General features: G+C 43.4%; 1 long non-coding RNA gene across 1 annotated transcript; it reads left to right on the top strand.

The window, feature by feature from the left end:
* The first annotated feature begins 25,136 nt into the window (after positions 1-25,136).
* Positions 25,137-71,842, top strand: LOC311522211. Its single transcript, XR_014712078.1, has 3 exons — positions 25,137-25,225; positions 70,940-71,004; positions 71,779-71,842. It is a non-coding gene; the product is annotated as an uncharacterized lncRNA (long non-coding RNA).
* The last annotated feature ends 247 nt before the right edge of the window (positions 71,843-72,089 follow it).

Genomic DNA, 72,089 nt, shown 5'->3' with positions numbered 1-72,089 from the left:
GAGTAGAGTGGAGAGAAATCAGAAATTTAAACTTTCTTTTGAAAGAAAGTATTGTACAAACTTTAGTGTAAAATATTACTGAAACAGCACATCAGTGACTGGATTTAGTCCAAAGACATTAAAAACTATATAAAATATCAAAAACCAAATTCTAAACTGGCAGAAGCATGTTGATCTATTAGAATTTTGTCCTCTAGTGTGTACTTAGGGTCTACTCTGATAAGCAACTAGTAGTCTTAAAGTTGTGCCTTCATTTCTTCCCAGGATCTGAGAGTCCTGTAGTACCTCCTTTTATCCTAAAGCATAAATAAACTGCATTTATCTATATGCTGCATTAAACTGACCTTTATTCATTCTGGGGGGAAGGTCATTTAAAGACTGTGTGAAACGTTTTAAACAGATCTAAAAGGGAGTGGGGTTTTTTAAATTAACATGCTTGAATATTTCCGCTTTCTGTTTTGTACATATTTTAGTATTCTGTTTTCCATAGCACAAGATATTAAGGAGTAGCTTGTCTTACCCTTATTTGTTGAACAAAGTAATACATTACACCTTGAGTAGTCCCATTGAAATCACTGGGATGGCTCCAGATGTAAATTATTCCTCAGCATGAGTAAGGAAATTACAATGTAGTCCTCTATTAACTCATTGATGTTTTGTTTAGACTGTTGAGTCAATAATTTAAGATTCTCTTTTAGAACTATGCACAAGCACTCATTTCATTTGGTTTACTTAAAATATACCATACTTATGCTTCCAGAACATTGTTTGATGGCCTTTAAGGGAAGATTTTCCTTTCTAAATGTGACTTTTTGAAACAACAACATTCTGTTGGTATTTGCTAATGTGTTTATCTCCTTAAACAGGGTCACTTATTTAACAAAGTCACCACCTTTGCGGGTATTAATATTTCCCACTGTCCAGAGAGTATTGATTGCGGTCTCTAGGTGCTATGTAATACAGCTAAATAGGAAAAAAAAAATACTAACACACCGCTCTCACTTCACCATTTGGGCCTCACCCATAACTGATACTTCTCACAGCCATTACCCTAAGAGATTTTGTGTTAGCAAAACAATCATTCTGTTATGCCAATGGTGTCGTTTCCATAAAATTGCTATTCATGTTCCTTAAAATGAATGATCATCCATACATGTAGAGGGGTCTCAGATTTGTATGGATTTCTTAGGCAAGCTATGTAATGTCATCTTTCCTGTCTAGGATATGACATGCATCTGAGAAACTTTGCCAGATAAGGAAGGGAGGGGGAAGATAAGTGTGATTAGGGGTAGGCACATGTTGACCAGAGGGCAGGGAATTTTAGTACAAATAAGGAACTTCTCAAGAACAGCACACAACACATATTCCTTCCTTTTAAAAAAAAATGTTGAAAATAGATAAGGTTCATAGTTCTTAGTCTAGTTCACTGCATTTAGCTTCGCTGTGTCTCATGATGATACCGAACTCAGGTGGCAAAAAGATAAACAATATTTTGCATGTTTCCTGTATCAGAAAGGCAAGGACACATTTGTGACCAGAGCGGGGGAGGGATAGCTCAGTGGTTTGAGCATTGGCCTGCTAAACCCAGGGTTGTGAGTTCAATCCTTGAGGGGGCCGTTTAGGGATCTGGGGCAAAAATTGGGGATTGGTCCTGCTTTGAGCAGGGGGTTGGACTAGATGACCTCCTGAGGTCCCTTCCAACTCTGATATTCTATGATCAGATATCTGGGAAGGGTTTGGGACACATGCATGCTGCCCATTTTGGAATCGTTGATGAAATGTTTTTCATGGATTAATTTTTTTTAAGTTTAAAAAATAATAGAAGAGAAATGCTGCCTCAGCAAAGCCGGGAAATCACCGAATCCCCAAATAACAACCATTAAAGGGCTTCCCAGCACAATGTTCTTTTAACTTTCCATCTACTGGAACTTCTTTTGGGGCCTGAACCAAAGCCCACTGAAGTCAATGGGAGTCTTTCTAGCCCGTGATTCAACAAAGCATTTAGGCACATGCTTAACTTTGAGCGCATGCATTTCAATGGGATTTAACAAAGTGCTTACTGTTATGCACGTTCCGAACTTCAAGTGCTTTGCTTAACGGAGGCTTCGGTTCTCAGTGTTGCTGCCTCTCAACGGCCAGCTTCATCTTTGCCCTGTTTGGGAGGAACACACAACTGGGTGTGCCAGTACACATGTGGCTGATGTCCGCAGCAGCTATGAAAGGGGCCAGAGACAGAATTTTAATGCAAGTAGTAAAAAACAAGGAATGACAAATAAAAACAGAATTTCCTTTCCCCTTTAGCCAGATTGTCTTCTCTGTTATATGATACCATTGGCCCACTGAATTTTTGGATGTTCAGTATGAGTAAGAAGCTGCTGACTACGGGCATCAACTTTGCAGATCTAAAGTAAAATAATAAATACAGTTGATGGAATGCCCCTTTTCTCTGAAATGCCCTCTGCTTATGTTTGTCTATTAGAAGCAATGATTTAACATTATGTATTCCAGTATAGTTAGGAGGCAATGATAACGAAAACATTTTATGCTATTGTAAACTGGCATAACTCCATTGACTTCAACCAGCTGAGGGTCTGTCCTTCTATGCCACATTTCCCTTTTCCTTATTTAATTCATTCAAAGTGAGTATACCTGTGAAAACAACACTGATCCTTTACATTTTCAGCAGAAACGTTATCGAATCTCAACTCCCCATCTCTCCAATAACCCGTCACAAATCCATGCACACTTGTATTCATGCTGACACCAAAACAACTGAGTGTCAGCATTGTCTGCAAAATAATCGGATTCATTTTGGCTTCTGGTATGGTGATGGTTGCCAGCTCAGTGGGGCAGGCTATTAAGTTATCTCCCTGTGGGTTCTTTCCCCCTCCTTCCAGGGTCATCTCACCACCTTGTATTTTTTGCTAATGATTTTATGTCTGTGTTTCCACTGGACACCCTCACGTTCTTTTGTACATTGGTAAATATATTAAGTAACATGTGGAATGGAAACCTCAACACCACAGAGGCTCATAATCAACGAGACTTTGTTTGTCTGTCATCGCTGTGCAGTAAACACTATTACTATTTTGTACTTAATTGGGCAAAAAAGGGATGGTATGTTCTAGTTAGTGGAATAATAGGTTCCCACTGCCAAGATTTCTGATTCATAAGGGAAATGAGCCTGATGTAGGAACCATTCCAAGCTGAATGAAAACGGGGATTCTCCGTAGCATGTTGTTTAGAAACTTCAAGAAAGGGGGACAATTTCTAGAAGATCCAAAAGCAGTCTTCGTAGCAAATTTCCTCCAGGACAATTTGTCTTTGAGGTGGTAAATGTTCAGGCCTCATCCGCATCTCTCCAACCTGCTCATTATGGACACTGCCCTTTTAAATATTGTTGTTATTGTGCAAGAAGTCTGCGAATGCAGGCCCAGGGCAAGAGTTAGGGTTTGCCAGCTAGAGCCGCTGGGGCTGTTGTGATTGCTACTTGTAATGGTGAAGGCTGTTGCTGAGTGAGATAACTGCCGCCCCTTGATTCCCGTGACTATCTGCTGTCAATGGAAATAATCACATTTGAAGTTCTTAGGGCCTGATCTCCAGCCCACTGAAGTGACAAGATTTCTTTCTGTTGACTTCAGTGGGTTCTGGATCAGGCCCTTAAAGCAGTGGTGCCCAAACTTTTCCTGTTGCACCTCCCCCACATTTACCAGTAATGGAATCTGTCCTCCCCTCCCCCAATGCCACAGAGCCACGACTTCCTCAGCAGAAGGCAGAGCTGGGGAAAGATCCGGGGATAGGGAAGGAGCCCAGGTCTGGAGGTGGAGCTGGCCCGTGGGCGGAGAGGGAATGAGGGCAGAGCTGGACTGGGGGTGGAGTAGGGGGCAGAATAGAGTGGGGCTGGAGGTGGAGCAGGGCTTGGTGGCACTCCCTTCCTGCCCCCGCCCCCGGGGAGGCTGGCCCAGGCCCCACCGCACACCCCACCCCGAACTTTTCTCTGCGCCCCCTTTGCGGGGGCATGCCCCTCAGTTTGGGAACCACTGCCCAAGTGAATGCTGCAGCTTTAACCCATGCCACAGAAAAAGTGACATCTTAAGAACACACCTTTGTTTCCCCCTTTAACATGGATGTTTATGTCATCTGATTTGGTTACTAGACACTGGCAGGTCTTGAAATACCCCTTTTGTCCTGATTTGATATTCTTATCCATAGAATACCAGGTAACAGAATAAACTGGCTTATGGGTACTGAACTATGTCTGAGACAGAAAGTAACTGATCAAATTACTGTGTCTGAGGGCTTGCTTCCGTGGGGAAATTTACTGGCAGAACTATAGTGATACAGCAGTACGAGAATAAATCCCCATCTGGATGCTCTTATTCTGGAGTTATACCAGTACTGCTATAGCAGCATAAATAATTATAACGGTATGGTTCTGTTGGTAAATTTCCCTGGGGAGACAAGCAATAAGATATATTTGGGGTCGGGAAGGAATTTTCCTCCAGGGCAGATTGGAAGAGGCCCTGGAGGTTTTTCGCCTTCCTCTGTAGCATGGGGCACGGGTCACTTGCTGGAGGATTCTCTGCTCCTTGAAGTCTTTAAACCACGATTTGAGGACTTGAATAGCTCAGACATAGGTGAGGTTTTTCGCAGGAGTGGGGGGTGAGATTCTGTGGCCTGCGTTGTGCAGGAGGTCAGACTAGATGATCATAATGGTCCCTTCTGACCTTAGTATCTATGAATCTATGAATAAGATATGGGAGCTTAAGGGAAAACAATACATCTCCTCAGTTGTCCTGTGTAATGGTGGGACTTTGTCTCACCTCTAAATGGATTCTCTCTCTTAAAACATGCAGCTGGCATGTTGGGTGCTGCCCTGATGCCTCAGCCTCAGTGCACTCCATATGCAGATGTGCTAATTCGGGATACATTCAGACCACACTAAAAGGAAAAGAGAAAACAGTCCAGTCACCTTCATCATCCTTGGAGGCACAAATCAGCAGTGGCAGGAACTCTGAATAGTCTGGGAAGTTTTCCAGACTCATTTTTTAAAAAGAGAGCTCAACACAAGCAGCCCTAAATCAAGTGCTTGAGTCCAGAGCAGCACCATGAGTCGCATTGGAGATGTGCTCTGCATATGGATGAATGTAGAAGACAGTCTGAGGTGTCCACAGTCAAGATCACAGTTTCCATTACACAAAGGCATTCTCTGACACACGGCGACCTTTCTGATTGAAAATATTCTTCCACTCAGTGCAGGCTTTTTATTCCACGAGTATTTGCACTCCATTTTGGAATCAGACCAAATGTATCCCTATGGTCTACAGCATTTACTGTGTCTCAGAAGAGACACTAACAGTTTTGCTGCAGCCATTGTTACAATGGCTGTTGACGTGTGCGAGTCAGTGTTGTATTTGGTTGGAACAGGGGACTGGGAGTAACGACTGCTAAATTCCATTGATTAATCTGCCACAAACCACGAGCCTGGCCTTGCTTCCAGTAAAACCAATGGGAGTTTTACCATTGCCATCAACGAGAGCAGGACTAGGTCCTAGATACGTGACTTTGGCAGTGTTGCCAACTCTTGCAATGTGATCATGACTCTAACAATTTTGGTTCTTTTTTTCACTTGTCTCATAAAAAAAAATGATGAAAGGTGCCAACTCACTCCCTTATTCAAAATGGCCACCATTTCCTGTCTCACCATCTCATGACAGTCTTTGGGGCTGAAGCCAGCAAGAAGGCTACCATTTCCCTACGGTCTAGCTGCATGTGGGAGTTAATAAAGTGGGCTGCCAACTCTCACTGTTTTGAATGAGATTTAAGTCATGCTCACAAGCAAAATGGCTGCCACTGTACAGTTCAGGGGGCTAGATAAGACATTTTCACTGCCATTTTTAGTTGCGCTAGCTACATTAAAGCTGGTGTGGGTATGCCTCCAGAGCTGCAATCACACCTCCGTTTGCAGTGTAGACATACCTTGGGAGAAGAATTTGTCACACAGTGAGATTTTAGTGGCTGGGGATGAAGTCAACAACTAGGAAAAAAGACTATTAGTCAAGGTAGCAAGAGCTGTATGTGTAAATTGGAATAAGCTGAAGTCACTGGAGCTAAGTCAATTCACCACAGCTGATGATTTGGTCCAGTTAATTGTAATGGTATCTGTACATTCAGAAGCTGGTCTCTGAGTTACGAAAAAGAACAGAGAATCTTGCTGGGGTGTGAGCAATGTTCCCTTTAATTTTTGACAGGCCGTGTGCGCAAAAAATTTCTTCTGTGCAAATTGTTGTGTGTGTGGTGTTTTGCCATGTGCGTGGGGTTTAGGATCTGTGTGCGCGCACACACGCACACAGCTTAGAGGGAACAGTGGGTGGGAGAGCAATGGCTTGGTCTCCAAGTCGAATGCAAAGGAAGGAGGGAAGCAAGAGAGAGCTCAAAATTCAGAGCTCTCAGATGATGAGCAGTGCAAATAAGGGAATAGTACAAAAGGAAATAAGAATAAACAAGTCCTAGGAAAGTTCTGTCATTGTCAATCATGCAAATATATGTCAAACCATCTTAATGATTCGGAGTAAAGGGAAAGATGGCAGCTGCACTGACAAAAGACTAAGAACACAGCCTCTCTGCTTGTCTCTCTTCCACCCTCTCTATGTTGTCTTTCGGCTTTGAGTCACATTAGTATAGCAATACAAGGATGCTCTAGCTCCACCTAGCCAACTCCCAAGGTGACTTACCTTCCCCATTCTATTTTCATGCCTCCACCTCTTCTTTACGTGTGTGGTGTGCGTCTCTGATGCTCTTTTCTACACCTTATGAGTGACAGTAGAGAGTAGGGACAGGAAGACACTTCAAACTTTCCCCAGCTGAACTGACCAGTAATGGGGGAGGTCTCACAATGCCTTTGCTTGATTAATGAATTTATTCGCTAATTAGAAGGAAGCCGCCATTTGCACATGAATATGTTGTTAATCAGCAAAGACAGAAGAAAAACGGAAAACACCAGTCCAGCAGTGTTGTAGAAAAATATTTGCTGTGCTAGCTGTATAGCTAAGAAGCAGGACTGCTTGTGAGGGGGTTACAATTTTCACCCCCCGAGAGGGTTTTGGTGTGGAAAGCAAGATGGGCAATGCTCAAAAGGTTCAGAATCAGTCCCACTCAGGTAAACCCTTAAAATACTGGATATGCTTGAAAATCTTCTGGAATCTCTCTAAATTGTTGGTCTCTCCCTCTTCACCCTTCCCTCTGTGCTACCTGTTATTCTTTTCTCTTTCTTCTCACAGTGCTATGGACTGGCTCTGTGGGAACCAGTAGAGGCTAGGCAGTGAGGATGGGACAAAGAGCTAGAACTCCTGGCTCCACATCTTGCTCTATCATTGACAAACCATGTGACTTAGGCAAATCACTTGACCCCCTCAATGACTCAGTTTCCCCACCTTTCGCCTGTGGACAATACCACTTACCTGTCCCACAGGGAGGATAAGAATTAATTAGTTAATATTTGTTCAGGACTTTAAAATATAAGGTGCTGAGCCTTAATTTGCATTCACTGGAAGCCCAGCAGGATGTTTGAAATCAAAGAACAAGCAAACAAAACCCTGGCTTGTGTTCAGAGACAATACAGACACATCAGTGTTCTGTAGTCTTCTTACAAAAGCAGAAAAGCTCATCAAAGCCAAAATGATATTAAAAAAATCCTAGACAAACTGAAATGGCTTTTGAGAACTCTGTTAAATCTCAGATAGTTCACATGATGCAGGGTGTGGTTTCAAAACTAAAAGCACCTCACCCCATTGCAGGAAACTGCAGATGAATAGCTAAAACACCTAACCCATTGGGGTGGGAACATCTGGCAGACTGTGGCTAGAAAAGTATCTATATCTCCTCAGGTAGATGGTCACTTTTCACCAGGACATGGTTAAACTTTGATGGACTGGTTCAGTCTATTATGCTGTATTCACTCTTGTAGATAAAAGGGCTAGTCAGTAGCTCTTGAGAGGCTCAGTTTCATGCCTCTCTGAGTGAACTGCATATTGGTTGGAGCACTAGTGATTCTGAGTGTTGGAGAGCTCTTGATTTTTATAATTCTTAATTCGTCTGCTGTCAGGTTGGCATATTTTGCTGGATATGTGCCCAGATTATGAGATTTATTTTCTTTTTCTTTTCAATGACATTGCTGCAAGCTGTGGAAAGGATAATCCCACTGTTCTTATAGATAGAATCTACCCATTACTGTGTCATGTAAATGTGCTCTCTGAAAGAAGAGAAAATGGAGAAGAACTTCTTTAATTGATTATGAATCATTGAACCTAACTGGCATCTAGCCCTACTCCAAAATGGGGAAAAGGTAGCTATTTTTAAAGACACTTGTACATTCCATTAAAAATACAAAGTACAAGTTATCACTACTTGTCTATTTGTATGGCCCAAATTCAGAGGTGAGTCTAAGCAAGTCTAAGAAAGTCAAGGGGAGTCAAACTTGGAGTAGCTCACACATTCTTTGTCTGCCGACAGTGAGTATGTTTTATAAATTTATACTCCCTCTGGACTTGCTTAGAGAGCCTGTAACTTAATTACTCATTTAGGCTCTCTTCGACTCACAGGGCCAAATGCATGAGTTGGATCCTAGTACACTAGTTTGGGGCTGGTCTACACTACAAAGTTAAGTCTGCTTAACTACATCGCTCAAGGCTATGAAAAATTTCACACCCTCTGTGATGTAATGAAGCCAACCTAAGCCCTGGTGTAGACACTGCAAGGTGACTGAAGAATTCTTCGGAGAGGTGGATTTACTACAGTGACAAGAGAACCCCTTCCCTCACGGTAGTCAGTGTCTACACTACCCCGCTGCAGCTGCGCTGCTGTAGTGTTTCTATTGTAGATGGGCTGGGGATTAATACTCTCACAGAGACAAAATGTGTGAAAAGCCTCTGAGAGAGGAAGTATGGTCTTGAGATTAGCCACATAACTAGAACACAGGAGGCCTAGGTTCTACTGCTTTGCCACACAATTCCCATACGATGGCACACACTTTGAACGTGCCCACTAAATTTAGATGCCCTCATTTTTTGAGGTACCTTACCTGCCACAGGTTAGGCAAACGAAAATAGAGACACCCAAAGTTAGTGGACACTTTGGGAAATTCTGGCCCCCGTACTGCAGTCAGATGTATGTATGTGGACCATGATCTGGGAAGCACAGGTGCTGTTCGCTTCTGTTTTTCCTCTGGGGGGGCAGGTTGCCAAAAGGGGCTTGGGTAGGGCAGGAATAAATTGGGGTCATGGTCCCTCTGAATCAGCCCCAAGAGAGTTTTCTGCTCCATCCCAATGGATCAGCCTTGGAGAGGCTGCACAGTGTGGGGAGGAGGTGAGCAGCCCCCAGTGGTGAAAGAACAAGTGAAGGACTACTTAGAAAAGCTGGACATGCACAAGTCCATGGGGCCAGATCTAATGCATCCGAGGGTTCTGAGGGAGTTGGCTGATGTGATTGCAGAGCCATTGGCCATTATCTTTGAAAACTCGTGGTGACCAGGGAAGGTCCCGGACGATTGGAAAAAGGCAAATATAGTGCCCATCTTTAAAAAGGGAAGAAGGAGAATCCGGGGAACTACAGACTCACCTCAGAAGAAGTGCAACCAGGAGTATATCCCTCCTTGCCAGAGTTGGATTGGCTCTGCTGTGCTAACAGGAGTAAAAACTAGTAAAACCTATCCTTGTCCCTAAACTCATCAGATTGGATTGACGGAGCAGATCTGTTGATTTCATTTGCAAGCAGTGGCCCTGTACCATAGTTACCAGGCCCTGTACCATATTTACCAAATTTATATTGTTCAGGTTAGAGCTCAGCTTTAAAGGGAAAGACAGGTATTTCTACTGATGGGGCCAATTGTCAGACGTTGTAAATCAATATAAATCCACTGAGACCAATGGCACGACATTGACACCTGCTGAGGGTCAGGCACATGATTATTGCCCACAAATTTCTTTTACTCACTAGTTTTACCTTTTAATTTTCCATTCCCCTGGCTTGCCTTATGCTGATGAGTAATAGACCATTTACAGTGCATCAAAATAGTACAGCTGTGTGATGACGGCTTCGTTCCCTTTAATCTGTTCTGACAGCTCATATAGCAGCACACTTCCTTCGTTTGCCAGATTATACCCCTCTAATGTGAACCCGCTGCCGAAAGCCACATCCTATTTTTTGCAAAGAGGACATCATCCTGGCAACTTCTTCCCACAAGATCATTTCTAAAAGCGATCCTCTGCCATTTTAACAGCTGGCTGTGGCTGATTAAATAAGAGGAGCCCGGGGTAATGAGAGATCCAGTAACTGATGCCCAGCAATCAGCGGTGTTAACAATTGTAGAAGCAAGAAGGCTTCAGACACCAGACATCAGTTTATCATAAGGAGAACTGAGCAGACTCAACAACTGTAAATAATTGTGTGGATAATCTTTATTACATCTGTCAAGGTTCCTCCCCCACTCTGAACTCTAGGGTACAGATGTGGGGACCTGCATGAAAAACCTCCTAAGCTTATCTTTACCAGCTTAGGTCAAAACTTCCCCAAGGTACAAAATATTCCACCCGTTGTCCTTGGACTGGCCGCTACCACCACCAAACTAATACTGGTTACTGGGGAAGAGCTGTTTGGACGCGTCCTTCCCCCCAAAATACTTCCCAAAACCTTGCACCCCACTTCCTGGACAAGGTTTGGTAAAAAGCCTCACCAATTTGCCTAGGTGACTACAGACCCAGACCCTTGGATCTTAAGAACAATGAACAATCCTCCCAACACTTGCACCCCCCCTTTCCTGGGAAATGTTGGATAAAAAGCCTCACCAATTTGCATAGGTGACCACAGACCCAAATCCTTGGATCTGAGAACAATGAAAAAGCATTCAGTTTTCTTACAAGAAGACTTTTAATAAAAATAGAAGTAAATAGAAATAAAGAAATCCCCCCTGTAAAATCAGGATGGTAGATATCTTGCAGGGTAATTAGATTCAAAAACATAGAGAATCCCTCTAGGCAAAACCTTAAGTTACAAAAAAGATACACAGACAGAAATAGTTATTCTATTCAGCACAATTCTTTTCTCAGCCATTTAAAGAAATCATAATCTAACACATACCTAGCTAGATTACTTACTAAAAGTTCTAAGACTCCATTCCTGGTCTATCCCCGACAAAGACCAGCATATAGACAGACATACAGACCCTTTGTTTCTCTCCCTTCTCCCAGCTTTTGAAAGTATCTTGTCTCCTCATTAGTCATTTTGGTCAGGTGCCAGCGAGGTTACCTTTAGCTTCTTAACCCTTTACAGGTGAGAGGAGCTTTCCCCTGGCCAGGAAGGATTTCAAAGGGATTTACCCTTCCCTTTATATTTATGACAACATCAGAATAAATAAGCCCCTGCTATATAGCTTTGTTCTCCTGCATTAGGTTGATACTGCTTTCGCTGGCTACTGTATGTAGTTCTGTTGGCTCTCACGGGGCTACATGCAGACATGCAGGACTGAACGTGAACTACTCATGTATCAAACTGAGTGAGATGACTTCAGTGGTAGATGTTGGTAGATTTAGGTACCCTTGATGTTTATTTTGTTGTATCTATAATATGCTTCTCCTGATGCTTGTGAGTAGTCTTAAGGGCTAAAAGACTGTAGGATCAGATCTTTAATTCTTAAACTCACAGCACAGACTTATTATAGCTGTGCCTATAATGATAGGGCTTTCTTTTCAATCATAAAATTTCCCTCTTCTATATATTGGTTATTGCAGAAAAATGAGTATCTGCAAAAGGAAAATGTTTCTGTGAGTATAAGAATTTTTCCTGTAATGCAGGAGATTTTATTTAATATACTGCATCAAGGATTTTGCTTTTGGAAACATATGGTCTGATCCTCCAAACTCTTGCAAGAGGTGTTCAACACCTGTTAGAGTAAGGCCATAAATCATACTCACAGATCGCACAAAATGGGAAGAATTAGTTTTTGAATGTTGAGGTGTGTTTATATCCTGAGTCATTCTGGGTCTCAAAAGCATAAGCTCTGATCCTGCATGTTTCTGCACAGGTGGACCTCTCGTCGCACCCATGTAGAGCCCAGTGGAAATTAATGGGCTCTGTGTAAGCAGGCAAGGCTTGTCTGTGTACAGCTCATTGCAGGATGGAGGCCATAAGGAGTACATGTGCACATTGGCTCTAAATTCATAAGTCATTAGAGCTCACTGAAAAGTGGGGGAAAAACCTGAAAATTTTGAAATAATTTGTGTTGTGTTAGTTTATGATCAGAGATGACTTCTCATGTTGTGACATTTTTCACAACATTTGTATTGATATTTTTATTTTTGAAAAAATTATGAATTTCATTTTTAAAATAGGAATCTTTTTAAAAAATGAAAAATATTCACCATGTGCCTAAGATGATTAATCAAAACGTTACACAGCAGTAAAGCAAAAAAAGTGGGGAGGTGGAGGAAAGTGAATTCCTCTCTTCTTTTCTCTGTTCTAGTGTATAATCTTTGATTGATTAGCTTAGACACATGGTTGAATTTTTAATAAATAAACATTTCTGAAAATTTCCTGTTTTGAAAATAATTAAAACATCAGAAAGATTTTAAAAATGATAAACACTACTAAGTTTTTTGAATAATTTTTTTGCAAAAATTTGATTACAATATTTGGAAAAAATCATTATTTCCCTCTCGAAATTTTTTTTTTTTGACAAAAAACAGAAATTTGAAAAACTTCAACCAGCTCTAAAAGCAATAGATTATAAAAAACAAAATCAGTAGGTATCCTGGATGATGGGCTCTGGTGACTGTATACCAGAAAGGGTTTGTTTCCCATTTTATGAGCCCTCCTCCTTTCACAGTAAGAGCTCCCCTTTGTTTTTGACTTTCAGGCCCTTTCTGTCTGTATGGTCTTTCCATTTAACACCACGTTCAGTGAGTTTATGTAAGAGACTGACATCAAACTTTTATGATGGAATACTTCTGAAATGTTTAATGTTTAATCTATTTTCCCGAAACAATATAAAGTCACTGTCTCTTGTGGTTCATTGATTTCTATCTATGAACAACTGCAGACAATTGAAGAGAACAGCATGCACTATAATGATTAAACATTAGCTCAGTGCACCACTTCCCTATATCATCAAATCATGTTCCATTAGTTATTAGCTCAAGAGTTTGTTCTAGGGTGGATAACAATGGCCATTCAAAAGTCACTTACAAGCAGTGGCCAATAGACAAACTGAAATACACCAAATGTAGAGAATTTTAAAACAAAACAGAGGACTTCTTGGGGCTGGCGGGGTGGGGGGGGGCAGGGAAGGGGGGAAGCAGTGAGGAAAAGGGATTTCTCAATATGTCAGAATTATGAGCAGTCCCTCCTTTTGGTGAACACTACCTGACACAAGTTGTGCCACTGATAAGCATCCCACTTCAAACAACACGGATTCAGTTCAATCCACCGGACGCTATGATTGTTCTGTGGCTCTGGCAGATAGCCAGTGCATTTTACTTATCACACATAATCATGTCTTTTAACTCTAGTCATAATCACATCCTGGACCTTCTACTTACGCTGTTCGAAATGACTCTCATGGCAAGCAGCATCTAAAATCATTAGAATTTCTGTCTGCATACATAGCAACCAGCTGTGCTTCAGTGCTAATCACAATAAGAATATTTTACTCTTCTATGGCACCTTCTTTCTGAGGATCTCAAAGTGCATTAAAAACATGAATGAGGTAGATAAGCATTGTACTCCCCATTGTTCAGATGGAGAAGCTGAGGCAAAGAAAGCAGAGGGCTCCACTCTGCTCCCATTGAAGTTAAAGGCAAAACTCCCATTGACTTAAATGGGAGCAGACATGGGACTCTAAGAGCCTGGTCCTAGAAGATACTGAGCTCATCCTGAGAGACTCAACTTCCATCAATTTCACTGGGACCTGAGGGTACCTTAGAATCTCACAGGATCAAGCCAACATCAGCAAATCTATTGCAGAGCAAGCAATCCTATCTGGACACTTTGTTGCAACTGCCATTTCCCACAGATTGGTCTCTAGGGCCATGTCTTAGCCAGTCCAATCAAACCTAACAAGCAGAAAGCAAGGAAATGTGTAGTTCTCAGCTATCTTGCACAGGATCCTATCACCCTGGCTTCTTCCTCCAAAAGTGAGTTCCTCGCCATCACAGGTCTTAGAGAATTCATTTACAGTATGTCATATTCAGCCCATGCAGTGGGCCAGCCCAAGACCCAGAGACGATGCGTGGGAGGGGTATGGGGGAGGTGTCAGGTGCTCCCCCCAGATTTGCTGCTTGGCGTGTACTGAGCATACTCAGTGACACTGCTGAAGCTGGTTGCCCTCACTCTGCCCCCCCCCCCCACGATTTGCAGGCTCGGTGGTCTCTGCCTTGGCCCATGTCAAGTCAAGTTCTATTTTGAGGGCTTAAGTGGGGCATGGGGCTTTTGGATAAATTTCACACCATTTGATTATAAATTTCAGCTCTCAGGAAATCAAGACACCTCCAATCCTCAAATCTAATTAATTAAAATCATATCCACATCCCAGGGATGTCGCATACACAGAGAATTAACACGAGCAGTGAATGCCAGATCTAAAACATCAAGGTTCGCTGACACATGAATCTACCCAGTTCCATGAATACCAGGCAGACACTTGACACCGATGAGGTGACTCATTTTATTAAGGCGTAAATCCTACCTGAACTACTGACTTCAGAACGGGAACAATAAGTCCTATTGTCACTTCCTGAATCTTTCCACCTGCCTAGGCCATGTTCACACTCACACCCAAAAAGCATTGGATACAAAGCCCTTCTACTGGGTGAGCCTATGGGGAGTCTCACCCTGGACAAGTGAAATGGAGCTGTGTTAAGCTGTTCTCAGTTAGAAGGTGCTCCTTTAATTTCTCTCACTTTCCTTGCTTTCTAGAGCCCCTCTTCATGCAGGTGCTAGTTCCTTCCTTGCCACCAATTGCCAAGTCTACCAACTTATGACTGAAAACCAGAGCAAAACTATGAGCCTTAGTGATCCAGTAATAAGTGACAGGCAAGGGTACCACCTCCTAGGGTCTGTGCTAAAGCTGTCTCCGAAAGTAGTCACTGTGGATGAAATTCACCCCTGGTCAGAGAGCCACCACAAGGGACCACTTAAAAAAACATGTAAGTCCAATTCTAATTGGGACTTAGTGGTGCATAGGCCGAATCCACGGTGGTGTAATACCACATTACAAAATCCACTTCAAATAAAATAAAAGGCTGCAGCCTGATGTTCGCCCTCTGCATGGGGATCAACTTCACCCTTGTTGCATTTATAGCACCTATTCCACTGCTAATGCCATATCCAGATGAGACCCCCCCTCTCAGGGTAACCCAATCATTTTCTCTTTCTTTCCCAAATTATCCCTTTGCCTTTTTCATGTCAGCATGTCCTCTATAGATTTCATGGGAACCCCAGTGTTTAGCCCTTCTTTGCTGAGATCTTTTGATTTAGGGAAAGGACTAAAGAAGGATTAATTCGGAATCACTTCCACTTGTGGTTATAGTCTTTGTCATATGAGCTGATTGCAGCCGTACCACTGTCAACAGCTTTACTTGCGCAAGAAGCAAAATGTTTAACTCTTTGTAAAGCCTGCGAAGGACAGGAGAGCTCAATCCCAACATTTGATGCTTACCTTATTCCTGCTCCTCTAGCTACAGCTTCAATGGTTTAGAAAAACAAAAAAGGGGTGGATTTTATTTATCAATTATTTTATTTATTGCATTTCCATAATAGGCTATTCAGACGAAGCTGTAAAATTCCATGGGAATTTGTTACATAAAATACGGTAGTTAATTTACCGTACAAGATGTACCAGTGAGAAAACACAGATACATGGCGATGCAGATGTACAGAGCCCTCCCCTCCAATCACCGTACAGCATGGGTTCAGTTCCCCAGCAACTGTTCAGTTCAGCTGAGCTCAGAACTTAGTCAGGGTTTTTGTTTTGGTTGTATAGGTAACACTAGAAGTATATCTGTAAGTAACAGTGAAATATGGACAGAGGGCTAATGACAGGTAGTGTTAAGAAGAACACACCAAGTATAAATAAGGAGGCGGATAGGGGTACGTGCACAGCTGGTAGATCTGGAAGGTGGTACACAATAAGAAAAGTTTGGGAACCTCTGAACTAGAGCACATCTTTCAGAAGAACATTTAGTGTTGATTGAAGAATCAAGGTAAAGCCACCAACATTCAAAATGTGTGTTTATTTAATTTGATTAACTCATTAAATAATTATTTTTGTTTTGTTGAATACATCCATGCTCTGGCTCCAGATGGTTGCACCATGTTAAACATATTTTCAAAAGAAAAGCATCTCTCTCTCCTAGCTATGTACTGTTCTACTTTGATATATGATCAGGGAATACCAGTGACAAAGTCCCTGGAACTGTTGATTCGATAGAAAAAGCCTGTTGGTCAAAAAGAGAGCTGGTTGGAGAAAAAGGCGGGAAAACATTTAATGAATTTTTAAAAGAATTCTTACCCTTTTCTTGAAGAATCAAAACATTTCAAGCACCTGTGTAGCTGGACAAAAAGAACAGAAAAAAACCGAGAGTTTTATTTAAAAAATGCCTTGGTTTTCCCCCTCAGATTTCATCAAAATTTCAAAAATATTCACCAGCTCGAGTCAGGAACTTGTAATAAGAAAAGAGCTGAGGCAGTCAAATGCTATATTGATTAATGACATTGTGCAAAATAGAGAAATCCTTTGTCTTGCACCACTCTTATTTCAGTGGTTTGAACACTGCTGTTTAGGTTACTCTGGGTAGGGACATTTGTAGGGAGCCATCCCATTCTGGTCTATTTCCTGCAAGAGGATGTTCTTTTTCCTGTGATGCCCTCAGTTCCTCATCAATTTTCTCTTCCCAAGTGCAAGTCTGCTTACATCTTCAGCTTGCCAGGATAGCTTTTAGGTGGGGATTCCAGGCAGCGAATCCTGAACCCAAGTTGCCTGAAGAATTAAGACAGATGGGACAAGTAGGGGAAACAGGAAAAAAATACTATGGAATAAATGATGCCATTTAATCACAGCCCTTTACTGAGGGCAGTACAGGATCACATCACCACTGGGGGAGCTCCCTATGCTCCCAGGTGAGTATGGGGATTACATTTGGTACCATCTGGTGGTGTTCATGGCCTGCTCTACGTTCAGGTGTGGAGAGTCACCACACCATAGCCCCACTTCCCCCTCTCCCTTTCCTGCCCCTTCTGGGGCAATGTGCACCCCATGGGTGCACTGAGAAAGCAGCCCTGGCACTTCCATGAGCAATGGGACTTTGATTTCTTCCCTAATCCAGGTCAGGAGCTTTCGAGGCATTGGGAAGTTTCTTTAAATCAAGAGCTGATCCTCTCGGGCCACTGGGCATCTACATAAGAGCCTGGAACAACTGGGCCATAGGGCCGGGGGTTCGTTACTGAGCAGGAGCTTTGACCATAAACCAGAATAATTTGTTGCCATGGTTGCAATGTCAGTTGATCCAGTTGTCCTCCTTTTTCTGGTTCACTCTGATCTGGTCTTTCTGGTTTCCTGAGGGTCTCTCCTGGTGCTCTAATGTCCAAGAATTCAGGAGAATGAGAGACCGAGAGTAAAAGAGAGAATCAAGACAGGACAAAGAGAGAGACTGTCCTATGTGAGATCATTTTTTCCTCTCTTCTCTTTCAGGATATTTCTGGGTCATTCCAGAAATGTTCACACTTCGTTGTTTCATTTCTAGCTCGCTGCTTTGTATACTCTGTGTTTACATTGCTTAATAATCTGAATATTTGCGTTTTGGTTTTTTACTCATTAGTAAGGATAACACAACCAGCACCAAACATATATTTTGGGTTTAGTTTATGCCAGAAAAGGACTTTTGACTGTCTTATGATACAGGTATGCAGTGTAGTCATAACCATGTTGGTCCCAGGAAATGAGAGACAAGGTGGGTGAAGGAACATCTTTTGTTGGACCAACTTCTGTGTGGTTTGAACGCTTGTCTCTCTCACCAACAGAAGTTTGTCCAATAAAATATATCATCTTGTCTCTTTATGATACAGGTGTCTGTTTTTATTTATTTTAATTAAGCTTTTAATGCTTAAAGTTGTGTACTGTGGACATCTTGATGTTAGTTTATCTTTCCCAGAGATCTGAATATCTGTGGCTTTATCTGACTGGCAGAGCAGTGAGTGATTAGGTGAGATTATAGAGATTTTAGTCTCATTTGAGAGACATATATAAAGGAGAGGACATGCAGGAAGATTTGGGACCAGATTCTGATCTCAGTGACACCACTGTCATTGAATTATATACCTATTAATTACACTGGAATTACTCTGAGTTTACCAGCATCAGAATCAGGCCCTTGATCTCCAACAATAAGACTTCTTGAGGGAGACAGCATTGAAACCTAACTTGCTATACACAAACACTCATGGTTTGTGAGATTATATGCCTACATGCCATCTGGTTGATTTTATACAAGAGAGGCTGATATGGAGACATTAGTATTGTAGCAGTAAGTACATGTGTTGTATAGTGGTTATTAGTACTAAAATTAATAAGTTTTTTTAATGTAACATGCACAGTAAACTAGGACCATTCTTGTTCATGGGTAAAATTTTCAAAAGCACCTAAGTGACTTCCTATGTCCAATTTTCAAAACTGCCTGATGCATTTGGTGTTCTAAATCCCATTGACTTTCAATTAGGGCTTGTCTACATTGCCCACTGGATTGATGGGCAGCAATCGATCCAGCGGGGGTCAATTTTTATTACGTCTAGTCTAGATGCAATAAATCAACCGCCGAGCGCTCTCCAGTCAACTTTGGTACAGTTTACCTGAAGCCTGAGAATTGTACTCTTGTTAGTCAGTAGCCTTAAAAGTTGTACATGCATTCAATATAGAGACTAATTTCTATTTCCTCAAAGCAGCCTGCAGAATGGCTTCTGGTTTTTCCTTCCTATCTATCTGTGACAGAAGTGGAGTTGCTTTGTAATAGTTCATGAAGACTGTAGGTTGACCCAGTATTTGGGATCTTTAGTGTATAGATATATTGATGTAGTTTAATAGAGGGCTGTAAGGAAAAACAAGCAGGAAAAGAATGGCTCAAGATAAGCCACTCCTCAGCAAACATTGAGGGTTGTTAAGGGATAATGGCAGAACCACTGGCTCTGAGGACTGTGATCAATCTTCTGCTGAGCCTACCAGATTAGTTTTGTCTAGAAGGACCAAAACCAGGGGACACAGAAGAACAAAGGGACTATAGCATTTTTAAAAGGGGTTCGCTCTCAAGAGAGGGGGAAGTTATTCAAGGGCAGCTGGTTGAAATAGAGGCATCCGCTGAGACATCTGAAGAAGCTAGGCCTACCTAGATTACCATCAGGGGCTGGTAAGCCTTTAGGTATGATAGACAAGTGTACACTGTTTTCTAAAATCCTTTTTTCTCTAAATTCTTTGGTCCTACTGTTAAAATGAACAATACACTGGTTGTCTAATCACTGTACACCTCTGGTCACAGACTCGCAAAGGAAAGAACCTCAGCTCTGCTGGCTAAGCACAGTTGATGCATAGGGCACTACAGTCCAGGGCTGGTCTAAGACATTGGAGAATTGTGAAATTCCACTCCAGACAGATAAAGGCATGAGGCCTGATGACTGAGGGTATGCAGAGAGACCAGGAAAGGGACAGAAATGTAGCTAGCCCTGTAAGCGTGACACTGTCTATCTATCTAGGTTTTCAGAGTTTTCTCATCTTTTCCATCAAAATGTCCAAATGTCCACAATTCTGAAAAGAATGAATCAAACATTCACATACTTCACATGACATTATGTGTACTTAGAAGTTGAATGTGGTATATTTTGTTATCTCTCTGACCATGTTGTTTCCATTTTTTTGCAAATATCTAACAGGTTATTTTATTATAAATTCTATTTATTTAGTTAGTTACAAAAAAAGATAATTGGAGAAACTTCCCATTGGGTCTAGTGTAAATCCAGAGGCATCAGTGAAGTTACACACATCTGACACCAGATTAGTCCATGCGGGGTTTGGTATTATAATGAAATTTACATATAGAATGTTCGTCATTCTTTTACATCTTCTAGTCTTCCCATGAAACCTAAGTGAAGACAACAAATCTGTAAGAGTGAGCCATGAAAGTGCTATTGGAAGAGGGGCAGAGAAGGGGAGAGGAAAGATCAGATCATGTAACAAATCTCACTGACATGTAAATGCAGAAGCCAAGAACTTTCATCATTGCCTCTGCATGCTGCAAAGAGTTTCTCTTAACATTTTCTTGACAGATGTCTCAAAATTAAAGAGACATTTTAAAAGCTTTATCTAGAATCCAACCCTAAATTAGAGCAGCTTGACAGAGTAAACTCAGAATAGGCCACTTCTATACAATTCACAAAAAGAAAAGGAGTACTTGTGGCACCTTAGAAACTAACAAATTTATTTGAGCATAAGCTTTCGTGAGCTACAGCTCACTTCACAAAAGCTTCTGCTCAAATAAATTTGTTAGTCTCTAAGGTGCCACAAGTACTCCTTTTCTTTTTGCGAATACAGACTAACACGGCTGCTACTCTGAAACCTTCTATAGAATTGGAATCATTAAGGGAATTAGTTGTGACCAGTTTGGAGTAATCATGACTCAGTAGGGAAGTTATTGATTACATAAACCTGTGCTGCTCGATCATCTGAAGTCTCCTTTTCTTAATGCTCCTATGCTTTAGCGATAATATAAAATGGTTTAGTACCAATAGAACAATGCAATATAGACTGAGATTCTACTATAGCATAGTCCTACGTGTAGCCAGAGTTACAAATACTTTGGGAATGGAGGTTGTTCGTAACTCTGAAATGTTCGTAACTGAACAAAACGCTATGGTTTTCTTTCAAAATTTACAACTGAACATTGGCTTAATACAGCTTTGAAACTTTACTATGCTGAAGAAAAATGTTGCTTTTAACCATCTTAACTTAAAGGAAACAAGCACAGAAATAGTTTCCCTACCTTGTCAAATCTTTTTTTTAAACTTTCCCTTTATTTTTTAATAGTTTACGTTTAACACAGCACTGTACTGTATTTGCTTTTTTTAGTCTCTGCCGCTGCCTGATTGTGTACTTCCAGTTCCAAATGAGGTGTGTGGTTGACTGGTCAATTCGTAACTCTGAGGTTCTACTGTATCTATTAAACCAGTGCAATAAACTAGTTGAAGTAGTGGGATTATCTGTGTAGCACTGATGGCCATCTGTTCAACTCTGAAATCAAATTAGAAACAAAATACTAATTGATGTAAAAAAAAAATATATATAATATATATCTCCCCAAATATCCTTAATACAGAATATGCTCATTCCCTCCAAGTTCATTTGTGTTTTGGAGAAGCAGCCTGCTTCTGTCAACAGAGCTGTCAATCTCTTTTCCTGTGTTCAGTAGGAAATCTACCTCTGCAACAAAATATTTAGTAAATGTTCTTGGAATAGACTGTTAAAATGGGAAAGCATGCACACTGCTGCTTTTACAAATGCCATCAGGTCCCTGCTAGAATACTGTGAATATATGTGTGTGTATTATGATCTGGGTTAATCCTTGTTATGGGTTGACTTAAAACCATATTGAAACTGATGTGTGAACACGCCCTTCATTTAAGATAGTTGTAAGAGTTAAAGGGTCATACCTAAAACAAGACCTAACAGAGTCCCCAGAAACCAGCATTATGTGGGCAGAGGGTTCAACTCTGTGTGTGTGTGTGTCAGAGAGAGAGAGAGAGAGAGAGAAAGAGAGAGAGAGAGAGAGAGAGAGAGAGAGAGAGAGAGCAGCAGCAATCTGTAAGCACATTGTGATCCTGGAAAAAGCTAGAGAAAGAGCTTTTGGGTCTGGCTATGGTGAAAGAGACTTGGGGCTGTAAGGTAAGAAATGACTTCTTTTGCTTTTGGTTCCTCCGGCACTAAGAGAAGCAGGAATTTTGTACATTCCTTGTTAATAAACAAGACAGCATCAAATAACATATTAGTCTCCATCCATTTTTACTCCCACCTAGAACATCCCCAGGGCCTTGAAATTTGACTAGCCAGTCAGGTCAAAAATAGGCAACATATAATGGTTGGCTCCAAAGAGTCAAATGTCTGAATCCAGCTGATCCATCTTTGACTTCTGTCAGTTTGCGATTCTTAGTTTTGCAGCCTGATGTGAGAAATCTTTGTCACATGCTAACACCCTCCTGACTGGCTAGTCAGAAAGGCTGCACCAGAGGTTACATTTTCATATTCCAGACAGCGAGTGCCAAGGATTGAAATGCCCAGCTCAGCCTGCGATACCAACGAGTAACCATATTATCGGATTCACCCACCCATAAGAAAAGGGTAGGTGCATGGTATCCAGACAAAGGGATATTTCTGTGGGAACTGGGCTGGGCTTATGACACAGTACAAATGCTCTTCCTCGGGTGTTGGGCATGGAGAGGAAAGAAACTAGCTAGTTATTAAAGAGCCCTTGTTCAATTTCTCATCTTCCAGAGTTCACTCCTGTTATTTCGGCTAACTTCACCAAAACTCTGTTGCCCAGATCTTCAAAGGTATTGGGTCCCTAACTCTTATCGAGTTCAGATGGAGTTAGGCAACTAAATACGGATTCAAACCTGGCTCACTTGGTCAACTGGGTGCAAGCAAACAATCTGTGTTTTAGCACAGCTAAATGTAAATGTGTACATATGGGAACAAAGAATGTAGCCACACTTACAGGATGGGGGACTCTATCCTGGGAAGCAGTGACTCTGAAAAAGATTTGGGGGTGGTAGTGTAGAATCAGAGGAACATGAGCTCTCACTGTGACACTGTGGCCAAAAAAGCTAATGCAATCCCGGTCTGCATAAACAGGGGAATCTCAGGTAGGAGTAAAGAGGTTATTTCACCTCTATATTTGGCACTGGCTCAACTGCTGCTGGAATCCTGTGTCCAGTTCTGGCATCCACAGTTCAAAAAGGATGTTGATAAATTGCAGAGGGTTCAGAGAAGAGCCATGAGAATGATTAAAGGGTTAGAAAACTTGCCTTATAGTAATAGACTCAAGAATCTCAAGCTACTTAGCTTAAGAAAGACTAAGTCAGGGGTGACTTGATTATAGTCTACAAGTACCTACCTGGGGAACAAATATTTAATAATGGGCTTTTCAGTCCAGCAGAGAAAAGGTATAATAGGATCCAGTGGCTGGAAGTTGAAGCTAGACAAATTCAGACAGGAAATAAGGTATACATTTTTAACAGTGAGAGTAATTAATTTACGAAAGATCATGGAGGATTCTCCATCACTGACAATTTTTAAATCAAGATTGGATATTTTTCCTCTAGGAATTATTCTGGGGAAGTTCTCTGGCCTGTGTTATACAGGAGGTCAGACGAGATGATCACAATGGTTCCATCTGGCCCTGGATTCTGTGAATACCTTTGAAGATTTTGGGCCCATGCTCTTTCTCCCCGATGCCTGAGACCATCTTCATGCTGCCTCTGTACCATAGGCCTCACATAAAAACACATTACTTTAGGGAGGCTTATAAATCATAGCGATATACCCTATGTAATAGACAGGTGTGACTGACAGGTGCACTGCTTGCCCAAGCATCCACATAGCCTCACCCTTGGTCCTCCCCTCCCTTAAACTCTTCCTGCATTTGCTACCTGCACGTTCTGTAGTGGTCTTGGTTTCGATGGCAAATTTGTTAGGACAGGGACTCTTGGTCCATAAATACCTTTAACAACCTGGCGCTCTGCCTTTATTTGATTTATAAAGTGCCACGTGCGGTGTTATATAAACAACATAATTTGTTTTATCCTGTTCACATTTGCCACATGGAGATGCAAGAAATGTGTGTGCAGATTAGGCACACCTCTGTTTTATAAACTCAGGTCCAAAGAATATTTAGTGTAGAGAATTCCTCATGTTTAAACATCTTTAAAGCTCTAAAAATGCCAAACTGTACAGCATCTGCCCTGATGTGAAATGAAGCAACCCTGCAAACACAGCATTTCCCCCTCGCTAGCATATTTTTCACCTATTCCAGTTCTGCTCTGGCGTGTTGGCAAAGTAGCTGGACACATTGTGGGACACTCCCAACTCTCTCTTTGTTTCCAGTTTGCATTTTGCAGTATCCCCATGGCCCGTACATGTTTTAGAGAATGCAAAAATTAGTACAAATCTTTGGAGGAAACAATGATGCATTGCATTTCTTTTACCTTGATTTCTGGAAGCGTAATAGTTGCTGTCATGTTATCGAAGACTTCTCTTGGGGAGAGGGGAATTAGAGAACAGGAGGAGTGGGGAGGAACTGTGAACTTGAGCAAACCAGTTTTTGCCAATGCTAAACAACTTTCCTCATGTATTAGTATCCGGACACATTGCCAAGACAGCAGTAAGAATATAATGGCACTCCCTAGCTTTAAGTCACAGTACCACATAAGTGGGGTAAGCAAATGATGCAGCCAGATCTGTTCATTTCAGTGCTCAATTTTTAAGAGTAGTAAGCTGTTGACAATAAAAGAATATCAAAAGAATTGTGTGTTTGAACTGAGCTCGTATGAGAAGCTATATCTAGTACAAATGTATTGTTAATGACGCAGTTATGCCTGGGAACGGATCGTAGGAAAAGAGATGTTTGATTTGCATTCTCTCTCTTAACCAATGTGTTTTCAGTCACAAGGAAGTTGTGCTGTCTCTCCACCCTGTATACATACAAGTGCTTGCAGTCGTAGGCTCACAGTGGTACAAAGACAGAGCATGTATTGAAATCCACACACCACTTTCCTTCTACACCCCAGTGTGAGTTCCTAGCAAGGAACAAGCACAGAGTTGAGTCCTGCCCTAAATGAAGCATTACAGCTGTTGCTTCAGTACAGCGGGTATTGAATTTCACAGGCTGTGTAATCTGCGACTGCACTCTTTGGCTTGGGGTATGGCAACAAGCCTCACCGGGGCTCAGCCACTCCCTTTCTGACTGTAGAGAAACGCCCCAGTCTACATAGAAGGAAAATTGTTTTGCTGGATTTCTGCACTGCCCTTATTCCAAATGCAATAGAGAGACAGGGAGAAAGAGCGAGAGCTTGGGGGAAGGTTCTGGATTGGTGTTCTGGGCTATTTCAACTTCAGGGCAACTTTTGAGAACTTCAGTTATTTTTGGTAAGTTTGTTTAAACATCCCTCTCTCTTTTGATGATGCAGTTTGCAATAAATGAAGGGGATCTTAAATTAGAATTGTAGCTGTGTGTGTGCTTTGATATAATGAGGGTCATAAAGTTGCCATGCTACCAGCTATGCACTTGATCAGTGAAACATACACAGACATGCACGTTACCGACCATCAGAAATCTGCTGATGCTGCGGGAGGAAAATAGCTGAGACTTAAAATAAGGAGCACCCAAATATAACACATGAGGCTGCATGGAGAGTTAGATGCTTCCACATCTGATTTGTCTTGTTCTTGCATCTGGAGAAGCCGTGCTACAAATTAGCAAGCAAGTTCACAGCACGATTGAGAATGTTCTGATCTGATTTCTTGATACAGGTGACTTTGCACTCATGCATATAGATATCAAAAGCTTTCAGTGCATGATCAGTTTTGAGTCCTGCACACATCTTAAGATTCAACAACTTATCTATTTCAGTCACATTTCTTTCCCTCCTCCCCACTCTATATACTTTACAGTGAAACCCCTCATAGTGAACTAGGACATAGTGAAACTGTTTATACTGAGTTAAAATCCTACTCCCATATTGTTTCAGTGCACCACAATTTGCAATTTGCTTGCAAGTGAAGTTGTCTTATCATGAAGATGATTCTTCTATGTGTGGTTTCCACTGTATGCATACAGTTGAATTTTACAGTAGATAATATGCTCCCACAAGAGGGATACTGTTATATGTGCACTATATATAATAAATACCATAAGCATAGAATCATAATATATGTGCCTGGCACTAAGCACCCTATATATTGGTAGTATATGAGGCTAGAATCAACCCCAAAGCTTTTAAAGACAGAGATGCACAACCTTGCTGGTGCAAATGGGATCTCAGATATCTTTCCTATGGGAGATTGCTCCAGCAAAACCTGCAAATAAAACCTGCCTAAGAGCTGTCTGTCTACCTATCTAGGTTCTTATATAGTCCCATCAACACAGTTACTGTGCACCTTAAAGATCTTTGATCAGATTAACATAACGCTAAATTCAATGCCAGGGGATTTGAAGTGGGGCAGCATTGCATCTGTGGCTACTGGTAGAAAGATCTGGCAGTTTTAAAATCTTTGATAGAAAAGAGAAAATATTCAAATTAGAAAACAGCAGATGGATGGGCCTGTACCACAGAAGTAACAGTTCTTTTCTATGATTTGTGAAACAAGACACTCTGAAGATTTAATTCTACTCCATATAATTATCATGATTGGTGTCATGATAACTGTAATTATTGTTTTTCTTGTACAGGTTGTTATACTAAAGAATAACCATATATAAATTATTCACAGTCTTAAAGAGAGTTTCCTCCCAAAACTTTATGCTAGCATACTCCTTGTATATACAGGGTTTTAGGAATTTAATCTGCACCACAAAAATGCATCATGCTTGAGGACTTTTTATTGGGCTGCTGATCTTTTCTTCTCTTTAAACTGACAGGCGGGATTGAAACATTTATTTGCAATAACCTTAAAAGTTAAACTATAGAACAGCACTAGTCCTGCTACAGTGTTCATAAATTCTATGCTGGCTTTAGCTTCTCTGTTGGATAATGTAGAGTTTTAGCTGAAATAGCATAAACAAACTTTCTTTGATCTCATCATTTTACTATTTTTGGTGTGGCACTCTGGTAAAGGACACTCAACTACTAGGTTTGTGTAAATCTTATTAAAGTCAGTTTGACTGTATACTCTGCACTTAAAAGTAATTCACTGAAGATGGCTAAATTCCAGTCTACTGTACAGCTGTGTTTAGTATGAAAGATGGCAAGGTCTTTCAATCAGAAGGGGTGTCTGTAAGGTTTGTTAGTAATAATTCTCCAGGTTTGGAGACAATGAATATTTTAGGTTTTTAATCATCTTGGGAGATCAACCTGAATTCCCCCAAATGAGGTCAACATGCCTTTATTCACTTTTGGCTGAACATGGAGCTCAATACTGCAATGAAATCCAGCTGTCTGTCTATAATGTAGAGTCAAAAAGAAAAGGAGTACTTGTGGCACCGTAGAGACTAACATTTATTTGAGCATAAGCTTTCGTGAGCTACAGCTCACTTCATTGGATGCATGCAGTGGAAAATACAGTGCGGAGATTTATAAACACAGAGAACATGAAACAATGGGTGTTACCTGATCACTCTTGTTACAGTGTGTATGGTAAGGTGAGCTATTACCAGCCGGAGAGTAGGGGTGGAGGGGGGAACGTTTTGTAGTGATAATCAAGGTGGGCCATTTCCAGCAGTTGACAAGAACGTGTGAGGAACAGTGGGGGCGGGGGGGGGACACAAACATGGGGAAATAGTTTTACTTTGTGTAATGACACATCCACTCCCAGTCTTTATTTAAGCCTAAGTTAATTGTATCCAGTATGCAAATTAATTCCAATTCAGCAGTCTCTCGTTGGAGTCTGTTTTTGAAGTTTTTTTGTTGAAGAATTGCCACTTTTAGGTCTTCAAAAACAGACTCCAATGAGAGACTGCTGAATTGGAATTAATTTGCAAACTGGATACAATTAACTTAGGCTTGAATAGAGACTGGGAGTGGATGGGTCATTACACAAAATAAAACTATTTCCCCATGTTTATTCCCCCCCCCCCGCCCCCACTGTTCCTCAGACGTTCTTGTCAACTGCTGGAAATGGCCCACATTGATTATCACTACAAAAGGTTCCCCGCCTCCTCCCTCTCTTCTACTGGTAATAGCTCACCTTACCTGATCACTCTTGTTACAGTGTGTATGGTAACACCCATTGTTTCATGTTCTCTGTGTATATAAGTCTCCCCACTGTATTTTCCACGGCATGCATCCGATGAAGTGAGCTGTAGCTCACGAAAGCTTATGCTCAAATAAATTTGCTAGTCTCTAAGGTGCCACAAGTCCTCCTTTTCTTTTTGTGGATACAGATTAACACGGCTGCTACTCTGAAATATAGAGTCAGTGCTTCACTCTGTAAGAGGTGCCATTGTTTATAAAGGCACAATATTACTCAATGTAAATAAAGTTGGCAGAACCTGGCCTTTAATTATTTATTCCAAGAAGTATTCTGCTCTTCACAAAGCAATAAGAATTTCTACTTCTTGGTTTGAGTCTTTAAAGAATCACCAAAGCTCTTGTTCTTGAATGTATTGACTTTGAAAAAAGGGGTCTCTGTTGTACTGTAGAACCAAAAAAAAACCCACTAGGGAGTTGAAATAATAACCCGTCCGGGAAGAAAGGGGGGCATTTTAAAGGTTGGAAAGTAATCTACAGTGTATCATATATAGGTATATTTCTGTGTGCTATAAAATCAGTCCATGATATATATCCAGCAAAACGCACTTTGGAAAAGTCAGGGCTGTCACCCTCAGGAAGACCAACCTAGCATGCTGCTGCGGGGTCTAAGGCTGCAGGTTCAGCCTTACAGTACCGGGTCATTTAAAGAATGGCTCCATAATGCTGCAACCTTCCACCAAGAAATCCTCTAGCCAGAAGCGTGGATAGCTCTGCCTGAAGGTGGGGACCCGACATTCCCTACAAGCAGGGATAGCCCCATAGCTCAGGCAGGACCAACCTATGCCGAAGGCAGGAAAACTGGAGCTCCGATGCTTTGCTTCCTCTCTGGGTCCCAGTACCAGCTCCACTTCCCTGTCCAGGCCACCCAACAACAGCGGCCCATCCCCCTCCCTGTAGCTCCTAATGCCTGCAACACTTCCTCTCCCTCCAGAAAAGGCCCTAGTACTGAGGGACTAGGTAGCACCTAGCTCCCTCTGCCTGCTCTGAGGCTAGGTCAGATGGAGATTAGGATACTCAGCCTGGAGGCCCAGCAGATTGGAAGAGGTCAGGAGGATGCTTCAGCTCCATCTTTGGGACAAGTGAGGAGAGGGATCCCTCCTGTGAACGGCAGCAGTGCCTGGCCCCTACACAGGAAGAGTGAAGGTGTGAGAGGGGAGGACACCTAAGACCACTCAATAGCCAGGTACACTTTATTCTCCAGTTATTGTAAGGCGGGGCTTTACTACCGCGAGCGGTGGAAACAAAGGACAAGGGAAAGGACGGGGCCCTCCATGTGCTAAATTCTTCTTCATGACCTTCCTATTTCAAAAAAGGGGTCTGGCTCCATTGGAGCTGGGAGGGGCAGGACCAAGCTCACCTGGACGTACCTGAACTAGCTATGCTCAAGCTAGCACCTAAAAATAGCATGTCTGTGGCAGCATGGGGCTGCTCAGGCCAGCCAGCCAAGTACATACCCCCTGGGTCAGGTGGGCTTGGATTGCGGGGGGGAGAGGGACTAGCCCACGCAGCTGCACCCCTCCCAGCTCAAATGTAGCTGTGTCCACCGAAGGCTGTAGGTGGGCAAATAAAGTCACGGAAGGACAGTGCCTTCTTTCAGAGTAGCAGCCGTGTTAATCTGTATTCTCAAAAAGAAAAGGAGTACTTGTGGCACTTTAGAGACTAATGCTCAAATAAATTGGTTAGTCTCTAAGGTGCCACAAGAAGGGAAGTCAAGGGAATCGACACTTTATTGTCAGAGGGCAAGCAGTGACTAAGGGGTCATTCACAATCTGATCCACAGCCGTGAGCCAAAGAGGGAGATTTCCAACACACCTCTGAACAACATACTAACCCATAGAGACCTTCCTACCAAGACTACAAAAAGAAGGATTCCGGGTGGACTCCTCCTGAAGGTCGAGACAGCAGACTGGACTTCTACATAGAGTGCTTCCGCCGACGTGCAAGGGCTGAAATTGTGGAAAAGCAGCATCACTTGCCCCATAACCTCAGCCGTGCAGAACACAACGCCATCCACAGCCTCAGAAACAACTCTGACATCATAATCAAAAAGGCTGACAAAGGAGGTGCTGTCGTCATCATGAATAGGTCGGAATATGAACAAGAGGCTGCTAGGCAGCTCTCCAACACCACTTTCTACAAGCCATTACCTTCTGATCCCACTGAGGGTTACCAAAAGAAACTACAGCATTTGCTCAAGAAACTCCCTGAAAAAGCACAAGAACAAATCCGCACAGACACACCCCTGGAACCCCGACCTGGGATATTCTATCTGCTACCCAAGATCCATAAACCTGGAAATCCTGGATGCCCCATCATCTCAGGCATTGGCACCCTAACAGCAGGATTGTCTGGCTATGTAGACTCCCTCCTCAGGCCCTACGCTACCAGCACTCCCAGCTATCTTCGAGACACCACTGACTTCCTGAGGAAACTACAGTCCATCAGTGATCTTCCTGAAGCTTCATCAAGGATCTATAGCCTATCCTGAAGGTCGACCCATCCCTCTCACAGATCTTGGGAGACAGGCCAGTCCTTGCTTACAGACAGCCCCCCAACCTGAAGCAAATACTCATCAGCAACCACACACCACTATGGATGTAGAAGCCCTCTACACCAACATTCCACACAAAGATGGACTACAAGCCACCAGGAACAGTATCCCCAATAATGTCACGGCAAACCTGGTGGCTGAACTTTGTGACTTTGTCCTCACCCATAACTATTTCATATTTGGGGACAATGTATACCTTCAAACCAGCGGCACTGCTATGGGTACCCGCATGGCCACACAGTATGCCAACATTTTTATGGCTGACTTAGAACAACGCTTCCTCAGCTCTCGTCCCCTAATGCCCCTACTCTGCTTGCACTACATTGATGACATCTTCATCATTTGGATCCATGGAAAAGAAACTCTTGAGGAATTCCACCATGATTTCAACAATTTCCATCCCGCCATCAACCTCAGCCTGGACCAGTCCACACAATAGATCCACTTCCTGGACACTATGGTACTAATAAGCGATGGTCACATAACCATCACCCTATACCGGAAACCTACTGACCGCTATTCCTACCTACATGCCTCCAGCTTTCATCCAGACCACACCACACAATCCATTGTCTACAGCCAAGCTCTACGATACATCCGTATTTGCTCCAATCCCTCAGACAGAGACAAACACCTACAAGATCTCTATCAAGCATTCTAACAACTACAATATCCACCTGCTGAAGTGAAGAAACAGATGGACAGAGCCAGAAGAGTACCCATAAGTTACCTACTATAGGACAGGCCGAACAAAGAAAATAACAGAATGCCACTAGCCATCACCTTCAGCCCCCAACTAAAACTTCTCCAACGCATCATCAAGGGTCTATAGCCTATCCTGAAGGTCGACCCATCACTCTCACAGATCTTGGGAGACAGGCCAGTCCTTGCTTACAGACAGCCCCCCAACCTGAAGCAAATACTCATCAGCAACCACACACCACACAACAGAATCACTAACCCAGGAACCTATCCTTGAAACAAAGCCCGTTGCCAACTGTGTCCACATATCTATTCAGGGGACACCATCATAGGGCCTAATCACATCAGCCACACTATCAGAGGCTCGTTCACCTGCATATCTACCAATGTGATATATGCCATCATGTGCCAGCAATGCCCCTCTGCCATGTAAATTGGTCAAACTGGACGGTCTCTACGTAAAAGAATAAATGGACACAAATCAGATGTCAAGAATTATAACATTCAAAAACCAGTCGGAGAACACTTCAGTCTCTTTGCTCACTCGATTACAGACCTAAAAGTGGCACTTCTTCAACAAAAAAACTTCAAAAACAGACTCCAATGAGAGACTGCTAAATTGGAATTAATTTGCAAACTGGATACAATTAACTTAGGCTTAAATAAAGACTGGGAGTGGATGGGTCATTACACAAAGTAAAACTATTTCCCCATGTTTATTCCCCCCCCCCTCCACTGTTCCTCAGACGTTCTTGTCAACTGCTGGAAATGGCCCATCTTGATTATCACTACAAGAGGTTCCCCTCCAACCCCTGCTCTCCTGCTGGTAATACCTAACCTTACCTGATCACACTTGTTACAGTGTGTATGGTAACACCCATTGTTTCATGTTCTCTGTGTATATAAATCTCCCCACTGTATTTTCCACTGCATGCATCCAATGAAGTGAGCTGTAGCTCACAAAAGCTTATGCTCAAATAAATTTGTTCATCTCTAAGGTGCCACAAGTCCTCCTTTTCTTTTTGCAGATACAGACTAACATGGCTGCTACTCTGAAAAATGGCTTTAATGGTTGCTGAAAATAATCCAGACTGGTTCATATGCAGAAAAAATAAAGGATGGAACTGGTGCGGGGCCTTATCTTGCTCCCCATGGCAAAACTCCCATTGACGATTAGCAGAGCAAGTTCAGGCCCACGATGACAGCGCGTGATCGCAAGCCAAACTTAAGAGAGCAGAAACACAAACACATGACATAGTAGGTGTATCAAAGGGATTGGTTTCATCTGCCAAATAAAGACTTCTCAGTCTCTGTAGAAAGTAAATCTTTTTGCCCAAATGCAAATAAAAGTAATCAGATTAATATCATTGCCAAGTCAACTGAAAAACACTCGACATTAGAAAATGGTCCAAGGAGATAGTAAATATCCATTCTGCTGTCCACACAGCAGAATGAATATGCCCTCCACTTAACTTGGGTAGCATTAGGCTGTAACTTTAGTATACAAACAGCATAACTGTAACAGCTATGTCATCACTGCAGCTATCTGGTTTTAAAGTACGTCTTTACCTTGCTTCTGCCTTCGTCCTTCCTCCACATGCTGAGAGCTAAGGACCCTCCTGTTGAGAGGTGAATCCTCTGAGGTGCCTTCTGATTGTGGTTCTAGCTTGGCCTCCCTCTCCTCCAGAGTTAGGGATCAATCTGCTAAACTTTTCTCTCTCCTTGTTCAGTACCAGGAGCCAGGCAATCTGGCCACCTCCCCCTACCTAAATTAGCTTAATGAAGTAGTGACAGTGCCCATGGCCATCAGTATTACCCGCTGTACCAGAGCACCTTGCAAGCTGCAGTCACAATTCCAGAAATCTGATGTATTCAGCTAGTCCAGCTACCCATTTTCCTGCCCACTCCCTACCCCTGTGGTTCTGCACTAGTCCTGGAAGGGCAGCCTCATTCAGCTTCTCCTTAAGAATCTCCCTGGACCCCTCACATGCTCTCTTTCCAACTGTCATAGAATAATAGAATATCAGGGTTGGAAGAGACCTCAGGAGGTCATCTAATCCAACCCCCTGCTCAAACCAGGACCAACCCCCAACTAAATCCCTTGCTCCCAAACCTTTCACCCTAAGCCAGTGCTGATCTAAAGTTCTTTACCATTCCACCAGTGCCCAGATGCCCAGTCTTTCCTTGCCTCTGCCATGTCTGGATCTCATGCTGCTCCAGCCATCCAGCCCCATCAGAATTATTTGAAGGGCAGTGGTGAAGAATATGAGTCTTAGACTAAAGTGAATTCTCCAAGTACACGTGCAAGAACTGAAATCCTGTGGGAACTGTAATAGTCCCTTACCTGCATTGTGAGGACTATTTAATTAATAGCTGTACAGCATTCTGAAGATGAAAAGTGAATTAGAAGTAGTAGTTAATCATTTTTAAGTATTGGTTCTATCCAACAAATGCGGTTAAAACTAGTTGAAAGTGAACCTCAAAAAGGTTTGACGTGTCCATTTAGTTCAGATAAGCATCCAAAAATATCTGTATGTGAAATGTACCCAAGTTTATTAGAAAGTCCAAGGTCAGAAAAAAAAACAAAACCAGTCCAGAAATTTCAAAAGAAGCAGCTCTCTCATGAGATGGCTAACATTTTCTGGTTCTGACTGAGCCTTTCCTGTATTATTTCTACTTCTAATACCAGCTGTAGGCAGATTAGAGAAGCATGCAAAAATGTCATTAAACATTGTCTGAGCTCAGATTTTGGTGTGGTTCATGCTTTAGGTGAAAGTTTGAATTGATTATTATTTTATCTGAACTGTGTCTCCTATCACTAGTTAAAGTTGACATTGTGCACATTATGGGCCTGATTATGAAAAAAAAGAGGCATGTAATTGTGCAGGAAAATGTGCATACAATTCTGTGCCTAACTAAAGTAAACAGTTACTCCGCCCCCATTGTATTGGCAGACTGAGTAATTACATGACTATTTACACAGTTGTGGTAGTGGTGTGCAAATTAGGTGTGCAATTGTGAGCCTAACTTTTTATAAATCAGGTTTCATATTGACAGCTATTCATTGCGAGAAAAAATAAGAGTGAGTGGTGACATGTCTCTATTAACCTCGTAACACACGATTGCACTGGGGCATAATATGACCATTAATTAACTATTATAATAGGGTAAGCCGTCGAAAACAAGATATTGTTTAGAAATATTTCACACAAAATATTCATAGAGGGAGATTTCAGTTACTTTGGTGATTTGCTGAGAACTGGATGGAAACATTGCATGGGACAATTGTGGAAGGCATAAATGTAGGGATACCGCTTAGTAAACCAGTGTTAAGTTAGATCCATATTTGGATTGTATATCCATAATGGATTTAACAACTGCTTCAGTCAGTCTGGCAGGAATTTATGAACGAAATGGATTGGATAAAGTTAACTCAGGAGAGATCAACCTTCACTTTAAAAATTGTCCCTCTTTAGAGGTTTAAGAGAAGCTGATTGGAATAATTGTAATGGCTGATGTAAGGAAATCAGACGTCTCAAATGTTATGACACCAGTTACAAATTAATTGGTAAATTTTGTTTTATGGGCCAAATATGTAAACTCTGTTTACCCAAAAGAAAACCAAAAAGCCACAAAAGGAAGCCTGGCACTTGCAGATTTGTTTCAGGGGTGGGTAACCTCCTGCATATACTGATTTATTTTTAGGAAAGTAAATAGAGACTCTACTATATACAGCTACTAACGATGTGACTCTTGTAAGAGGAGGTTACTGCAGAAAGTGGCTCTGTAGTAGCCAGTTATTTCCAGCAAATATCACTGGGCGTGCCAAGTCTTTTGTTTGCAAAGGAGCTCTCTGCCTTGTTTTTCTCCTCCTCCCGACCTAGGACTATGAATCCCGAGTCAGCAGAATTACCCACTTCACAGCTGCACAAATCCATTTTAGTCCACAGGACTCCTCCTGCAGAGGACTGGAGCAATATTTCCATACTGTTACCAGTGAGGAGCACAGTATGGATGGGAGCGTGGACATTCAAAGGGTATTCTTATTAGAAGGTCCTGTTATACAGGGAATGTTAGAACATAAAAAACCATATAATGGAAATAAGAGAGGTGACATTTCAATATAGGAAGGGGAGGCAGGACAGCAGCACAGATGGCTGTAGAATAGCAGTGATCTGTAGGTTCCTAAGACTGAATTCTAAGGAGAAGTACTGACACCGGTTTAGGTAATTAATCACTGAAACAACTTAGTAAGGGCTGTGGTGGATTCTCCATCAGTGGCAATCTTTAAATCAAGACTGGATGCTTTTCTAAAAGCTTTACTGCAGTTCAACCACAGCTGTTGGACTTGAAGCAGGAATTAATTCTGGGGAAGTTCTTTGGCCATTGTTATGCAGGTGGTCAGACTAGGTGATCACAACGATCCCTTCTGGCCTTACAATCTATGACATTTACCATAGCAGCTGCTACCAAATGTGGCTGATGACAGATGCAGTAGCGCGTAGGTACTGTCATTTACTGTAGGTCTGCATAGTGTCTGGCACAATGACACCCCAACTTAGTCAAATCTCCTGGGCACTACTGCAATTTAAATGTGAATGCAGCAAGGTACACATCTGCCGATTGAAAAACAAAACACTCCTTCCTGCTAAAGGGTGGGCCACAAACACTATGAGAAACAATTTCACAGCAAAGTATCAAGCAGCAGCAGTGAAGGACGCTGGATGGCAGATGTATTTTCAGCTGTGTTACCAACAGGAGGAATTCACTATGTGTGCAAATGTGTGATGCAGGAATCTCATAGAATCTCATAGCAGGATTAGATTATAAAATTAGGTGCCTCTGAAATAGATTTAATTAGATAGATAAGGGGGACTTGAGGCGAGGTGGTTTTGGGGGGAGAAGTTGTTCAATTTTTTCAGTTCTGACAATGCTCTTGAAGGAGATTTCAAACTCATGCAACATCTGAAAAGAAGGTTATTATGGGCCCAATCCAGCAAGTTCTGCACACAGAACTCCCGAGTCAAAGACAACTAACGCTGGATACAGAAGAGCGTACCAGGAAACCAGAAGAGAATAAGCATTGCAGTAAGAATGCCAAATAGTTACGCCCATTGAAAGTTGGCAAGCATGTTTGCTTTCAAACAGAGAAGCATCTGGCGCCTTGCCAAAGCAGCAGCTATCTCATGCACACCAAAGTCACATGTCATAACTACTTGTGAGGAGCACTCCCAGAAGAACAGCAAACTTCTAAACCCAGCCAAAGATAACTCTGTTCTCTCTTTCTTGAGGACGGTGAGACTGCTGACAGGAGCAACACATCCCAGTCAGTGACACTGGAAAAGCCTGCAAGCAGCAGTCTATGGGCAATGGATCCACCTCAGCAGTCAGACAAGCCATTGCAGAAGGAACTCTGTTGAGAGGTGGCCATGTGATCAGAGAGCCTTTGAGGTTCATAGACCATATGTACTAACACATGACCAATAAGAAGCAACATAATTCTCTCATCAGTCAGGAGGTTCAGGTCATTTGCCCTGACATCTCCGTTTGTGTTTGATTAATTGGCCACGTTTGCTGTGCTTGGACTTTTTGGCTGGTTTACAATTTGATTTATTTTTTTAAATGGCAGCTGTAACAGTTATCGCTGGAGCCTGCAGATACTGACCCCTGCCACATGACGGGTGCGTGGTCCTTCTGTAACACTGACCGAGCCATATGACTGGGACAAGGAAACAAAGCTCTGCCTCTTACTAGCACTCCTGTGGGTGGGGAACTGCAAGTAAATTCAGGTGCTTTAAAACACCAACTGACAGCTGTATTGATGCTTTAAAGCACAGCCTCAGAGTAAGGTGGAGAGAGGACTGCAAAGCCCCAATGAGTGCTCCCAGAGATACACACAGTGCGGCAGATTCTCCCCTGCCCTGCACCTTGCAGGGTAATTTACTCACTGCAAAGTGAGTGCAAAACAGGTGTTAGGTGCCACCAAATCAATCAAAATTTGACTCCCCCCGCCTTTTTCTCTTTTAAAAGTGTATAATAGTGAACAAACACCACTCCTTCCAAAACTGGGCTACAAATGGCTGTAACAGCCCAGCACCTGGGCTGGCTGACATGCCAACAACAAGCAGGCTGTGCGGACTCTGTTCTTCTGAGATTAGCAGTGATCAGATTTTGATGCACTTGCTTGCTTGGAGACACATATGAGTCTAGTCAGTTTCAAGCACACCAGTTTCAAGCACAAAGAAGGGAACCTGGGCATCATGAGTTGGTACTAGGAGAGCCTGCCTATGTGCTAATAATACTACCTACCTCTGACCTAGTGCTCTTCATCAGCCGATCTCAAAGCGCTTCACAAATTAGGTCAGTATCGTATTTTACAGATATGGAAACTGAGGCACAGAGCACGCACATAACCTACCCAAGGTTACCGTGCAGGCTAGGGGCAGAGCCAGGACTAGAATTCAGGTCTGCTGACTCCTACCCCAGTCTCTGTCCACTGAGCCAGGACTATAGCCCTATTTTTGAAGGAAGGACTAATAAAGACTCTTCAAAGGGTTAAAAATCTAAGATAGAAAATGTCCTTGTGAGGAAGGAGGAGTCAAATCTGGGGTCTAGTAAGCTTGTTATTGTTTACAGAAAAGCAATAGTCAGATTGCTTATAGTCTTATTCCGATTACATCTTTCTACTGATTTTTTATATTATGATGGCACCTCTCAGAGCCCCAAACAAGGATCAAGGCCTTCATACTGTTAGATGCCGTACAGACATATAACAAGACAGTGTCTGCCCCACAGAATTTATCATCCCAGTATCAGAAAGGTGGATAAAACAGACAAATGGGTGAAGGTGGAGGATGGGAGGGTGAGATATAAAAAAAAAAGCAAATAGAGGTTTAGCAGAAAAAATCTTTTCTGGAGGTGTTGGGTTTGTTTTACTATCTGTGGGGCTTCCAAGAACGCTTAGTGATTTCTAGTCATCGTTGGCCCCTGCTGCTTGGGGCAAAGCAACAGCTGCACTTATTCAGTAAATCCCTTAGTGCAAGTTTCTCCTCTCAGAGCCACACAGTAGAAGTTAGTATCAGTGTTCTGATCCTGCTACACGTGGGGCTGTCATATAGAAGAGCAGAATGTCAGACCCGAGGGCTACCTCTGCAGCACTGACTTCTCTGTTCAAGAGAAATCAGGAGTGCAGGATTTTTGTAAGGGAAGCATTTTACGTGATCTGCAGCTTTCAGTGTCAAGTGTTTTTGTCAACACCAGCAAAAAGGTGGGGGTGATAAAATGCCTGTTACCTGCATCTGCCCTTTTAGCTACTGACCAGCTCCTCTGAAATAGCCTTCTGCCAGAGCTACAGGCAATGAAGTTACAGCAGCAGCACCACCAAACCTGCCTGTCCAGCATTTCTTGATTCTTATAGTGACTGGCAGTAACAATGAAATGACATTTGCCCTGAAAGGAAAAAAGGGAGGCAAGTAATAGAATACCCTAGCTGATGATCACCCAGATATCCAGGCTTACCCAGACAGGAATATATTGAGGATCTCGTATGGCGCTGAAGAAGCAGTAGATACCAACATGTCTCAATAGAAATACACATCCATAGCTCCTGGGAAGGCTGTGAGAGTGACCCCCTAGACAGACACTGTGTCTTATGCTGTATTTTAAAGGGGATGTAAAATTAACACTGATTGGACTATCAGTTTTTAAGGAGAACTCCTCACTGAGATCAGTGCCAGTGCCCCACTGCTGTGGCCCCCCCTCCCCTGCCAGTACAACACAAATGCTTTGAAGATTTTTTGTTATTGTATATAATAAATCCTAGGGCATTGTTACCAAATCTTGATCCAGTAGGATTTGAAAGAAAGGGAGCTAGATCAATGATAACATCATAGAATATCAGGGCTGGAAGGGACCTCAGGAGGTCCTCTAGTCCAGTCCCCTGCTCAAAGCAGGACCAATCCCCAACTAAATCATCCCAGCCAGGGCTTTGTCAAGCATGAGCTTAAAAACCTCTAAGGAAGGAGATTCCACCACCTCCCTAGGTAACCCATTCCAGTGCTTCACCACCCTCCTAGTGAAGGTTATCGTTTATCATTGTTATTACTACTGTCACACCCTCATCATATTCCAGGACTCCAGCGTACTAGGCGCTGCACAAACTCATCAAATCTCCACAAGAATGTTTTAATAGTAATGGAGACAGTGTGGTCAGCTGGACTGAGCACTATACTAGGACTCAGAATACCCAGGTTCTATACCTGGCTCTATCACTGGCTGACCTTTGGCAAGATACGCCCGTGCCTCAGTTTCCCCATCTCTAAATGGGGATAATGATACTGACCTCCTTTGTAAAGCGCTTTGCGATCTATTCAGGAAAAATGCTATATAACAGTTAGGTATTAATTATTATTTGAGTAAATACATTGTTTTCAGTTTTTTATATATATAATTAGAGGACTCTTTCTATAGCTGGAAAAGAGATGGTTTCCTAGCTCTCTATTAGGGCTGGATTCAATAAAAATGCTAGCTGACTTCCTTGCCAGCGTTGGAAACAATTGTGTTCTCAAGGCTTGGTTGGTACAGTTTCTGTTGACAAAGGGAGAGCGCGGAAGACCTGGAAGAGTGAATATGAAGCATTTCCTTTCCCCAATGAGCTGAGGGAGAGAGTGTGGTCCTCTGGAGCTAGCCGTGAGCTCCAACACAGCTGGGTTCTAGTCTTGGCTCTGCCACTGATTTCTTCTGAAACTTTGTGCTATTCACTTCACTACGTTGCCTCAGTTTCCATCACTGTAAAACTGAGATAGTGATACTTATCTTCCTTTGTAAAGCCCTTTGAGAGCTATGAATGAGAAGTGCCCTATAAGATCTAAGGAACAATAATAATAACAGTGATGTTAGGCTAGTTGCTTGCGCTTCTCTCTCCAGGAGGGAACAAGAGTTTGTTCTGCGGACCACCTGTCACCCATTCACAAGTGGACCACCTCTACCCCCTTTTTGATTGCACAGACCATCTCCCCTCCTAGACCTGACTATACGGCATCCCTCCATCAACCACAGCAGTTGTTGACGTGGATAAATAAATAGAGTTAGGATATTGAGCTCTTTTTATTGTTATGCTGGTGGCTTCAGTCACCTGAAGGTGCTTTCAGATGCTCGGTCCCAGCATGGTGCCTGCTGGGCTGGCATTTGTTCAGACATTTAATGAAAAGCCTGGCCTCCTGTAGAAGCAGCTGAAAGTGGAGAGGTGGAGCCAGCATCCTATGACCGATCAGCTCTCCACAGACCCCCAGTAAGTGCTCCAGAGTCCTGTCGTGAGCGACAGTCCACAGTTCGATAAACCACTGCCTTCTAGCATGTGGTGTTTGGTCTTTATTTTGTACCTGGCTCAGATGTCTCATCTTAGTTGCCCTATAAATAGGGCCCTACCAAATTCTTGGCTGTGAAAAATGTGTCACAGACTGTGAAATCTGGCATCCCCCGTGAAATCTGGCTATTGTAGGGGGGCCACAGTATTACCACCCTTACTTCTGTGCTGCCGTCAGAGCTGGGCAGCTGGAGAGTGGTGGCTGCTGGCCAGGTACCGAGCCCAGAACGCAGTGCTGCCATTAGAAGTAGGGTATTGCTGCTCTTACTTCTGTACTGCGGCTTTTACGCGAAGCCTCCTACACTACCCCAGGATAGCCTTGCAACCCCCCAGTCTCTTTTGGGGTGGGACCCCCAGAGTTACAACACTGTGAAATTTAAGATTTAAATATCTGAAACCATGAGATTCAAGATTTTTTAAAATGCTATTTTTTAAATGGACAGTGAATTTGGTAGGGCCCTACCTATAAATGAATTCAATTAAGAGTTAAGGAACAAAGTACTTTAACTTTAAATATTTTCACAAAAATTCAACAGATTCAAAAGCTAGCCTTAAACAAATTCAGTAGTTATTACTGGGTACAGGATGGAAATGATCATGTAGCTTCCCCTTAGTATTTAACGTGTCATAATATCAGTTTCACAGGAGTCCAATGAAGCTTTGCTCGACAGAATGAAATCTGGGTAGTGGAGGATTTGGTCCTATGTAATTAAATGATTAGCAGCTACCATAGAAGTCCCATGAAATGTACATTTCAAATTATAGTGCTACCCTGTATCCCAGCCATTTATCTTGTGTTCACTAGTTAAAAAAAAAACAAAAAAAACAACCAGACACTTCCAAATGTCTACATGGAAGTCAATGGCCGCTTGGGATCAGACTCTGTTGGAATCTCTCTCAACAGAGCTATACATGGAGCTCAGATAATTTTCCACCAAATGATGAGACCTTTTGTTTTGATAATGGAAACATTCTGAACAAAGGGGCAGCATGCAGGCTGGGGTCAGATATCTAATGTCAATAGAAAAATGTTGATTTTTTTCTATAGACAATAATACCTCACCCTGACATTTGTATAGCCTGGAAGAAAAGGAAAGGAGTACTTTTGGCACCTTATTTGAACAAATGTATTTGAGCATAAGTTTTCGTGAGCTACAGCTCACTTCATCGGATGCATTCACTGAACTGTGACGCAGGGCACCAGGATTCTGTCTCTGACTCTACCGCTGAGCTGCTGTGTTGAGCAAGTCACATCAGCACCGTTTCCTCTTTCGCCGTGTGCCTCGTCCATTTCGATGGTAAGCTCTTGGGGGCAGAGACTGTCTTTCACTTTGTGTTTGCACAGCGCCAAGCACAATGGGACTCTGATCTTGGTAGAGGTTTCTCGATGCTACCAAAATACAAATAATAATAACAGAAACTGAGAAAATTAAAACCATTGGCTTATGTGTCATTGAATCAGATAAAAGTGAGTGAGCAGGCTGTGAATGCCTTGGGGTCTGATCCTAAGCGGCCATTGATTTCCAAAGGCTTTGGATCCATCCCGTAATGCCTGGGGAGAGCTCCCAGTACTACTCCCTGCACAAATAAGACAACTTGCCAGGTTTCATTTTAGACAGAGGCTCTGTTTGGATCACTGTAGGTTAAAGTCAACCCAGCCACACCGTTCCCCATTTCCTAATTTTCCACTCTCAGTATTCTTCTTTTTAATGTTGGTGGATCCTGTGCCAAAAAATGTGTTTCCTCCCACAGTCTCCTCAGATTGTTTTGTAATTCCATTTTTCAGCCCCCCAGGGAGCGAAGGTGAGTCATAAGAATGCTTTTGGCTGTCAGATTCATGTGTGGTTCACTATAGCAACAAACAAAAGCATTAGTCAGAAACTGGCAGGGAGCTATAAACACATATTTTTAGAGATATTACCCAGAGTTTGCTTAATTTATGTGGTACTCTGTTGCCACACAACAGCACCCTCGTGGGGCTTTTTATGCTTTTTGAGTAAAAATCTTAAAGAAAATTTGCAAAAACATTCTACAGTGAAATTAAAGGGGTTTTAATTGATACTGTACCTTAAAGATCACAGGCCAAATTCTGCTGTTATACCCATGTAAATTCAACCCTGTTATACTAAAATCAGTGGAGTTGGTCTGAATTTACACCATAGTACCAGAATATGGTCCTAGACACATTAAACAAGGAGAGGGGCATAACGAGTGAAATTAATCCCACTTCTTTGCTGTATTCTCCTCTCTAATTTGACTGCAGCACACGGATTAGGTATAAAGGAAAGTGGTTTGCAATCGGTGGTTTAATCTCACTGCAGACATGCTTGGAAAAGAGTATCTTCAGCCTTACAGTGAGAAGTGAAGAATGATGAGCTGCAGGGGCAGCATGACTTAGCTAGAGACGGTCTCTCTGGTAATGCCACAGCCCAACCATTTATCTTCTCTTTAGCTCCACCACTTCTGGAATCTAAACCTTTCCCTTTTTCTGACAGCTTCACTTAATAAGAAACACATGCATGTCAAATGTATCTTCCAGCATCCTTGGGCTGGAACTGTTCAGCCGGGAGATTCTCATGTTAACTGGAAACCGGATGGGTACATTTTCAGACTGCTCCCTTCATACATGTGGTTGCAAAAGTGTGCATGCATCTACATGGGGAAAACATCTCTGCATGGAATTTCAACAGCTTAACAGCTACCAGTTCCCTTGTGTTATAAAACTGTGCACTTATAAAACTCATTGAGTTTGTGCACTCATAAACTCATTCCCTTGTGCACTTATAAAACTCATTGAGCCCGCTTGCGGCTGCAGTAGACTATTCAAAGTGTGTGCACAGATGTCAACGTTTTTCAAGCATGTGTGCAGGTGTTGTACATGTATATGTACAACATGCATTGCACACACACATGAAGGCTGTAGGAAGGCCCACTGGAAAGTTTACTTCTAAGTAAGGTGACCATATTTCCCTATGCTGAATACAGGACAAATGGTAAAATTACTCATATTCAAGTGGGTTCAACGGAAAACAATCAGAATTATGAAGTACAAACGTTCAAATTAGCATCGAGTTGACTGAGCCCCGGTTAAAAAGAAATACTGCGTAGCTGGATTCTTTTTATTTATCTTCTTATCTTAAGGATTTAGGGTTCACCCAGGTAGGGGTGACACACAAATTCCTATTCCCGCACACACAGACAGGGAGAGGTCTTACACACACACACACACACACCCCTCTCTCACACAGGTGGGGGAGTATGACCGACTGACCCGACCCTCCCTGCCCAGCAATCTCTGCCCTCTATACCTGGCTGGGCCCCCAGGACGGACCCACCTCTACCAGTACCTGGTGCTGCATCTTCCTGAGGCAACATGTGGGGGGTGGGGGTGGGGGTGGGGGGAGTATGCAGGGTCACATGCTCCCCCTCCCCAGATTTCTGCTAGGGTTCACACCAGAATGTGGCCAGCAGCAGCCTTTCGGCGCTGTGCAGGAGGGAAAGGACGTGAGCTACTTCCAGCTGCAGGGGAAGTCAGTGGGGGTGCGGGGGGAGAAGATGACCTGGCTCTTGTCTTTGCAGAGCTTATCGCTTCTGCGCACCCCACCCCCATCCCCACCCCATGGCTGGAAGCAGCTTATCCCTTCCTGCCCACACACTTGCACAGTGTCAAAAGGCAGCCAACACCTCCAGGCTGCTGCTGGCCATCGACACAACCCAACTGCTTCCTGTCTCCCAGCTACAGCGTGGGCAGGAAGGGGTTAAGCACTAAGGATGCATTGTGCACCAGGGAATCTGACTGGGGCGGGTGGCAGGGGCTTCAGTGAACTCGGACAGAGAGGTGGCTCAGCAGCAGAGGGTATCCAGGGTACAGAGCAGCCTCCCTGCTCCCTGGGGGCAGGACCCATGGTGGGGGAGTGGCATGAGGGGGTTAAGAGGGCCGAGGGGGCTGCTGTGGAGCCTGCAGGTTCAAGGGATGAACAGGCTGGAAATCCCCACCCCACCCCTCACCACTCTACAGCTTATCTAAAGGGCAGAGAGGCTTCCTCATGTCAGCTCTGTGCGGGGTTTTGGCACATGCAGGGCTTGGCTTCTCCTGGCCAGCCCAGCCAGAGGCAGTGGGGGAAAGAAGGAGCCTGCTGGCCAGGCTGTTGGTGAACTGAGTGCTCTGACCAGGGGCTGGTTCTCCTCACAGTGCTGGGAGCGGGACATGCCCTACCAGTGTGGATATGGAGGAGCAGCAGGACTGGGGGGTGAAGGGGCAAAGCAGGGAGAGGACAGCGAGAGGTGGAGCATGTAAAGGGCGGATGAGTGGGCAGCAGAGACAACATGTAACTGGTTGCTGCCTGGCACCTGCCCACACTCACCAGCCACCGTAGCTCACACTGTGCAGCAAGTGCCGACCAGAAACAGGCTGGGGGGGGGTGGGGGGAGGGAGGCCCGGCTGGCCAAGAGCCGGCACGCAGCCGGGGCTGCGCTGATGACCAGTGGAGGAGTGTCCAGCCCCATGCACTGCATCTTCGCCCCACCACAGCTTTGCAAACCCATCCCCATCATTGGCCACTGGACCCCCAACCCTGCAATCACTGCTGGTGGCAGGGCGGCTGGCAAGCGGGGATCTGGTCAGCAGCAAGACCCACCAGTACTGATGGGGGGGGAGACAGAAAATATGGAACAATTTGCCTGTTTTTAAGAAAAAGTCAGGACGCCTGCAGGAAGGCTTAAAAATGGGACTGTCCCTTTAAAAACGGGACATCTGGTCTCACTACTTCTATAAGGGTATGTCTACACTACGAAATTAGGTCGAATTTATAGAAGTCGTTTTTTTAGAAATTGTTTTTAAATAGTCGATTGTGTGTGTCCTCACACAAAATGCTCTAAGTGCATTAACTCGGCGGAGTGCTTCCACCATCCCCAGGCAAGCGTCGACTTCCGGAGTGTGCACTGTGGGTAGCTATCCCACAGTTCCCGCAGTCTCCGCTGCCCATTGGAATTCTGGGTTGAGATCCCAATGCCTGATGGGGCAAAAAACTTTGTCGCGGGTGGTTCTGGATACATGTCATCAGGCCCCCCTTCCCTTCCTCCCTCTGTGAAAGCAACGGCAGACAATCGTTTCGCGCCTTTTTTCTGAGTTACCTGTGCAGACGCCATACCATGGCAAGCATGGAGCCCGCTCAGCTCACGGTCACTGTATGTCTCCTGGGTGCTGGCAGATGTGGTACTGCATTGCTACACAGCAGCAGCAACCCATTGCCTTCTGGCAGCAGACGGTACAATAGGACTGGTAGCCGTCATCGTCATGTCCGAGGTGCTCCTGGCCTACATTAGGAGTGACTCGACCAGGTCACTCTCTTTAGTCCTGCAGGCAGTCCTATTGTACCATCTTATGGTGAGCAGGCAGGCATATGGATGGCTAGCAGTCCTATTGTACCATCTTTTGCCGGGCAGGCAGAAGATGAGGATGGCTATCAGTCCTATTGTACCATCTTCTGACAAGCAGCCAAGGGATGTGGATGGCTTGCAGTCCTTCTGCACAGTCTGCTGCCAGCCAAAGATGTAAAAGATAGATGGAGTGGATCAAAACAAGAAATAGACCAGATTTCATAGAATCATAGAATATCAGGGTTGGAAGGGACCTCAGGAGGTCATCTAGTCCAACCCCCTGCTCAAAAGCAGGACCAATCCCCAATTAAATCATCCCAGCCAGGGCTTTGTCAAGCCTGACCTTAAAAACTTCTAAGGAAGGAGATTCCACCACCTCCCTAGGCAATGCATTCCAGTGTTTCACCACCCTCCTAGTGAAAAAGTTTTTCCTAATATCCAACCTAAACCTCCCCCACTGCAACTTGAGACCATTACTCCTCATTCTGTCCTCTTCTACCACTGAGAATAGTCTAGAACCATCCTCTCTGGAACCACCTCTCAGATAGTTGAAAGTAGCTATCAAATCCCCCCTCATTCTTCTCTTCTGCAGACTAAACAATCCCAGTTCCCTCAGCCTCTCCTCATAAGTCATGTGTTCCAGTCCCCTAATCATTTTTGTTGCCCTTCGCTGGACTCTTTCCAATTTATCCACATCCTTCTTGTAGTGTGGGGCCCAAAACTGGACACAGTACTCCAGATGAGGCCTCACCAATGTCGAATAGAGGGGGACGATCACGTCCCTCGATCTGCTCGCTATGCCCTTACTTACATATCCCAAAATGCCATTGGCCTTCTTGGCAACAAGGGCACACTGCTGACTCATATCCAGCTTCTCGTCCACTGTCACCCCTAGGTCCTTTTCCGCAGAACTGCTGCCTAGCCATTCGGTCCCTAGTCTGTAGCTGTGCATTGGGTTCTTCCGTCCTAAGTGCAGGACCCTGCACTTATCCTTGTTGAACCTCATCATATTTCTTTTGGCCCAATCCTCCAATTTGTCTAGGTCCCTCTGTATCCTATCCCTACCCTCCAGCGTATCTACCACTCCTCCTAGTTTAGTATCATCTGCAAATTTGCTGAGAGTGCAATCCACACCATCCTCCAAATCATTTATGAAGATATTGAACAAAACCGGTCCCAGGACCGACCCTTGGGGCACTCCACTTGATACCGGCTGCCAACTAGACATGGAGCCATTGATCACTACCCATTGAGCCCGACAATCTAGCCAACTTTCTACCCATCTTATAGTGCATTCATCCAGCCCGTACTTCTTTAACTTGCTGACAAGAATACTGTGGGACACCGTGTCAAAAGCTCTGCTAAAGTCAAGAAACAATACATCCACTGCTTTCCCTTCATCCACAGAACCAGTAATCTCATCATAGAAGGCGATTAGATTAGTCAGGCATGACCTTCCCTTGGTGAATCCATGCTGACTGTTCCTGATCACTTTCCTCTCCTCTAAGTGCTTCAGGATTGATTCTTTGAGGACCTGCTCCATGATTTTTCTGGGGACTGAAGTGAGGCTGACTGGCCTGTAGTTCCCAGGATCCTCCTTCTTCCCTTTTTTAAAGATTGGCACTACATTAGCCTTTTTCCAGTCATCCGGGACTTCCCCCGTTCGCCACGAGTGTTCAAAGATAATGGCCAATGGCTCTGCAATCACAGCCGCCAGTTCCTTTAGCACTCTCGGATGCAACTTGTCCGGCCCCATGGACTTGTGCACGTCCAGCTTTTCTAAATAGTCCCTAAGCACCTCTTTCTCCACAGAGGGCTGGCCATCTATTCCCCATGTTGTGATGCCCAGCGCAGCAGTCTGGGAGCTGACCTTCTTAGTGAAGACAGAGGCAAAAAAAGCATTGAGTACATTAGCTTTTTCTACATCCTCTGTCACTAGGTTGCCTCCCTCATTCATTAAGGGGCCCACACTTTCCTTGGCTTTCTTCTTGTTGCCAACATACCTGAAGAAACCCTTCTTGTTACTCTTAACATCTCTCGCTAGCTGCAGCTCCAGGTGCTATTTGGCCCTCCTGATTTCATTCCTATATGCCCGAGCAATATTTTTATACTCTTCCCTGGTCATATGTCCAAACCTTCCACTTCTTGTAAGCTTCTTTTTTATGTTTAAGATCCGCTAGGATTTCACCGTTAAGCCAAGCTGGTCGCCTGCCATAGTTACTATTCTTTCGACACATCGGGATGGTTTGTCCCTTTAACCTCAACAGGGATTCCTTGAAATACAGCCAGCTCTCCTGGACTCCTTTCCCATTCATGTTAGTCCCCCAGGGGATCCTACCCATCCGTTCCCTGAGGGAGTCGAAGTCTGCTTTCCTGAAGTCCAGGGTCCGTATCCTGCTGCTTACCTTTCTTCCCTGTGTCAGGATCCTGAACGCAACCAACTCATGGTCACTGCCTCCCAGATTCCCATCCACTTTTGCTTCCCCTACTAATTCTTCCCGGTTTGTGAGCAGCAGGTCAAGAAAAGCTCCCTCCCTAGTTGGCTCCTCTAGCACTTGCACCAGGAAATTGTCCCCTACGCTTTCCAAAAACTTCCTGGATTGTCTGTGCACTGCTGTATTGCTCTCCCAGCAGATATCAGGAAAATTAAAGTCACCCATGAGAACCAGGGCGTGCGATCTAGTAGCTTCTGTGAGCTGCCGGAAGAAAGCCTCATCCACCTCATCCCCCTGGTCCGGTGGTCTATAGCAGACTCCCACCACTACATCACTCTTGTTGCACACACTTCTAAACTTAATCCAGAGACACTCAGGTTTTTCTGCAGTTTTGTACCGGAGCTCTGAGCAGTCATACTGCTCCCTTACATACAGTGCTACTCCCCCACCTTTTCTGCCCTGCCTGTCCTTCCTGAACAGTTTATAACCATCCATGACAGTACTCCAGTCATGTGAGTTATCCCACCAAGTCTCTGTTATTCCAATCACGTCATAATTCCTTGACATCACTAGGACCTCCAGTTCTCCCTGCTTCTTTCCAAGGCTTTGTGCATTCGTATATAAGCACTTGAGATAACCTGCTGATCGCCCCTCATTCTCAGTATGAGGCAGGAGCCCTCCCCTCACAGACCTTCCTGCCTGTGCTTCCTCACGGTATCCCGCTTTCCCACTTACCTCAGGGCTTTGGTCTCCTTCCCCCGGTGAACCTAGTTTAAAGCCCTCCTCAATAGGTTAGCCAGCCTGCTCGCAAAGATGCTCTTCCCTCTCTTCGTAAGGTGGAGCCCGTCTCTGCCTAGCACTCCTCCTTCATGGAACACCATCCCATGGTCAAAGAACATTTGTTTTGTATTCATTTGCTCCCCCCTCCTTCCATGAAGTCCTGCCTGAAATACGAGAGGGAGGGATAGCTTAGTGGGTTGAGCATTGGCCTGATAAACCCAGGGTTTTGAGTTCAATCCTTGAGGGGGCCATACTGTGTGACATTGTTTTTGTTTCTCCTTGATGTAAAGCCACCTCCTTTGTTGATTTTAATTCCCTGTAAGCCAACCCTGTAAGCCATGTCGTCAGTCGCCCCTCCCTCTGTCAGAGCAACGGCAGACAATCATTCCGCGCCTTTTTTCTGTGCAGACGCCATACCACGGCAAGCATGGAGCCCGCTCAGATCACTTGGGCAATTAGGAGCACATTAAACACCACATGCATTATCCAGCAGTATATGCAGCACCAGAACCTGGCAAAGTGAAACCGGGCGAGTAGGCGACTTCAGCGCGGTGACGAGAGTGATGAGGACATGGACACAGACTTCTCTCAAAGCAGGGGCCCTGGCAATGTGGGCATCATGGTGCTAATGGGTCAGGTTCATGTGGTGGAACGCCGATTCTGGGCCCGGGAAACAAGCACAGTCTGGTGGGACCGCATAGTGTTGCAGGTCTGGGACGATTCCCAGTGGCTGCGAAACTTTTGCATGCGTAAGGGCACTTTCACGGAACTTTGTGACTTGCTTTCCCCTGCCCTGAAGTGCAATAATACCAAGATGAGAGCAGCCCTCACAGTTGAGAAGCGAGTGGCAATAGCCCTGTGGAAGCTTGCAACGCCAGACAGCTACGGATCAGTCAGAGACTGCGCCTCCTCTACTTCCTTAAGGGAGCAGCTCAAGGGTGACTTCTGGATGGACTGTTTTTCCCCTCCATCAGTTGCAGGTTGGAGAACAGAGGAGCAATGCTGGTGACAGGAGGGTGTCAGACCTCTTGCCATCACTGTGCAGCTGGCAGCGAGGACCTCTAGTGCATGTTGCTGCTCCTTTGTGAGGGACCAGCATGTGCCTCGCTTTAGAAAGGAACTGTTCACTGCAGTTAATGAACAGGAAGCTGCGGTCATGGCTATGTTCGCATGCCTGCCGATCATGCCTCCTTGAAACCAGGGAGTAAGGCAGGGTGGAAGAAGTTAAAGTAGGCCACCCTCTCCTATAACCTACACTTTACAGTTCCTTGGTGAGTATATTACCCACTCTTCCGCTCAAAGGACCTGATTTTCCACTGCCTTGCAGTGAAGTGTAGTCATTACAACTGTGCACAGTGGGTGTAAATCTGTTTTGAACAGGGGTAAATGACTACATAAGGTGCAAGGTAGTGGAAACTCCAGCCCACACACTGTTAAATAGGAGTCTAAAGGAGTCTGAGTCTAAGTGGGTCAGATTTTCCTTTCACTTACATTGGTGTGACTCCATTGACTTCAGTGGAGTCAATCCTGATTTACGACAAGATCAGAATCAGGACAAGGAGTCTAATTTACGCTCCTGGTTGAGCTCCCCCTGCTCACCAAGAAGTTGTGTTTGGGTCCGAACACACCAGCCCCCTGTTCTTTAAGCTGCCTAAGGGCTTGTCTACACTTAAAAGACTACAGGGGCACAGCTCCGCTGCTGTAGTACGTCAGTGTAGACACTATGAACGCCAACAGGAGGGGTTCTCCTGTCGATGTAGGTAACCCACCACACTGAGAGGTGGTAGCTAGGTTGATGGAAAAATTCTTCCTATGGTTAGGTCTTCATGGGTTAGGTTGGCTTACTTACGTTGTTCAGGGCACACCCTGAGCAACATAGCTGGGTTGACCTAACTTTTTAGTGTAAACCAGGCCTGAGACTGGGTAGGCTCCAGCACTGTCTCTTTCTTTGACTTTTCTAGCACACTCCCTGGGTGCAGGCTCTCTGTCTGTTATCCCTTCAAGGAAATGGGGCCACACAGTCCAGCTGCCCTAGGCTCTCAGGATGAATGCTGAGCCCCAGAAGACACCATAGTGGCTTACACACACCCCCTCCCAGAGCACCAAATCTTGTGGACATGCTAGTTTACCATTTAACTCGTCAGGGACATGCAATAATTGTTCTTATGTTCACATAACCCAACAGGTTTGCAAAAAGGGAATCTAAAACAATTACTCTTTACATTAGATAGCCGAAAAAAGATGCAGATTCATGCAAACTGAGAAATGTCCACACATTTCCCTGCCTCAGTTTCCTTACCACTTTGGAGAGTTCGTTGGGATTAAGGCAGAGTTCTCTAGAGTGTCCAGATACCCACTCCTGCAGCTCATGGCTTCTCTGAATCATGGAGTCTCCCTCTCTTTCTTTTCCGAATCAGTTTCCTTTGGTCTTGCCCTGGGCTGAATTGATCCCTCAGTCAGAAAAGTCCCTCTGCTACAAAAACACATGCCCCTTTGTTCCTCCCTCTTGCCCCAAGCTTCCTTTTTTGATTCTGAGAGTGTTTCTGTGCTTGTAAGTAGGACCCTACCAAATTCACAGCAGTAAAAAATGGATCACGGACCGTGAAATCTGGTCTCCCCCATGAAATCTGGTCTTTTGTGTACTTTTATCCTATACTATAAATATACCTGATAACAGAGGGTAAAAGTACACAGCGTTTCTTAAACTGGGGGTCCTGACCCAAAAGGAGGGGTCTCAAGGTTATTGGGGGGGGGGCCGGGGAGGGTCACGATATTGCCACCCTTACTTCTGTGCTGCTGCTGGTAGCAGCGCTGCTTTCAAAGCTAGGCCCCCAGCCTGCAGCGGCTGCTCTCCAGCCTCCCAGCTCTGAAAGCAGCCTTGTAACCCCCTTTTTGGGTCAGGACCCCAGACTGAGAGACGCTGAGCCTTAAGGGCTTTACATGTTTATATTTTGCCATTTTTAAATACAGATTCATGTTTTGTTACAACACCATGAAATTTAAGATTTAAATATCTGAAACCATGAAATTAAAGATTTTAAAAATGCTGTGGCCATGAAATTTACAAAAATGGACCATGAATTTGAGCGGGTCCTATTTACAAGGTCCTACCACTAACCCTGGTTTCTTTGTTTCCCCTTTTCTGCTCCCAACCCAAGCTTCCCTCAGAGAAGCTAGAGAAAACTAGTTCTAGTTTCAGCCACCGTGTTGTCCTAAGGTGCTTCCATCTGAATGGGAGCCATTCAAGTTAACGACTCTCCATTGTCCCTGGTCTGGGAGAGACATGCCATGGCCCTGGTAGCAGAGGGTGTCATTCAGTAATGTAAAATCAACCAGAATTCATGAATTGTACATAGATTCCCCAAATCATCACAGCTCTTGTATATATTACCTCTGAACACGGGACTACATTTTTTTGTGAAGAAAATGTTAACTATGTAGCTCCAGGAAGAATGCACTCTGAAGTTATTTTAATTCACAAAATGTGTTTAACCTTTACATGTGAATAGTCTTCCCTGCCAAGCTACATGATAAAAAGACAGCTACGCATTTCGACAAAGATGCCATTATTTTCTACTTAATAGAACTGCTTTGTACTGCTGGAAGTATTATACATCAGTGTTAGGATTAGTAATGCAAGGCAAGACATGATGTTTTTTAGATTTCTGAAACAACTCCACCCCTCTCAGTTCATTCACCGCCTGCTGGAGCTAGAAAGTACAGTGCAATTATGTTCTCTACTATAGGAGACTTAAAAGGAAACCCAAGACACTATCAAGGAGATATTTTTTTATAGCTTTAAAAATTATTTTCACTATTGTTTATAATAACCCTTGGGAAACATACAACTGAAATCTGATTCCTTAACTAAACCGTATTTTTCTCTGTTGTGTGTGAACATTGGTTTGTTATTTTTGGGTGCCCCAGCTGTGCTGGATTGATGATGCTGACACTGTGTCCAGGCAGCAGGGAGGGAGAGGTGCAGGGTAAAGAACATTACATTATTTACAATACCCGCACAATGTTTCACATGGACTTTGCAAAAAACTATAATAAACTGATAAATTAAATTTGTGATCTTCAAACTCCAGCACTGTCTGTCCCTCTGTAACAGCCATGATCTTATGATCCTAAATGTACTTTCTAATCACTTGAAGATAATTATCTAATTTCCAACAATGTAACTGCAAATTCAGAAAACAGATTATGATTATTTAACAAATACATAAAGATGAGTTTGTGAAACTACATCCTCGCATGGTTAGAACATACTGGGCCAAGTTTACCCCCTGTGTAACTAGGCCAGATTTTCAAAAGAGATCAGCTGTCATTTAGGAACCAAAATAAATGGTCAAGATTTTTCAGGAGAGCTGTGTTTTGAGTGCTCTCCTCTTTTGACAATCTGGTGCTTATTTAGGTGCCTAAATACTAGCTGAGGTTTTTTGAAGATTGGTGTCAATTGAGGGTTCTGAGTATTTGCAAATCTGTCCCCCTTCAGGTCAACCCAACCAAACTTCAATTTTGTTTAAGTCAGCAGAATTGTACCAGGGATGAATCTGGCTGTATCTAGATTTATCTGTAAATCTGGATTCCCTTTTGTGAACCCAGAGTTTACAGTTTCCGGAAACTTTCTGAATTTAAAAGAGTTTCCTCCCCATTGAAGTGCATACAGATAAAGCAAGGTGTTCTGTGCCAAATATTATGTTGCTACAGCTTTGGTCTCTTGGCAGAAAAGATTTTTATCTAACTTAAATTTAGGAAACTAATAACTTTGTCAGTGACATAAAATATTTTCCCATAGAAAATTTCTGTTGCATTCCCCCCCACACTCAGACTCTCTCATTATTGCTCTTAAATTGAATAATTTAAGTTACAAGTCTTTTCTTTTGTAATGTTTAAGATCAAAACAAGTTGCTTTCCTCAAATAACAAAGCAGTTTCCAAGGGCAGATATTTATGAATCTTTACAAATGGTTGTACAAAAGCTACAATGTTTTGATTGCATTCCTCTTTTGAAAGGGAATGTTCCCAGATACCACAATGGTGTGCAAAGTATTATCACCTGACTAATATGTTCAAATCCAGTTATGGGTGGCAGTGATGGAAAGTCCATATGTGCTACATTTGGTTTCATATGCAATATGAATTGATGCTGTCAGTATTATTCCTACTGGACAAATGTCCACGCCACAGCAAACACCATTAGAACTGGTGTTAACTGGTGGGGCGGGGGGAAGAGAGGGTGTTTGCTTGGTTGGGTTTGATTTGGTTTTATGGCCATAGAGAGGACAAGAATGAGTTGCATTACCTTGTCGCCTCTCCAGGTCAGTGCTGAATCACATTAAGAGGACAGGTTCTTATTAAGAGGACAGTGGAAGCTTAAAGCCATGATCATGCTGTACTTGTTCTCTAGTTAGACAGAGCTACAGCCTCCAGGGCTACCAATCTAGTACGCTTCAAGCAATATATTCATTTTTTATTTGATCAATATTTAAATTGGAACCAGGCTGAGCTTTGACAGTGAAACAGGAAATCTACTGTAAAAAAAAGCTGGATTCTTTGGCTCAGTGGGTTGGAGATGCAAAACAATGCAGTATAGATAACATGCTTAAGCTTGAGGGATCTTATTTCACATTGTGTGGGGGGGTGGAGGGTGAGAAAACCTGGATTTGTGCTGGAAATCACTTTAGATAAGCTATTACCAGCAGGACAGTGGGGTGGGAATAGGTATTGTTTCATATTCTCTGTGTATATATAAAGCCTGCTGCAGTTTCCACGATATGCATCTGAGGAAGTGAGCTGTAGCTCACGAAAGCTTATGCTCTAATAAATTGGTTAGTCTCTAAGGTGCCACAAGTCCTCCTTTTCTTTTTGCGAATACAGACTAACACGGCTGTTACTCTGAAACCTATTTCACATTAGATACCCACCTGCCTGCCTTTCTAGAGGAGTAATGCTGAATTCACGGCTATCTAGAAGGCAGTATATTAGGGAATTATTCTACTACATTGTGAAGGAAAGGCAGAGACTCAGTTTTACCTGGATAGACTGGTTTGTGACACAGATCAAGGATTAGCTTAATGAGAATCAGTTTAACGAAAAAAGGCTGCAACTTAATTAACCAAAATAACTAGACAGTCAGTTGTTCTGACAAGTTATAACTCCCTTGTAATTCCAAAATTCCCAAGCCTGGTAAGACACTAAGCTCATACACAGGGTACATGGCCCTGAGGGCCTGCCTAAAATACAAAAAATCTCAATAGGGCATTGCCACAGAGTTCCACTCACCATTGGGCACCTCCTTGTGGCCACATCTGGTGATTAGCTCCACTTGAGTCCCATATCCCTTTCCTCACCCCATGGTCTCTCTCTCTCTAGGACTTGGTGTACTCCTTCTTTGTGACTCAGCCCTCCAGCCAGGTCACTATAATCCTCCCTTCCAAGGTATCAAAGTCCCATTGGACAACTGTCCCAGGCAGTCTTTGGCTCCACTGCCCAGTCTGTGCCACTTCTCCAGCAGCTGGTAGGGGATCCTAGGCGTGGCCTGCGCTCCGGGTTCCAGTCCTATGTCCAGCAACTGCAGTCTGCTTGTGCCCTGACCTACTTGCTATTTCCCTGGACTCCTTCCTACTTCTCTGCTCTTATCTTCTGGGCTCCTGCAAGTTTATCAGCCAAAACTCCCTCCTCTCAGGGAATAACTGCAGACTACCTAATGCCATAGCCCTGGACATATCTCCCTTCTTCCAGGGAGTGACTGCAGACTACTTCCCTATCACCCCTTTCTGCTGCCAACTTCTGGCTTTATACCAGCCCAGCCTTCACCTGCGCAGCTGAGCTTCATCTTCCATCAGTCTTTCAATCCCTGGCTCTCCCTCAGTTGAAGCCAATCAAGTTAATTAACCGTACTTAACCTACTCTGCTTTGTGTGGGATGGATATCCCATCACAGGCATAGATTCCACGGGCAGAAGGGACCATTGTGATCATCTAGTCTGACCTCCTGTATAGCACAGGCCATAAAACTTCCCCAAAATAATTCCTAGAGCAGATCTTTTAGAAGAACCTCCACATCTTGATTTAACAATTGTCAGTGTTGGATAATCCACCACGACCCTTCATAAATTGTTCCAATGATTAATTACTCTCACCATTAAAACTTCACGCTTTGTTTCCAGTCTGAATTTGTCTAGCTTCACCTTCCAGCCATTGGATCTTGTTACACCTTTTCTCTGCCAGATTGAAGAGCCCTTTATTAAATATTTGTTCCCCATGTAGGTATTTACAAACTGTAATCAAGTCACCCCTTAAACTTCTCTTTGTTAAACTAACTAGATTGAGCTCCTTGAGTGTCTTACTAAAGGCAGGTTTTCTAATTCTTTAATAATTCTCGTGGCTCTTCTCTAAACCCTTTCCAATTTAACAACATTCTTCTTGAATTATGGGCACCAGAACAACAGCATTCCAGCAGTGAGCACACAAGTGCCAAATACAGCAGTAAAATACATTCTTCAGTGCTACTGGAGATTCCCCATTTATGCATCCCAAAATTGCATTAGCTCTTTTGGCCATACTGGGAGCTCATGTTCAACTGATTATCCACTACAACTCCCAAATCTTTTTCAGAGTTACTGTTTCCCAGAATAGAGTCCCCTGTAAGCATGGGCTACATTCTTTGTTCCCAGATGTATACATTTATATTTAGCTGTATTAAAACGCATATGGTTTGCTTGCACCAAGTTTATTAAGCAATCTAGATTGCTTTAAATCAAAGACCTGTCCATTTCATTATTTACCACTCCCCCAATTTTTGTGTCATCTGCAAACTTTATCAGTGCTGATTTTATATTTTCTTCTAAGTCATTTATAAAGATCTTAAATAGCTTAGGGCCAAGAACTGATTCCTGCAGGACCCCCACTGGAAACAGTCCTGCTCAATGACAATTCTCCATTTATAGTTATATTTTGAGACCCATCAGTTAGCCAGTATTTAATCCATTTAATGTGTGACATGTTAATTTTATATTGTTCAAGTTGATATAGGCTTGATTTCCTGCAAGAAATGAGCCATCTCCCAGGTTTGCCCTCACAAGAGCTGGCTCTTGAGTATCACCTGTGGTAAAACTGATTCTGAACATTTTCACGATATGCCTTGTTTGGGAGGTAAGGCTGTAATCCATTTCTGGCCTTCCAAATTTTGGCAATGAATTTTGGACCAGTCATAAGATGGGACATATGATTTGAAACTTGAAACAAATATAAAAGTGCTTTCATGCTGGCAGTGAAGGTGTGAGAATGGGCGCATCATAATTTTAAAAAGAAGTTACCATAACTGATGGTAACTTGACTTATTAGAAGATCATCCTGACATCCTTATGGTTATCACTATAATTATGGCATACTATAAAACACCAAGAGAATTCATACAGAAAGGAAGACACATTTTAACATCCCATTTTATCTAGGGTGACCAGATAGCAAGTATGAAAAATCGGGACGGACTGTGGGGGGTAAGAGGCGCCTATATAAGAAAAAGCCCCAAATATTGGGACTGTCCCTATGAAATCGGGACATCTGGTCACCCTAATCCTATCACATACAAAGATTGAGTAATGTCATAGAAAATTCCTGTATGTCCAAGCCAAAAAAACATGAGAGCACAGGATGCCCATTTATCCAGGGAAATTATTCCTAACCCTTTAGGACAAAGCAGAAATCAGAACAAGCCCTAGCATTAATGAGATGTGGCCATTAAAAACACAAAAACATTGGGTAGATTGACTCCATCCTGCCATTCCCAGCTGTATTCAAACCAATGGAGAAGGGGAAGAACCAGAAGGGACATATTCAAAGACTTACTATGACTGGGTGGTCTTTATGTCTCTTGGGATATCACTCCTCACTCATTGGTTATAGCCTCCTGAGGGTCCTGCAAATGTGGGGATATTCCCTTAATAAACTTTTGCTGAAGGACTTGTTGCCAAAGGCTACATTACCTCTGGAAAACAATTTTAGTTTTGGGTGTTAGCCTGAAAATGTTCTATTAATAACAGAGATTTCATCCTGGCAAACATAAGAGTTTTGTGGGCCCCACCAAACTGCATTTCCTATAGAGATCAGGAGAGAAAGTGTAATCATGCTGCAGTATTCCTCAGCCAAGTGATGAGGAATGGACGTTCTAGAGATTGTTTGATGAAACACTTTAACCCAGGACCTGGGAAACTTCATTTTGACAATAAAGAAAAAAAAGGGGTCGGAAAAAACCCGCACTAGCATACTGTCCTTGTTTAAAATATGACTCACACTGAGAAAGCCTGTGTATAGCCCAGCCTGAGAACATTAATTCTCGTGCTCCAAAATGTCCTCTAAGTCTGTTAAGTTTATCTTCCAAAATACAGTATAGATGTGCCACTGTGCCAGGAAACAGCTCGTTCCTGAGTGAGCATATTAAATTCCTGGTTCCCATTGCAAACAATAGTTCTTTTCATGAGCAATATGCCTTTTCTGGGGATTTTATTTGTGAAGAGGGCATATCAATTAAAACACAATCATTAATAAAATCATCCACCCCTCTTTCCACCCTTGGTTTGTTAGATCTTGTACTTAGAGTAGTGTGAATATCCATCCTGCTTTGACTTCCATGTTTCTATCTCACCTTTCACTGATAGTTGGTTAAGCCCAAAGAAAATGTTTTATAAGCTGTACGTTCTTTGGGATAGGAACTGTCTTTTTGTTCTGTTAAAAACACCTAGCACAAAGGGGTCCTGACTGGGTGTCCTAGGTGAATTGGTCATAAATAAATAAATAAATAAATAAAAATAAAAGATCCTCCAGAGGTCAGTCCAACCCAGTGGTCCCCAAACTGGAGCACAGAGGAATATCCAGGGGAGTGGAAGGGCCCAGGCCAGCCTCCACAGAGGGTGGGAAGGGAGCACCACCTAGCCCAGCTCTAACCCCTCCCTGCTCCAGCCCTGCCCCCGGCCATACCCCTACCCCCGGCCCCACTTACAGTCCCCACTTTCCATCTCAAGGTCATTAATAATCACTTCTCCCCCACCCCCCCCCCCCTTTTTTTTTTTTTTTAAAAAGATCCTATTCTCCAGTCATACAGTACATGGGATGTTCTAGGAAATCTCTGCTGAAAATGAGCCTCACAGTTCTTGGCAGACATTTCCGGAGCTTTCCTAGATACGCATATTACAATATCCGATTAACCTGTCAGTATTCAGTTTCAGGCATACACATACCACATGAAAGCCAGATAAGCATACGTGCCTTACAGCTCATTATAGTTTTATCAGGAAAAGCCATTTATTGTTGTTGTTTTTTTTCACAAATACATTTTACCTTCAGCAAGTGAATCTAGAAAGATGTTTCCCTAACAGCTGAGATTGCTGACTGCCTCAGGAGGGGGACCTGACCAACCAAGACACCCCCAACCCAAACGTGTATCCAAACAGCCTAGAACTTTGGGGAAATTCATACTGGAATGTCATAGGCTCATGCCAGTGCATAGCCACGAGCACCGCTAATGAAAATGGGAACGACACCCATGGTAAGCAGGAAGTTTTCCCCAGTTTCTCTTTCAAGCAAAATATCCCACTGGGAAGAGGAAATACTAACAGGCAGGCACTGAGTTACTCTGCGGTTACAGATTTTATTGTTCGTGTTCCTGTGTTCAAACAACATTGTCCTTTAAATAAAAAACCCTCTCAGCGGAATGGTAGCTAAGATGTTTTCATATCAGTTGAATCAGATGCACTAATCAGTCATGTCATGGCCCTTCAAGACTGCAGTTTCATTAAGGGAAGCTACAGGGGTTTTCTTTTATAACAATAGATCTTGAAGCTTATGAAAGTGTTGGCTTTTTTACTCTTCAGTGTAGCAATGGGTCATCATTTCCATTTGTAACTTGAGCAAAAAAAAAAAAGAAAGTGGGCTCTGGGGAACACCAGGAGGAATATTGGAATATTTTAGGCAGCTGATTACAATGAGTACGATAACTATTTTTATGCTGTACATACCATTTGCACAGCATATTTAGCAGATGGACTGGCAAATGCTGACTAGTCCAGCCACGTGATGCAATTAGGAAAAGAAAGTGGTTCTGCTTATTGATTCATGAATCTTTATTACAGTAGATTCTGGAATGTGCAGAAAAGGAACCCAAAGAGCTGAGAGTAGTTTAAATACTGCAGATTCATGCTTTTGCTCAGAAAATGGTAGAGTAGGAGAGATGATGAGGTTGGTCTGTTTCACTGTTGTTTTAACATTGGTTTGGTTTGTTTGTGATGCTTTTTAATTAAATTAAAAGTTCCAATTTAGGCAACTTCCAATTATGAGAACTTTAGGTAGACCAAACCCAAGAATTCACTAGTTTAGTAGAGGCTGGTGGTTGACTGACTGTCCAAAGCTCTGTTGTGATTGGCCACATGAACCTTCTGGAGGCTGTCTCAGCTATTCACCAACTCCCCAAAGGGCATTCTGTGAGGATCTCACCATTGAAACACAAACAATCCCTAAGCCCATTAAGTTAATGGGGAATAAAGATAATAAGGGCAGAGGAAGGGAATGCTGGAGGAATGGGTGAAAAGATGCAGCTAAGGGGCTGGTGAAAGGCTGAAAGAGAAAAAGTAGCAAGTTTGAACTGCCATTATCATAACCTCCACCACAAAATGCCCTTTCAGCTACAGTTAACCCTCTTACTATTGTACAAACAAAAAGTCCAGATTCAGGACAACCTGCCTATCCAAGAAGGGCTCTTACGCATGTGTTTAAATCCCATTGACAATAGTGAAACTCAAGCACATGCTTAAAGTTCAGCGTGGGCGCAAGTGTTTTCCTGAATCAGGAGCTAACCTAGGAACTGTTTCATATCCTAAATTTAGAATTCGTCAGAGACAGTGAATTGAAATTGGCCGTTGGGCCACAAACCGCAGCTAGGCTTCTGGGCTTCTAGAAGGAAAAAGGAAGAGTTCACATAGGAAGGACACTTTAAAGAAAGAGAAAACGGGCTGAGAAAAAATAACAAATAGCTCATATACTAAAAATAATGGAGAAAAGGAGTTAAAAACATTTCTTAACTGTTCTTACTTGTGCTTTTAATAGACACTACTCCTCAGAGCGGAGGAATACATTGCACCGATTGCCACAATATCATATTTTGAAAAAGGGTTTTCAAATAAAAATATGTAGAATTACAGAGTTGTTCACTGACAGCAATCAACCCCTCAAGTGTGTGAGTTAATAGGCACACATCTGGGGTGACTAAAGGTATGGAGCCAAATGCATGCGAGGTGCTTGCACCAGTGTACTACTAATGCACATCTTGGAATGGCTTATTGGTATAAGAGCTTGTTTAAAACGTTCCGAGATGCTAATTATGCAGGTCTTCTGTCACAGGCTCCACTCACTGCTAGTGGCGCCTCCTGCTGGCCATCCTGGGGATTAGTTCCGGCCAGGCATTGCACCCTGGTAGTCTCTCTCCCACCATCCTCTCACCCTGCAGACCTCTCTCACTCCAGCCTCCTCTTCATGATTCGGCTCTTCGGCCAGGTCACCATATGTGTTCCCCACTTCCGGGGTATCAGAGTACTTCTTAGCAAATGGGCTCAGGAAGTCTTCCTGCTCACTGCCCTGCTGGTGCCACTTCATCAGCTGCTGGTAGGGGGACCTGGGCCCATCCTCTACTCCGGGACCTGGCTCAGGGGCTCTCTCATCAGCAGCCAAGGTTTGACCTACCTCATACCTTCTCTCAAAGCATGGGCCCTGCCAATGTGGGCATCATGGTGCTAATAGGGCAGGTTCATGCCGTGGAACGCCAATTCTGGGCCTGGGAAACAAGCATAGACTGGTGGGACCACACAGTGTTGCAGGTCTGGGAGGATTCCCAGTGGCTGCGAAACGTTCGCATGCGTAAGGACACTTCCATGGAACTTTGTGATTTGCTTTCCCCTGCCCTGAAGTGCATGAATACCAAGATGAGAGCAGCCCTCACAGTTGAGAAGCGAGTGGCGATAGCCCTGTGGAAGCTTGCAGCGCCAGACAGCTACCGGGAATCAATTTGGAGTGGGCAAATCTACTGTGGGGGCTGCTGTGATGCAAGTAGCCAAAGCAATCAAAGATCTGCTGATATCAAGGGTAGTGACCCTGGGAAATGTGCAGGTCATAGTGGATGGCTTTGCTGCAATGGGATTCCCTAACTGTGGTGGGGCAATAGACGGAACCCATATCCCTGTCTTGGCACCAAGCTGGCGAGTACATAAACTGGAAGGGGTACTTTTCAATAGTGCTGCAAGCTCTGGTGGATCACAAGGGACGTTTCACCAACATCAACGTGGGATGGCTGGGAAAGGTACATGACGCTCGCATCTTCAGGAACTCTGGTCTGTTTCAAAAGCTGCAAGAAGGGACTTTATTCCCAGACTAGAAAATAACCATTGGGGACGTTGAAATGCCTATAGTTATCCTTGGGGACCCAGCCTACCCCTTAATGCCATGGCTCATGAAGCCGTACACAGGCAGCCTGGACAGTAGTCAGGAGCTGTTCAACTACAGGCCGAGCAAGTGCAGAATGGTGGTAGAATGTGCATTTGGACGTTTAAAGGCGCGCTGGCGCAGTTTACTGACTCAGACCTCAGCGAGACCAATATTCCCACTGTTATTACTGCTTGCTGTGTGCTCCACAATATCTGTGAGAGTAAGGGGGAGACGTTTATGGCGGGGTGGGAGGTTGAGGCAAATCGCCTGGCTGCTAGTTTCGCACAGCCAGACACCAGGGCGGTTAGAAGAGCACAAGAGGGTGCGGTGCGCATCAGAGAAGCTTTGAAAACCAGTTTCATGACTGGCCAGGCTACGGTGTGAAAGTTCTGTTTGTTTCTCCTTGATGAACCCCCCCGCCCCTTGGTTCACTCTTTTTCCCTGTAAGCTAACCACCCACCCCACCACCCTTCGATCACCACTTGCAGAGGCAATAAAGTCATTGTTGCTTCACATTCATGCATTCTTTATTAATTCATCACACAAATAGGGGGATAACTACCAAGGTAGCCCAGGAGGGGTGGTGGAGGAGAGAAGCACCAGGAGGGTGCTGAGGGTGGAGGAGGAAAGGACAAGGCCACACAGCACTTTAAAAGTTTACAACTTTAAAACTTATTGAATGCCAGCCTTCTGTTTTTTGGGCAATCCTCTGTGGTAGAGTGGCTGGGTGACCGGAGGCCCCCCCACCGCGTTCTTGGGCGTCTGGGTGAGGAGGCTATGGAACTTGGGGAGGAGGGCGGTTGGTTACACAGGGGCTGTAGCGGCAGTCTGTGCTCCAGCTGCATTTGCTGCAGCTCAACCATACACTGGAGCATATTGGTTTGATCCTCCAGCAGCCTCAGCATTGAATCCTGCCTCCACTCATCACGCTGCCGCCACATTTGAGCTTCAGTCCTGTCTTCAGCCCGCCACTTACTCTCTTCAGCCCGCCACTTTCTCTCTTCAGCCCGCCACCTCTCCTCCCGGTCATTTTGTGCTTTCCTGCACTCTGACATTGTCTGCCTCCACGCATTTGTCTGTGCTCTGTCAGTGTGGGAGGACAGCATGAGCTCAGAGAACATTTCATCATGAGTGTGGTTTTTTTTCTTTCTAATCTTCACTAGCCTCTGGGAAGGAGAAGATCCTGTGATCATTGAAACACATGCAGCTGGTGGAGAAAAAAAAAGGGACAGTGGTATTTAAAAAGACACATTTTCTAGAACAACGGCTACACTCTTTCACGGTAAACCTTGCTGTTAACATTACATACACAGCACATGTGCTTTCGTTACAAGGTCGCATTTTGCCTCCCCCCAGGGCGTGGCTAGCCCCTCCACCCTCCCCGTGGCTAGCAGCGGGGAACATTTCTGTTCAGCCACAGACAAACAGCCCAGCAGGAACAGGCACCTCTGAGTGTCCCATGAAGAAAAGCACCCTATTTCAACCAGGTGACCATGAATGATATCACTCTCCTGAGGATAACACAGAGAGATAAAGAACGGATGTTGTTTGAACGCTAGCAAACATACGCTGCAATGCTTTGTTGTACAATGATTCCCAAGTACGTGCCACTGGCCTGGAGTGGTAAAGTGTCCTACCATGGAGGACGCAATAAGGCTGCCCTCCCCAGAAACCTTTTGCAAAGGCTTTGGGAGTACATCCAGGAGAGCCACGAATGCCAGGGCAAATTAATCATTACACATGCTTGCTTTTAAACCATGTATAGTATTTTAAAAGGTACACTCACCGGAGGTCCCTTCTCCATCTGCCGGGTCCAGGAGGCAGCCTTGGGTGGGTTCGGGGGGTACTGGCTCCAGGTCCAGGGTGAGAAACAGTTCCTGGCTGTCGGGAAGACCGGTTTCTCCGCTTGCTTGCTGTGAGCTATCTACAACCTCATCAGCATCATCATCTTCCTCATCCCCAAAACCTGCTTCCGTGTTGCCTCCATCTCCATTGAAGGAGTCAAACAACACAGCTGGGGTAGTGGTGGCTGACCCCCCTAAAATGGCATGCAGCTCATCATAGAAGCGGCATGTTTGGGGCTCTGACCCGGAGCGGCCGTTTGCCTCTCTGGTTTTCTGGTAGGCTTGCCTCAGCTCCTTAAGTTTCACGTGGCACTGCTTCGGGTCCCTGTTATGGCCTCTGTCCTTCATGCCCTGGGAGATTTTGACAAATGTTTTGGCATTTCAAAAACTGGAATGGAGTTCTGATAGCACGGATTCCTCTCCCCATACAGCAATCAGATCCCGTACCTCCCGTTCAGTCCATGCTGGAGCTCTTTTGCGATTCTGGGACTCCATCATGGTCACCTCTGCTGATGAGCTCTGCATGGTCACCTCTGCTGATGAGCTCTGCATAGTCACCTGCAGCTTGCCACGCTGGCCAAACAGGAAATTGAAATTCAAAAGTTCGTGGGCCTTTTCCTGTCTACCTGGCCAGTGCATCTGAGTTGAGAGTGCTGTCCAGAGCGATCACAAAGGAGCACTCTGGGATAGCTCCCGGAGGCCAATACCATCTTATTGTGTCCACAGTACCCCAAATTCGATCTGGCAAGGCCGATTTAAGCGCTAATCCACTTGTCAGGGGTGGAGTAAGGAAATCATCGATTTTTAGAGCCCTTTAAGTCGAAAAAAAGGGCTTCATCGTATGGACAGGTGCAGGTTTACATCGATTTAACGCTGCTAAATTCGACCTAAACTCCTAATGTAGACCAGGGCTAGGTGAAGTCAGCCACACGCAGGGAGTATAGTGTGGACGTCACCTACCTACCTCATCATAAAAACTACAGATGCCTTGTCTCCATTAGGATTTTACAGTGAGACAACGATCACACATTTGTTATCTTGTGGTAAAAACACCTTTATGTCAGTGAAGACAAAGCCTAAAGAGGCTGATTGTACAAACTTTTACGCACATGTGTAACTTTAACCCTGTGAGTAGGCATAAATTGAACTACTTAAATGAGCAAAATTACTCGCATACATAAAGTGTTTTCAGGATGAGGCCCTAAAAAGACAAGAGATACAACATGCAAGCAAAACAGAGAGGATGATGACTGGTACACACGCAATTCATTCAAGTTTTTAAAATATACCTTTAATGACATTTTATATGAATTTTCTTGTTTTTTCTTATTTTCTTTAAAAATACATGCATATTATTGTAAATTAATTTCCCAGTCTCCAAATTAAATCTAGATTTTAATTAAATGTAAATGACAAATTCAAGCATGACTGACTGTTAGATTAGCTGATACTGTCACACTTTAATTTGACATTTAAATGTTGCTTTTTTAGAAATTGTTACATTGGTAGATTTGAACATTGAAATGGTTACCTGGTTTTAAAGTTTTGCTTTTTTTTTTTTGTTTTCCAAACCAGGCAAATTGAGCTGGCCACACTAGAAAGAAATCATCAGAAAAATGTATTTTAAAAAGCTGATGTGATTTGGAGTCATATGATATGAACTTGTTCTGTTCAATATAACTCCTACTCCCTACTTTCAAAAAAATTCCTCTGTTCTGAAATCAGTCCAGTAGCTATTGGAAGTGGTTACAGACATGAATTCCGTTTTGTTTATGAAAACGTTTTGGACAAAGCGTTGATTGTCAAGGATTTATGCAAAGAATTAAAACCTATGAAATGTTGGCATAACAGCTATGTAGAGCATAAAAATGACATACACATGAATCACAGTTTCTTGGCGCAGTTATTTATAGACATAAAAAAAAAGAACTTTGCTTAAGACAAAACTAATCAGCATAGTTCTCATTTTTATAAGTTTGCATTTAGTGTCTTGTGAAATAAGAAAAATTTGGGTCAATTCTTGGGGCTAGTTTTACTGTGTCAGAAAGGGACGTATTAGCCCCAGATGGCTGCATAAGGAGGCTGGATACAAGGCTAACTGATCTGGAGGGCAACTGGCCTATGAGTAGGCAGAGGGCAGCAAGGACAGATTCATATTCACTCAGTGGCAGGATGTGCAAAGTTTATTGAGAGGTAGGATATTTGTGCAGGAGACCTCCTCTCTCCATCACCCAAGTCATTTCTCTATGGGTGAGATGGGGTTGGATTTCCTAATTTTTTCATGGAGTAAATAATTTTAGCAGTACTTCAGGAAGAGATGCACAGGGGTACTCCCTCCCTCACTAACCAAAACTGAAGAAAGAGGTCTTTTTACTCTCGGGGATGGATTTGCTCCTTAAAATACATGGCTGCATTTTGGTGTATCTTTTGGTGAATCTCTAAACACCCCTATGTTCAGAGAAAGGTGAGGGTTTTGCCTGTCAGATGTACAATACCCCTGAATGAGTTAGAATGATGAGTGATATCTACCATCTGTAGGTTGGTCAGGTATTTGAAAAATACCTGTGGGTATCAGGTTTCTCCATCCAGTTGACCCATCGCTGGCAAAATTCAGGAACCTCCCTTTGCTCCATCACTGCTACAATCCACCCACCTGTCTGTGCTTGCCCTGGAGAAGAGATGAACTGAGAATTCAGTCACAGACAGTTAAAATCAGAATTAAAAATAGCAGTCAAGGTTGAGAGATAAGTGCCCAACTGTCACTGAAACGCAGTAGGAATGAGGTGCCTAATTCCCTTGGGCCTTTTGAACATCCCAGTCTTAGTGCCTAGTCCTCACAGGGATTAGGCTAGACCTGCAGGTGATAAAGACCTATAGTCATTATAGGTTTCCTTTGTTTAAAGCATGTGGTTTAACATGTTTTGTATAGTTTCATTGTACCTTAGTCAGAACTTCTAGTGTAAATTCATGCAGTCACCTCATAGGACAAAAAAAGGTGTGGCCTTCTGCCCAGCAAAACAAGCCGACCAGGTACAGTTTATAGGGCCATTCTGGTTTTGAAAACGGAGAACTTGATTCCCTGCTGCATTGATCCTTTTTTGATAAAGGGGTAATTTCCCTGAAATCACTGATGTCATACTGGGGTAAAACAGGAGGAACAGCAGGGTGAATCAGCCCTACAGACTGTACAGAGAATTTTTTCCTTTCTCTCTTCCAGTAGCAAATGACAACATTATTGCCAACTACCCACACTCAACACTATAATTAACCTAGCCGTGGCAGGACTTCAAGTGCTACATTTGACATGTCTGAGGAGCAAGTGAGCGAACAGACTGAAATGATAGTCTCTTAAGTCACTTTGCTGGCCACCTGTGCTCGTGGGTGCATTTTTGTTTTTGTTTTCCAGTGAAAACACAATCATACAAAATGTCCAAGAAAATAGTGAAGACTTGGGCTTACGGTAACCGCCATAAGACTAGGCATTTGCAGCTGCATCTTTAGAAAAGCCAACCAAACTAAACGCTCGGGGCTCAGGCCTACAGCCATGGCACACACAAAACTCTAATTGAATTACAGGTGGGTAAAAGCTCCCACACCCCCGCCCCTCCCAGGCCAAAATTTTCAAACTTCAGTGCCCACATTTAGGCTCCTAAACACACATTTATGTTTTAAACAGAATTGTATTGATGTTCAAAGATGCCGAACCTTCACAATGCTCATTAACTTTCGCGAGATTGATAATGGCTCAGCAGCTTTGAAAAATCAGGCCCATAGAAATGATGTAGGCTCTTAGGAGCCCAACCTGCATACCCGCCTTCTTTGAAACCTTTAGCCCAGAATTGTTTTGGATATTTACATTTGAAGAACTCTGTTTTCTTTTAAGTGACGCTTTTAATCCTTGATCAGATCGTTTAGCTGTTTCTGAGTATTATTATTTCATACCAATAATATTATCTAAATGATTTTTCACATGCAAAGAAAAACCAGATTAGGAAAAACGAAACAACAGCGGGCAGAGCCCAATGAAGATGAGCTAGCAACAAAAAAGTCACCTTAGACAAAGATTAGCAATATAGAGGGTTAAACATACACGAGTAGGGCTGGCCCCTTCACACATCCTGGTTATCATTCATCAGACTGTACATGGGAGATCTGACCTGGAGATTCTTCACTCAGAGTGGTTAGTAAGTTGGACCATTCTGCTTGTGGGTCTCTTTGCCATTGTCTGAACTGCTCATAAATTTATTTGACATTAATAGGATCATTTGTGAGTGAGAACTACTCACATGCATGACAACTGGGCCCTAAATGTGGCATAAAAAACACAAAGTAAAAAAAAAATAGAGCATGAGGTTTGATGGGGGTGGGGTAAGAGGAGTGACTAGAAAGGGCAAGAAGAAAAGGAATATTTGCTCGTGGGGGAGTATTAGTGGAACAATGTGCAGAGAATACGCAATTCTATCATGCTATCATCAATTAGGCCTACATTTTCAAAAGTGACTAGTGATTTTGGGTATCTCAATTTTTGGGTGTCCAACCCAAGGCACCTAAAAGGGGTCCGGTTTTCAGGAAGTGACAACAACCCAGCCTCTGAAAAATCAAGCTTTTTAGAGATGTTTCAGTTTGGGCACCCAAAACTGAGGGGTTCAAAATCCCTGGTCACTTCTGAACATCTGGTGTCCTTGGATAAGTGATGGAAAGCCTTCAAACGTTAGGAAATTTGGTTCCACCAGACAAAGGTTTAGTTTGCTTTTTATTTTGTCTAAATAAGTTCAGCTATCCCTGCCATGGCTACCTGATACTGACCAATAACAGCTGAGTCTTTTTGGTTATCATGGCCCTAAGCACTCTGCACAAAGCTAGACCTATATTCCACAGCAAGGCCCCCTGGTTCTCTGATATATCCCAGTGCTGAATTTGCAGCACTTTGGAAATTCTCTGGCAGCTTCAAATAAATTCAAATTCTGATGCTTTAGTTGTATCATATTTGAAAAATAAATCTTGCAACCAGCATAATATTCCATGTGCTAACTATTTCGGTACTAGAGTCACCTGATTTTATATATGACTTATGAGGAGAGGCTGAGGGAGCTGGGATTGTTTAGCCTGCAGAAGAGAAGAATGAGGGGGGATTTGATAACTGCTTTCAACTACCTGAAAGGGGGTTCCAAAGAGGATGGCTCTAGACTGTTCTCAATGGTAGCAGATGACAGAACGAGGAGTAATGGTCTCAAGTTGCAGTGGGGGAGGTTTAGATTGGATATTAGGAAAAAACTTTTTCACTAAGAGGGTGGTGAAACACTGGAATGCGTTACCTAGGGAGGTGGTAGAATCTCCTTCCTTAGAGGTTTTTAAGGTCAGGCTTGACAAAGCCCTGGCTGGGATGATTTAACTGGGAATTGGTCCTGCTTCAAGCAGGGGGTTGGACTAGATGACCTTCTGGGGTCCCTTCCAACCCTGATATTCTATGATTCTATGATTCTATGCCCCCAAATTTTCCATTCACAGCAGATTTTTGTATCACCAGCGTCTAACTGCATCAGAATGGTGGTGGCTTTGGTAGAAAGAGAGTTTTAACCCTTGAGAAGCTGTAGGCAGCAGTTTCAGATTTCATATCCACAAGGCAGTTGAATCTGTTGTCAGTAAGGAAGTTCTGGACTTCCTCTTTCATTCACCCTGAGAGGACAAGGTTAGAGGTGACTTGAACACCTTGGAAAGTGGAACTCCAAGTTTCCTACTCCAGCAACCAACCCCAGCCCCCATCTCCCAGTCTCAATATCCTCCAATGCACCAAACAATTATGAATAAGCACATTAGCTAGATGCTTCAGCTAAAATGATTTGTGTAAAATAGTTAATGTTGATATTTAAAATGCCATCATTAAGCTTCAGCATTAACACCCACGACATGAGGCAATTCCCACATTTCAGGAACTACTATTTCAGGCTACCTGACTTCTGTATGCTTTCCTATCTCTTTGAGCGTGCAAGTCAATTGAAGAGCTTGGAATAGAACTCAGAGGTCCTGATGCTTAGTGCCTGTCTCGAGCCATTAGGCCACAGTCCTTCCCATTAATTTAAAAGGTTCCTGCCAGCTTGTAATGTATTTTTCCAGGATTGGGACTTCTTTCTTCTTTTCTCTTTACAAAGTTTTCATCAGTGGAGGTGTGACTATTTTTTGTACCTTTGGGAAGACTAGCAGGATGAAATTTGAGAAACCCTGCCACAAAGATTGGATATCAGGCCATTCTGTGACTTTCCATAACCACACTGCTCTGTAAACTTTGTATTTGTAAAACACACTGCCTTGTGCACTGAGCTGATGGACCAGCGCCTAGATTGATGGCTCATATGTTGTTTCCAGGTTCTGGCATACAGCTGAGACCAGGGGAGCCTGAGGCTGAGGCTGATACAGAAGAAGACGATTCTGTGAGTAATGTTACTGTTTACTTCTGAAAGCTTGAGAATTAATATTTTATTTACAATTTTTTTTCACAAAGATGTGTCATTATTTCTGTTAAGGAGACATCATGACAGCTGGATTGGCCTTCTGATAAACTGATGTTCAGATATACAGAATTTCAAAGGACAGAATTTGGGGTAGTGTAACGTGCATTAGAGTAGGGCTCTTTGCATTAAAGGGAGGGCTTTTCCCTCTCAGAGATTTGTAACATGCCAGTAAAAGTTATATTCTATGATATAGCAAATTCTCGTTTTCACAGTGGTTGAATTTTTGTTTCAAGGATGGTCCAACTTGTCCACTGGCATGATCTTCTTCAGAGACCCCAGAAGGAATTTTGCTGAATCAGCCAAAATTCCTCCTAGGAATTCCAACTGCTATGAGGCTCCACTGCACATCTGAGGCTACTGGGGGCATAATTTAGCCCTAAAGCAAGGGGGGAAAGTCGTCATAACCTCTTGTGATCATTATTTCTGTCTAATCTGTTTGGATTTCAAATTATCCTTAGTTCAGAAAGACGTTGTGAAAGCATCATTTCTGTTTCCAAGAACTATATCCTCTGTTGTTTACATCAAATTCTTAAACAGGAATTATGTTTGCCCCAAAAGGAAATAACAAATGGCCATTCTGCAGCCACCATCACCGGTATCAGGCTTGCACAGAGAGGAATTTTATATTATATTTATTGCCTCCCTACTGTTGCTAAATGATGACCATTATTTCCCCTCATTTCTTTCCCGCAGGTCAATGAAGTGACAATAGAAAACATACGGCCAAGGCCACAAGGATCCTCTCCAGTTTATGAGTATTCCATAGAAGAAGAATATTTTAACAAAAAGGCAAGACATAGATAAGGTTTTCATGTTACACTCAATTCCTTTTTAGCTAAATTCTCATCTTGTGGGGCTTATTAGCAAAAATCCCATTGACTTCCGTAGTACTAGAATTTGGACCTGTATGGAAAAGTACGTTGAAATCCACACCCTCACCTTGTCAATCCTTTCCTAGCCCTTTTAGTTTACCAAATAGTGCGTATTACTTGTATTTATGGGCA

Source organism: Lepidochelys olivacea (assembly GCF_965140295.1).
Source record: "Lepidochelys olivacea isolate rLepOli2 genome assembly, chromosome: 6".
NCBI lineage: Eukaryota > Metazoa > Chordata > Testudines > Cheloniidae > Lepidochelys > Lepidochelys olivacea.
This window is presented reverse-complemented; position numbering and strand designations above follow the sequence as displayed.